Source organism: Alosa pseudoharengus, unplaced genomic scaffold, assembly GCF_046254945.1.
Source record: "Alosa pseudoharengus isolate Yale_2024_CS ecotype anadromous, Long Island Sound unplaced genomic scaffold, YU_APseudo_1.1 YU_APseudo_1.1_scf_14, whole genome shotgun sequence".
NCBI lineage: Eukaryota > Metazoa > Chordata > Actinopteri > Clupeiformes > Clupeidae > Alosa > Alosa pseudoharengus.
Window position 1 is genome coordinate 22443011 of NW_027468609.1, and position 71405 is coordinate 22514415.

A 71405-nucleotide genomic window follows, 5' to 3' on the forward strand; every position below is an offset into this window, starting at 1 on the left:
CATGGAGATTTTATTTTTGATAAATGTAAAATTGAAGGCTGAATTGTGAATTCCACATCCTTGTCTTCACATTCACATACACAAATGCCCAGACACACAAACACACACACACACACACACACACACACACACACTACCAACCTCCTGCTCTCTCTCCCACAGCCGGTCCTCCAGATCCTGTATGATGTCATCGGAGGAGGGCGATGGGCGCAAGGGTGCGGGGGCGTCACTCAGGTGACTGAGGCGCTGGTACGACGACGAGCTTTTGCCCGAGGACGAGCGGCCACTGTCGGAAGTGCTCAGGCCGTTCTGGTAGCCGCTGCCACCACCCGGCCGCTCCAGCTTCTCGGCCAGCCGGTTGATGTGGCTTGTGGACGCGCTGAGGGGTCCCAGCACTGGCGGCGGTGGCGCGTAGCCCCCCGAGCTTGTGTATGTGGGCAGGCTGGTCAGAGAGTTCCTACCCGAGTCGGACATACCGCCACCCACCACCCCCTGCCCACCCCCACGGGTGCCCCCGCCGCCCCCCACGCCAGGGCTGTCGCGATCCCTGTGGTTTCCGGAAGTGGGGTGACCCCCACCTCCTCCTCCTCCACCACCACCACTGCCTCCACCTCTCCCCCCGCCTGGTCCCTTCTGGGGCGGCGACACCAAGTTCTGCATTGAGTGAAAACTCTTGGGCACTACTGGTTTGAAAGCTGAGGGACGCACCAGGCCATCGTTATTCTGTGGAACAAAAAAATATATAAAACACAAGACATGTGGAATGCATGAACAACATCCTATGCCAGACAATATGCAGCCCTGTTCTAAACTCTATTATTCTGGCAATTCCTGTTCTATAAGCTAGATATTTCAATGTTTCTGTTTCATCAGGGGGTCTATAAAGGTTTTGTTTTGCCAAATTGTTTGTTTTATCAATCTGCTGTTCCCAGAGATGATGACCACCCATCATACCTATTAACCAGTTGGTCTAACAGATCATCTTACTTCTTACAACATCTTACTTATCTGAAGAATGGAATTGGAATAGAAGACATTGTGCCACAGCTCCTGAGCCACCCTGGATTAACATCTTCCAGCTGGTCTGCTGCAAAGTAAGACGAAGCACACTACAGCTACTAATCTACACACTGTACTAACTAACTAACTAATACAATTTACTTACTATGAACAAACTACAAAGCCATATCACACCCACTGACCCACACCACACCTACCATACTACAGCCACATCAACACCTATTAACCTACACACCACACCTAATGCAATCCCATCATCCTGTAGCTAACCCTTACAATCATACCACCCACACCTACTAACCTAAACACCACACCTTCCACCAACATTCAACACACCTGCTATTCTATACTAGCCTGGAAAAATCCAAACTCATTCACGAAGTGAATAGAGTCTAGTGACTCTCGATTGGGAAACGTTTCCAGCATTGCATCCCGACGGGCACTAACTTTGAAATCATTGGTCCAGCCTTACCAGAGATCAGAGATTCCTAATGTTACTTCCTACTTCGCCTAAACTTTACAAATTGACAATAAACAGCATCAACAGTCAAGAAACTTGACTAGTCTACCTTTGCTGTACATAAATTTCTGCATTTTTCCAACTGCATTTTTTGATGTTTGCAGGTGTTGCTGCTTCTGTTTATCACAATACGTTTCGGTTTCGTCTTCGTGGTTGGCCTGACATTTTTCTTGTCTGAAGGAAACGGTTATGAACTATGGTGTTCCAGACTAGATCTCCCTGAAAGAAGATCTAGGTGGGTGGCGCCAGGCTAATTCTACACATCACACAGAACATACTAAAACATTCACACACATAAGGCCCTAATTTGAAATGAATTATGGGCAAAGTCTAATTTAAGATAATTTCATCATTAGGTAAAATCAATGTGTTAATTTGACACCATGGGCAAGACATGGCAAACACTGATGAGTAAGCTCAATGCTTCAACATGCTAGCTGATAGCTATGCACATGATAGCTATTGTTCATGGACAAGAACTTTGCATGTGGATAGACTTGTGGTGCACTTCGCCCACCATTTAAATTAGGGCTCATACAGTATATAAATTAGGGCTCATACTGACTATAAATATCTGAATCAACCCCTTTCACCAAGCATCCCCTGACCCCGACCAACCCCCCCACCACACACACACACACACACACACACACATATCTGACCCCTCCATCCACCTCACCTGCTCCAGTTTCCCAGAGACAGGCAAGATGTTGGGGGGGTTGTTGTGGTTGTCCACCTTGGCTGTGGGGTTCTCCTTGTAGTGCGCGGTCATCTGCTGAATGCTGCTGTTCTTGTCATTGTTGAGCACCACGCTGTTGCCGCAGATGTCCACCCCTGTCGTGGCCGGGCCCGACACGGCCTCGGACGTCCGCCCACGCTCCCCGTAATGCCCCCCGTCGCCACGGCGTCCACCCCCTCCTCCTCCTCCTCCTCCGTTCAGGAAGGCGGCGTTGGCCACCATCCGCTCCCCATTGGTCAGATGGCGGTTGGCGTTGGTGTGTGCGGTTGAGCGCTCGGTGCCATCCGGTTGCGGTGGTGGCTGTTCCGTGCCTCCGGCGTAATATGAGCCCTCTGTGTTGCCGTAGCCACGTTCGTCACCCGACGGCCCTCCGGTCTTGGCGGGGCCCAACAAGATGTTGGGTGGGTGGGGGTGTCGCTCGGCGCTGTAGCTGCGGTCGCCGAGGCGACGGCGCGTGGAGGTGTTGGCGGCAGGGGGCAGGGAGGGGCCGCGTGTCAGGCCGCTGCCCGAGGGGCCCGCGTTGGCGCTGACGGTGCTGGTGCGGGTGCCCACGCTGCGCATGGCGAACGTCGGTGACTGGTGATTGGCTACCCCGCTGCCAGCACTGCCCATGCCGGGCGGGGCGACGCCCCTCACTCTGCTGCCCACACGCCGCACAGGAGCTGGGGGGTGGAGTCACCACGCCGAGACGCAGACACGCACACTACGGAAAGAGAGAGGGAGAGAGAGAAAGAGGGATGGAGAGATGAGGGAGAGAAATAGGGAGAGAGGGAGGGAGAGATGAGGGAGAGAAATAGGGAGAGAGGGAGGGAGAGAGGGGGGAGAGGAGGAAGAAGAAAGAGGAGAGAAGGGAAGGGGAAAGAGGGGAAAAGAGAGGGATAGAGGATAAAGAGAGAGGAGGAAGGAAGGAGGAAGAGAGTGAGAGAGGGAAGAAGAGGGGGAGAGAGAGAGAGAGAGAGAATGGAAAGATGAAGAGGAGGTAGAAGAGAGAGAGGAGGAAAGGGGAAAGAGGGGAAAAGAGAGGATAGAGGATAAAGAGAGATGAGGAAGGAAGGAGTAAAAGGAAGAGAGTGAGAAAGAGCCACACATAGACAAAAATAGTCAGAGTGAAAGAAGGAGTGGAAGCGAGGTGTGAATGGAGAGAGAAGAAGAGGTGTGGATAAGAGAAAGAGCAGCACACAGAGTAAGGGAGAGAGAGAAAACAGAGCAGAGGGAGAGAGAAAAGGACATGATGGAATTTCATTGTTAAACTTGATGTTTTTTTAACAGGACGTGCTGCATTTCATAAACAAACATCACTGTGACCTTAGAGAATTAGCCTTGTGATTGTGGCAGCAAATTAAACCTTGATTGAGTGCTTCAGGAGATTAGTTATGTTCAACTTGACTTGTGTTCAACATTCATCTCAATCCAAACAATAACAAACATAGGTTAGCGAAGATCAGAGACACAGAGCAGTGATGTGTAGACAAGAGGCCTGCCAGGGGAATAGAGACTAGTTTCTTGTTCTAGTTCCTCGTCCTAGTCCCTATCTAGTCTGATCGGATGGAAAGGGGCTGGCTGAAAGAAGAGGGATTGGCTGTACAGTAGAGCTAAAGACAAATGTTTTTTTAACCAACCAGAAAAAGGACCACTGACAGGTTTTTATAGCCAAAGAGAAAAATCGAAGTTGTTTCAACGCATCACATACGACATAATTCACCATCAGCTGCTTTGGTTTTTGTGCAGACACAGATAGTTTATTTATATCATGTATGCTACTTTTGAATGCATCCTCTTTAAATTGCTTCTGCACAGCATTTTGATGAGTAACAGACACAGTTCTTTTCTTAGTTCAATTGATACCACATTTATTTTTCAAAATAATTCCCACCTCTAAATTTGATTTGCCTGATTCCCTTTGTGTCACATTCGTTTTACCATGTGACATGTGGGAATTGATTATTAACGTGTACAGTTAGAATATTAAACAGGATTTGTCCTTTGTCCTTTCAGCTTCCACAAGTTTACCTGTGATCTATCATCTAAGTATTGATCAAGAGCTATGGAGTCCCTTGGAATTACAAGATACTGTGATTGTAATTCAGAGGAATTCAAACAAACTAACTCATAAAAACTATGTGGTAATTCCCCAGTCACAAACCCATGTTAAACATGACCTCTTGACTTCGTAGATGTGCCTCAGAAATCAGAGATGCGTTGGCAGCACCACTCTGCCACTGTTCTTTACGCGTGTCAGACAGAGGACTTTCTATATCACATTTTAAACAGTTCAATGTCACGTCAATATGTTAACGTGTGTCAACATGGATGCCTAGAACACACACAGGCAATTAGTGCTGCAGTCTGCAACCGCCTGTGGTGCGCGAAACATGACACCGACTCAAAAGCATTCTCAAGTCCCAAGACATCCCCCTCCCCATACACACACACACACACACACACACCCTTCTTGACACGGACACCAAGCATGAGGTCATCCTAAACCTGGAGGAAGATGCACCCCCCACCACCCCACCCACCACTCTTTTCCATGTGTGCTATCAATTCCCAGAATGCACTACTCTCCATAGAATCAGAATCAGAATCAGCTTTATTGGCCAGGTTTGTGTAAACAAACAAGGAATTTGACTAATCTTTGCTCTCAAAGTACAACACTCACTTAACATATAAATAATAAAAACAGAAAGGTCAGTAAGAAATATAAAATATGCTGTAATAGAAATATATATATAACAAAAAAAAACAGTAACATTATAAGAGTAGTAAGAGTAAGTGTATGTGCAGAATGAATAGTATGCATCCTGAAAATGCTGCAGCAACCACAACATTCACGGTGTAGCCTACATTCTAACTGTATGCAATGTTGTTGTTGTCGTAAATAAATGTATAAGATATACAAACACTGAAGTAATCAAAACAACCATTAATTTTAAACATAATAGTATTGTAAATAGTTTCTGATGTCTCAACTTGTGTCAGTGTTTCAGGTAGACTCGGGTATTATGTTGCTCAGCAATATGACACCATGCTTTGTTCCTGGCATCTATGTTTTTTTTCTTCTCATTACCATAGAGTTCCAGGAAGCTAGCCCTCATCTGAGACTTTGACACTATTGATACCTGGCGTACAGCAGCCAATAGAGAGAAATCAAAGGATCAAAGTCTAATCAAACCACAGGGAGAAAGTTCACTACACCTTAGCTTACAGTATCTGACGTCAGATAAAATTAATATTGTACAATTATGAAATACTGTATATTGATGTCAATATCATGTCACTGACAAGAGCTGAGCCTGTAGTTGTTATTGTGGAAATTCATTTACCTAACTAATGTTTACTGGCTTAACATTAGCCTTTTTATACAATGTATGGAAGGAATGTAGGCTATGCTTAATATCGTCTTATATTATTATTATATCATCAAATTCTGAAACTGTTGAAAAAAGATAATAAATAAAGCCACTGTTCATTATATCCTAATTTCTCAACAAACATCAGTGACAAGAAACACATGACAAAATGGCAATTTAATGGAAAGCAATAACATGAAAATCAAACACTGATTTGGTAACTTGGCAAAAACCTCCCTCCATCCCTCACTAGTCCCTCACTAATGACAACAGATATATAGACTAGTAAGAGAAATCTTACTCTGGTGGCAAATGACAACAGATATATAGACTAGTAAGATAAATCTTACTCTGGTGGCAAATGAGAACAGATATATAGACTAGTAAGAGAAATCTTACTCTGGTGGCAAATATCGCAAATGTGCAAATGTGGCCTCTCGAGTGTCCCTCGCGTTCTCACGATAAGATCAGAGGCTTTTACGCTGCAGGTTATCTAATCCTGTCTTCAGTCTACCTGTTGTCCTCTCACCTTGACTCCTTACCATGTTAATCACACACACACACACACACACACACACACACACACACACACACACACACACACACACACACATGCACACATACACGCACACACCAAGCATGGGGTTTCACTTTGAATGATAGAGGTCATTAATTGAGACATACTCAGAACAAATGTACACAACTCCACAGAGGATAAGCATAATGGTTCAAATGTGTGTGTGTGTGTGTGTGTGTGTGTGTGTGTGTGTGTGTGTGTGTGTGTGTGTGTGTGTGTGTGTGTGTGTGTGTGTGTGTGTGCTAGAGTGAATGAGAGAGAGAAAGAGAAAGACAGGGAGTGGTATTGGTGTTGTCCCGACAACAGCTTTGTACACGGTGGTACTGAGACCTGATAACATAAAAACCAGCATAGATCACCAAGAAGATGATGGAGACGAAACCCAAGTCTCCCCAGTCGTCATAAGAACAGCCTGTTCTCAAGCAATAACTCCACATATTGTCTGTCTGACCCATTTTCTGTTCTAAACTGTCGATGACCTGACAATGAACCCTGACAATGAACTTCAAGACAGAAAGTTTTGACTGTTTTCCTCTGTGAGCATCACAATTTACCCAACGGAAGATAGAAAAGACCCCCATTTAAGTACAACCAGCTAAAAATCTAATCTTACTTACATATACTAGGTTTTCTCTTCAATGTCCGGAAGAATTGTGCTATAGAGAAATACTGTGGTGTGCGGTTTGTGCGCCAGCTGATTTGACTGAATGTTATCTGTGACTGGGTCACACCCTTGATTAATGGTTACTTCATGCACTGATTTGGGATCATTGTACTCGAACTAAGCTGGTTAGACAAGTCGGCAACACTGTCCCTCGTTCAGTTGACTGGAACAAAACAATAAAACTCTAGTTTTTATAGTACACATTTAATGTGTGTGGTATCGTGTTGAATATTAACTTAGGTAAGAAAGAATGGGATTCCACACAATGCTGAACTGCTTAACATAATGTCATACTGAAACAGCATGTTGCTACTGTAAGTCGAGAGACTGCAGGGCCTAAATGAAGACATTCCATGTCCTACTGTGACATCTGCAATTTTGGCCAGATGTTACAAGTCGTTACCTGAGTGAGATGTCATAAAAACTACCTAAGGTTGTGATTTCTGGCCTTAAATCATGTCTGAACAGACATGAGGTTGAGATATATTAGACTTTATTAGCCTGTTCCACATATCTGTTCAAAACATTAATATTTTATTTGTACTAGTAAGAATTATAGACACCATCCGTTTTTGAGTAACCCTGGTGTTTAAAAGAGAATGATATCCATTTTATGGTTTTATATGTGAACCATAACGACAATGGCCAGTCAGTTCACATCATAAGAGGGAACCTCCAAACCATGTAGATTCTGCAGCAACAGCAGAAGCTTGGAGCTACCATTTCGCCCCGCATCCAGCAGGTGTCGCTGTTGGTGTGTTGGCGAGCGCTCCGGCACGTGCCTACACTCCCCTCGCTGCCATAGTCACTCACTCACTGGCATTACATCATCGTTCCCATGCTTCATACAGCGCGCACACAGGCAGGCGCCCGTGCGCGCCCTCTCTTCTCTCGCTCACTATCTCTATAACCGTACATATACTCACACACAATGGATACATTCTTGGCCTTGTACTTCATTCGTCCAACGCGCTTCATTGTTCTTGCAGATTAATACACCGATATCACTGTCAACAAAAATGTCATGCACTACAACAACAACAACAACAACACCTTGATCCCCCAGTCACAAGTTTTGGAGTGCCTTCTAATTATCTCTCTCTATACACACATTAACATACGAGCACATATCAACACAAAGCAAAGTAGGCAATCATCACATCACATCACGTCAATTTATCACATATTTATGATGCGCAAAGAGGTCTAATTTGCGCAGTTAGGTGTTGTAGAAATCGAATGAGAGAGAGATAGGAAGAGAGATGCTATGTAAAACAAAGCTCTGGCATAGCAATGATGGCCCTATATGCGGGCTCTATATGGATTGGCCTGCTTTGAGATGGGAAGGCCTGGGCTCAAAGGACCTCACTCTCCAGCGACCAACAGCTGGACCAAGGCCTCCCCGAGAGCCAAAACTCTGCCAATGACATCACATGCACAGCTGCCCGGTCACTCAACTTGTAAGGCAAAAATATCCCAATTTCCTCTTCACCGAGCATCGCACGTCCTATACTGATCCAGATGCGAGTAGAATCAGTCACTGTAACCTACAAACCAAGCAGCTATGAAATCCCTGTAGGCTGACGAAATATGCTGAGAAAGAATCAAAACAAATGATCATGTCTTGAAATTAATAAACACCCCGCACAAGATACTGGGAAAACGACTAGGTACACCCTAGCAGTATATCAGTTGTGATGTGCGGTCTGTGCATGCAGAGAAAAGCTTAGGGATGTCCGTCAGCGGCGCAGTACAACCCGGGCACAATAGACAATATTTCGGGTCTCTCACATCGGCATGGCTCTGCTGCACATACCGCTAAAGGTGAGGAAGACGAGCCCATTCGCCCCCTTTTCCACTGTCGCTCGCATCGTTAACGCATTACATAACGCGTGTGTAGGTCACGGAAAACCATCTAGATGCGAGAAGGGGGAGAAAAAAAAAAGCGAGCATCATTTTTACGCACCGCGCTGTATCTCCATCCTTACGCCGTCTCTACTTTCACCCCAATGAGCAATGTTATCAAACGCGGCTCTTTCACTGCCGTAATCTTTACAGCGAAGCCTCTCTTCAGATAGCCTATACACTCTGCCTGGGATATTGAAGCATGACAAAATGGTCATAGCAGTGGTATGACAATGGACGTTAGGAAAGGTGGTAAGAATTGTAAAAAAAATACAGGTGTATGTACGCTCTGTGGTGCACTAGGATGCGAGAGGGTTTGGTTTTAGTCGAGCACAGAGCTCTACCATAACCAAAGCCCCCTTTTGCATCCAGTGCAGCACACGACACACATCTACACCTGTTTTCATTCTCTCGCCACCTTTACTCCCGTATAGCAGCTCCGCACTTACTATCAGCAGCAGCGCCGTGCGGATCTGACTGGCTGACTTTCCGCGACCGCTGGTCCGATCGCTTCCTGTACAATGTCCGGTGTGGTAGTGCGTGGGTCGCAGGGCTGGTCTGAAGAACCGCTGCCGCTGCTGTCGCCCGAAGCGGAGATGGGGGGTGATGGAGGTAGCTTGAAAGGGCTGCGTGCATCAGCTGTGTCACACACACACATACACACACACACTCTCTCTCTCTCTCTCTCTCGCACACACACACACTCACACACGCACACACACACACCCACCTCCGCCCCGCCTCTTGTGGAAGACGAGGGAACCGCCCCCTTCTCTCCTCTGGACACAGAACACTCAGGGATTTCAGTACTCACTGGGAAACGTTTGTACGTTCCTGACAATCAATACATCTGATCAGACCCTATCACCTTCCCTGGATCCATAGGCAAGGGCCTATCATGTGCTTTCATAATGTTTACACACATTGTGATGATGCTCCCTCCTTCAAAGTCCAACTGATTCCATGTAAGCAGAACCTTGCCACACTAAAGGAACATGAGGACTATGTTTCCTATTCTCAGAAATGTGGAATTTCTCTAACAGCACTTCCTGATCAGGCAAAACTGTGTGGTATTACCAATATACTCTGAACAAATATATAATTTATACAGGAAGGCAAATAAAGTGTATCTGCATTTAGGAAGGATGAGTCACATCTGTGTGCACCGACCCCCTAGGCTCATGTACGTTCGAAACTGTAATGCCTTCACTTCTGCAGTCTGCTGATGCCTTCAGTAGATCTGGGTAAGGCCTGTAGGGTGACACCCACGCTCCGGCCTGTAACTGAAGTGGCTACTACTCAAGGCGGACATCCTGAAACTCCAATCCCAATCAACCTCCTCAGATCATAAACAAAATTCTAACCAAGACTGAGAAATCCTGCAAGGACAAGCTGAGATTGCTTGTCCTTGCATGGAGTAACCAAACAAAGTCCATCAAGGCCTACAAGACTTCGGTGATACTCTTTACCAAAATATGTCATGATAGAGGGGAAGGGGAAGACAAAATAAGCACAGTTGATGATCACATGCAGAGAGTATAGCTTGCTTGCTGATCTACGATGGCTGAAAGTCAGGATGTTCTACCAGTCTGTTGTTGCCAGCGTCCTCTTCTATGCAGTAGTATGCTGGGGAGGAAGCAAAAGGAAGAAGGATGCGGGGCGAATTGACAGGCTGGTAAGGAAAGCTGGCTCTGTAGTGGGAGCTGAACTGGAGTGCATCACTTCACTATCTGACAAAAGGACCCTGAACAAACTGATCAACATCTTGGACAATGAGTGTCACCCACTCCACAGCACTATTGTTAAGCAGAAGAGCCTGATCAGCTGGAGACTTCGCTCACTGCCTTGCACAACAGACAGACTGAGAAAGTAATTTGTCCCCAGGGCCATTGAACTGTTTAATGCTTCACTTGAGGGAAGAGGAGAGATAGGCTTCTCTGCATAGTCTGTCTGCCTCTTTACCCCCTCTATGTTTGGATAATGTCTGTCCACTAGCCACTTTTACCACGGTCTTTCTGCCTCACTGTTTGCGTGCTATATTAGCACATTAGCATATACGCATAACCCCTCCCTCCATGCCACAGCCGAACTGTGGCCACACTTATACCTTTTCTTAAAATAGTTAAATATATAGATATATAGACTTTTTCTGCATTGTTGCACTGTTGGTCTTACTCATTTGCACTATCACCATGACCACTATCACCATTGCACTATCACCATGACACTCATTCACACTGAGCACCTTACCTTACCTTACTATGCACAGAGAATCACAGGCTCAGTCCCTGCCTCAGTCATTGCAAGCGCCTCTGATTGATTAATCACCACTATGTGGATACTGTTTTTGGAATTGATTTAGATTAAGTGTTAGTTAGTATAATTTGTATTTTAGTATATTTAGTATATTCTTTATCTTCTACTGTCCTTATTGCTTAGTTGTGTTTTTATATTATATACTTTAATTACTTTTTCTGCTGTTAAAGAATGTGTATGTGTTGTCTATGCTGCTGAGACCTTGAATTTCCCCTGGGGATCAATAAAGTATCTATCTATCTATCTATCTAGTTATCAAACTTAGACGTTGCCAGAGAGTCTGAGGTCAAAAGGTCACTCCAACAGGATTATGATCTTATCCAGCAGAATCCTATTCCAAAAATCCTATTGTATCTCCCAAAATACTAAGTGGTTGATTCTCATGTGCAATGCAAAGTCCAATGACATTTCTAAAAGATCATCCTCAGTTATGTCCTATAGGGTTACTTCAAACCACTGATCACTGAAGGGGAGTAGCCAGTGTGGATGCATAATCAGTGCATCAAGGATCAATAATTTCACAGGGATTTCATAAGAGCCACAATATGCACAACCTGATCTAGCTCAGTCAAACGAGATCCAGGGATCAACAAAAACAAACATTTGTGTCTGTCATCCTTCTCTCTGCTTCGTTCACTCCATCATCTGGACCCCATGTGGTTGACTGATATCCTCAAAGCCCAGTCCCTGGGTATGAGGTTCTCTCTGCACCTGTCTAGTCAAAGGCAGAAACTGGCTGAAAAGACATCAGAAGGAAATGTATTTCTGTAATTCTACACAAGCTGTTTAATTAACCTGTCTTACATCCATGATTGGGGACCTGTTCCAATATTATGACAAATTTAACAAACTAGAAAGTCTACATACTCTTTATTTGGCCTACATTAGTGCTTGGGAATCTGTTTTAAACATTAATAACATACAGTATTTACCAACCTGTTCCCAACAAACTAAAAAGTCCTGTACGTTAGTCCTACCAACCACACCTCATTAACCAGGAGCTTCCCGTCAGTCTGAGTCCCCTTTGTCAGACAATGAAACAGTACTTTCATAGAGATTCTTGCTGATGTTTAAACCATGTTTAAATTCTGTCTGTGTGATCTCCGGCGACTTCCTGCATCTCTATTGACTTGCTCCCAACACACAAACACAGACAGTCAAGACAAACCTATGACTTTGACTAGTACTTTTTGTCCCACCGTTTCAAAGCAGTCTTGTCAGTGTCATCAGTCAGCGATGAGAACCGGCTCCACTGCGCATCTTGGGGAAACAGGCCCCTCATCTGAAAGGTATGGTATATTGATATGAAATGGGCCTGATGACAAGTGCAAGTAAAGAAACGTTATCAGTTCAGACTGGTGCGTTAATGTATGGATGCAAGGATGCACGCACACACACACACACACACACACATCCACAGTCTAGATTGTGGATGTTGTTCCATTTTCAGAGAATTATAAATTTCATCCTTATCATATTTAACCTGAATGATCCACATCACGAGTTAAGATAAAACAAGTACTGACACAACCCAAAATAACACAAAGCAGGAGACATCTGCCAGGGCACTGCTGCTGGTCTCTTTCTCTCTCTCTCTCTTTGGGACAATTCATGGCTGAGAGTCAGCTGTATGCTGGCAAGGAGGAGATGTGGGGGGTGGGGGGGGGGCTGTCGGGAGGTGTCAACAACCTGTCTGCCTCCCACCCCCACGCCACACTGTTCACACAGGTAGCCTGCTCCACTGGCCTGCATCTGTCCCGCTGCGGAGCTTCATAACCCCTCTTCTCTCCCTATGTCTGCCTTTCTCCATCCAGCTAGCGGCCTCCCTCTCCCTTCTCACACACAACCAGCTACCCCTCCCCCTACATGCTTGTGCACAGCGTCACACACACACACACACACAAACACATTCACACACACCCTCAGAGGTGTAAATATAGAAATGGTCACACACATGAGCCAGAGCACACTCAAATGCAAGGAAATACAAACACACACACACACACACACACACAAACATAGACACATAGAAACATGTATACAATGAGACACACATAACAAACACGCACACAAACACATAAATCCAGTGGTTTATACTGGGAAGGAAAATAAAACTCTAGGCCCATAGTTCTAGCCTTCAAAGAATAACTCTCATGCCTTCAACTGCTGTACATATTTCACTTTAACCTGATGCTGCTGGGTACAAGAATAGCAACTGAGCCGCTATAGCATGTGCATCGTCTTCACAGGCTTATTTGCCATTAGCGCCTTGTGCACCAAACAGGTCCTTAGCCTCTTTTGAGCTTTCCCTGTCTTTGCTCTCCATTCACAAATTCAGTGGTGACATCAACAATTTGTCAAGGTTACTATGGCGATGTGCTCCAACCAATCAGAACTCGGGATGCAGTCATGTGACAGAGGGTGGGGAGAGTTGTGAGGATGGAACATGAACAAAAAACAAAACAAAACATAAAAACCTAGGGATACGGAACACTCTGGCTGCTTCAGTATATGCAAGCATGCAGAGATCCACTGCACATCTTCCCCATCACCTACACAAGCTTAACTCCTTTCAAAACTGCTCGCAAACATCATAATAAACCAGCGGTTAGTGTGGACTCTGTCGTCCAGGTTTCTATGCTCAGAACTGCCTTTGGATAATGGTGCACCAAACCATGTTAATTGTACATGCTATTCCCACTGCCTCGGAGCTGGGGATGTGATGTGCTGGTATCACACTCAAAGGTGACATGACATGGCTTGGGGTGTTAGGAATCCCATATGATGAAACCCTTTGACTGAATATTTAAGTCTGTACATTTGAGTCGTGTGCACTTAGAGTAGATACAACAGAAAGGAAGTGCTAAAAACAAAAACCCTGATTTGTATTTGCCAACTGGTCTGGATTGCCATCACATAGACCTTGAACTTGCGCTGAACGTTGTTATTTAATTCTTTCAACACACACAGACACACACCTGCACTCATACATGCACAAAGAGGCAAGAAGAGGAGAGCAGAGCAGGGGAAACCACGTATATTTAACTCACCCTTGAGTTTGTGCAGTAATACACAGGAAATGTTAAAACACAGAACGTCAGACAAAAAAGCTAAAAGGCAGCCTTAAAAGGCTTCAGAGTACACCACAGTGTGACAACATGATGTCCCACATATATACTGTACTTCCATATCCTCTACACACACACACGACAGATGAGGAAACAAAACTAAGTCACACAGTACAGTCAAGTCAGTGCATCACCAATATGATGAGTATTATATAGGACAGACGCCAAAGAAGGATTTAATAAGGTTAAAAAGAAAAGAAAATTGTGGTTATCAGGAAATATAAATTAATCACAGATAAAAAAAAAACAGAGGCAGAAAGAGAAAGATACATAGGGCATTTTACAGTTGAGGTTTCATGTCTTGATCAGCTTGTACAAAGGTGTTAAAACAGACAGACATACAATATAAGATTAAAATATCAACAGCAACCAACAGCGTGCAGAGGATCCATCCAATAGGATCCTCATTTGTTACAAAAAATGAATTGCTGCATGTAAATATGAATGAGCAAAATCTCTTATGTGGTCAGAATGACAGGATGAAACACAGCTTCCAGCTTCTGCAGGTTACGCGAGATGACGAACATGCAAGCAACAGTCAAACTTTAATACCTAGTTTTCATTTCTGATTTGAGGAACCAGCTATCGGCAGATCAGCTCAAGACATTCAGACGGTACACTGCGGACTGCAAAATCACACATCAGTATCACTGCACAGATCGTATATTAACACAAGACGTCACTAGTATTGATTTATCCGATTCGTAAACTGCAAACTTGAATGTAAACAGGCCAACTGGATGTAGCTGACATGATTAACTACAACTAAACCTATGGCTCTGTTGTATCGTGAATCATTGCTAATTGAAAGGAGACTGATTTAAGATGAATCTCATATACAGTAATAATCAGGACTTCAAACCAGTAACTGTTACAGGTTTCTGATCTTAATCAGTGGTTAAACACACAAAAGTCAAAGCTTTTGTGTGTTTAACCACTAAAAAGCAAAGATGTTAAATATGGTGCAATATGATGTTATAGAAGAAAAACATGCAAATGTAATCATAAGGACAGACACATGCACATGATTACACACTTTCCTGCTGTTAAAAAGATCACAAAACTAGGTTTTGGTCCATAAAACTGTTGTTGCTGTTTGCATGTATTAAAAATATTGATATACTTGGTTATTCATTAATGCCATGCAAAGGATGTATACAGAATCTTCAGTAATTAATCAAGTTTGTCCCTGAAGCCTGTGAGTCTTTTAAAAAGACTGTAAGATAGTGTATCTCCTTCAAAAAAACCTGGTATTGAACAGTGTACAGGTGTCACAGTAAAACAGGCATTGCAACATTTAAATAATAATAATAATAACGGTAAAAATTGGAATAAAACACTGGGCACCTATCCTCCCCCTAATCACTTGTGCAATAATCTCTGAAGGACTGCATATAATTTGGACATGGTGATGTTTGAATGAAATTACTTGGCCTTCCTGGGTTGTGTCATAAAACTCTTTAGAGCTCAGTAAACAATCGAATAATTTTCAAGACCAGTAATTTGACCATTAAATGGCTTCCATTGCAAATTATGTTTACAAGGTAAATTTCTCGAAATAATCTAGCTAAACCGGACATTTGTAACGTAAATTAATATTCCATTTGTACTCCAAATCATTAAAAAGTGCTGAAGGTCCCCTTGCACCATGATACGTAATGGAAACATGCCGAAAATATTTAAATAAAATATGTTATTTGATGTGCATTACATCGCAATGTGCACGTAAGCCAGGACAGCAGGATAACACTCAGTAAAAAGTGGGATGTAAAATAAACTATGTTTGTGGTGACTTGTTAAACATTTGTGCTTCTTCTACATTGTGGTGTTGGTCCAAAGAGCAACTGGTTCTGACTTATCATTTTAAAAACATCAGTATGGGGAAAAAATGCAACATAAAAAAAACACAGAACATAACACATTAACCATGAAAAGGTAGTCAAGTAACAAAACCAAATACGAGTTCTTCTCTGGGCCAATGGAAATGGGAACATTTTCTAGGCAGACCAGATGAGACCAGTGGTGGGATCAGTGCTTTACAGTGTCTCAGTCACATCTTTGGTGCTCGGACTTCTTTCTGGCCTCCACCAACACCAACATCATAGTCCTTCTGCTGCAGGCACTTCTTTCATTAGTGGGTGTGACTGAGGCTCTGCTTTCTATTGGCTGCGATTAGTCAGGCGACACCTCCCCTACACACTCCTCCCTCTCGGCTCCACCCATCAGGGGCTCAGTGTCCGCACCCTCCTCGATGACCGCGCAGTCCCTTGATGATGTGCCGCCTCTATCTGATTGGCTGCACAGGCTGAAAGCTGCGGCCGAACAGGAGAAGAAGATGCCGAGCATGGCTATGATCAGGCTCTCGCCCACGTGCAGCTCCAGGACCCGCTTGTCGGCAGACACGGAGCCCTTCGCTGGCGCTCCCAGTTTCTGCAGGTTACGCGAGATGACGAACATGCAAGCGCTGAAGACCCCCAGGATAGCCACAGACAGCACAGCTGAGGAGGCAAGGGAAAGGACAACACAACTATAACAAGATTCCTGCAACAGATTTATCAGTGGACACCCTATCTATAAATTAGAACCCCACCACAACAACCCACTTGGAAATTTACAAAGACAATGTATAAAAATTGTTTTACTCTGATGTTATTGGTCTTTTCAAACTTCTACATTTAGATAAACCTGTAGGGACACTATTTACCAGACCAAACCAGTGGTAGAGCTGTTCTACACTGTATTATATATATATATATATATATATATATATATATATTCCACTGCTTGGTTGAATTTCCCATCGTCCTACGTAATTTAGAATGACCATTAAGCGTATGTTATTTGCACACCTATGAAGTAGATCCATTTTGTTGGCCGTATCACACTTGTATATTAATTCGCCGAACTCGTTGTGAAGTTTAAATGAACTGTCACGTTGCATCCGAGCTGTAAAATGCAGACGTTCAGAACATGGCAACATTGTAGCATATGACGGAGGTGGCTTTTAGCTAGATGGATGACAGCAGGCTAAGTAAAATAGCGATGTTTCAAAACTAAAGTTCATCAGCATCTTGGGATACGCCCGCTTGACAACGGGAGAGATAGAACTAACGACTGGCCTTTGGCCGTAGCAACCATCCATTTAGAACTAGTAATGGCAGTTTGTCCTGCAAGTTGAGAAATTAGTTGATATGTGTCGGAAGAAATTAATTCTACAAACAAGACAGTTTTAGCGATTAAAACGTTTAAATTGTAACAGGAAATGAACCGCTTCGCGTCGGGGCCGTTTTACAACCTCGACCGTGCATTAATTTCTGTGAACAGACCACCGTGTCGTCCATTATCCCTTACATATAGAATATAAATGTGTGTGTATATAAATATATAAAACATTTGTTGTAAAAAAAAATTAAAAATCAAACTCTCATTCAATACTGAACTACTGGACCTCCACCCAGGATCTGACCCCATTTTGGGGTGGCGGGATTGTCACCTGTGCAAACATGAAGTGCTCCAATCGGCCTGGGGTGAGCGGTCCCGATGCCCAGGAAGTCCAGCAGGAAAGCAGAGCTCGAGAGGAGGACCGTACCATAACACACAGCAGCCAGAGCGTACAGCAGCCACAAACCCAGGCCATTAGACCCGCCCAGAGGACCTGAAGTACACCAGATTTATATTTAAACAGCAGCGTCCACCATACACTTTTCATCAAATCTTCAATATGTGCACTTCTATCAGAACTTGTAGCTGACCACAAGTTGGCATGTTAAAATGGTATGAGGAACTTTTATGTATGAGGAAATGACAGCTTGAGCCAAACATGTGGCGCTTTGTATATAAGATTGTTTGGGTTTTTTCAGGCTAACCTGTTAGCAAATTTGAATTCGCTCTGCAGGTTGGTCTGGCAAGGAGGCAATTGACGCCCATTTTCAATATTACAAAAACCCAGGCACCAATCACAATCGCTAATCCGGCATGGGGTAAGTTTTATATGATGACAGATAGAGCAGTGCATTCAAAACATCCAATGGCTGCGCTGATGGCAACAGGGTTAAACAGATATGGACGTGTATTTTCTTTGGAATTGAGATAACAACTGCATTTAAACCCTTTGTTTACAAGAAAGATTTGATTGCTGCACTTGTGGTAAGATGCGGTAAGAGTAAGAATTTTATGCAACAATTTACGTCTAATTTCACTGCTAGTTATACGGCCCTGGAAGTCGTAAGTCAATGAAGCCTTTCCAGACCCACTCCCAATCTCAATAGACCTCTGAAGTTCTCAAAGCTTCCATCTTTGCCCATATAAGGTGTTATGGTATCTTGAGATTTTTCCTATGCGAAAATAACATGGAGATTTTAAGTTATCGCTCGCAGGGATGAAGAAATCGGAAATGCAGATGTTTTGCTCTACACAATTTTGTCCTCTGCCTTCGAGTGGATACTGTGATCTTTGGTACAGTATGTGAAGACGGCACACTTTGATATTACCCCAGAGCTAACTTACAATGCAACTTGCCACAGGTAGTTAGCTTCAATTAACATCCGGATCTCCTTATAATCTCCTTATATGGGCAAAGATGGCAGCTTTGGTTCCTTTTTGTAGGATGATGGCAGCTTTGGTTCATTTTTGGTGTCCCCACCAAAGCTGAGACCAAACCTACGCCCTTGTCCCTTCTCTGAATACAAAAAGGGTAAAGACTTCTGACTGTTCTGTACTAGTGACTGGCCACCATATAGGAAAAATTACACCTATACACAGTGCATATCCTCGCCATACCTGTGTCAGTCAGATTCTGCGCTGCGTGCAGAGTGAACGCCACCCCATAGATGAGCTGCCTGCCACTGGGATCTGAGGTGTTCCGGACCTCAATCCAGTTCGGATCAGCGATGGAGGTGCACAGGGACACCAGGGTGAAGCACTGACAAACGGCCGCGGGTGTCAGACTGAGAGTCATGTTTGCAGGTTAAGCTAGGAGGGGAAAAAACGGTCATCAGTCACATCCTCTACTCAAACACTTTGTACTGCACACATTATGTCTTTTACACCCAATGGTTAATCTTGTCACATGATTTTTACGCCATCCTCCTTGTGTAACACACTGCAGCTCACCAAACAGTAGTACTATGCTTCTCATGCACTATTCTCACCAATCAGAAGTGGCCCAAGTTAAAGCTAATTTAGGAATATTGAACTGATGCTTGACTTTCAAAAAATATATCACTAAACATCACAATCGCAATTGCATCTGTCAGAGAAAACGTAACTGGATATTTTTCCAAAATCGTGCTGCCCTACATTTAAACCACATGACACTTCACATGATGAGCTGGCTTTTTGGTGTTTATTCTTTCACACAAACATACGGGCGTTTTTGGGAGGTAACCGGGTACGCCATGCTTTCGGGGGTGCAAACAAACGCTGCATTGCCATTGCCATGAGAAAACAAAGTAAGGAACCAAAAATCCGATTGTTTGCACCTCCAAATGGGTGGTGACGTACGTATGTGACGCGAGTTTGTGTGAAAGAATAGGACGACAACCCCCGCTGCAGAGGCAAAAGTTTTGTAAGGTTAACTTAAGATGGATAACTTAGCATTGCTTATACCTATTCCGACTGGTGTTGCAGAAAATGGCTTCTGACGTTATAACCTACCTGTATATTCAAAACCGCTCAATTATCATGAATAAGATGCGTATGGCCACTGATAACATCAAAAGAACAAAATGTGCATGCACTCTAGAGGACAGCTTTAATGACCGTGGTTAAACAAGTTGTTAGCTTGCTAGGTCAGCTAGTATTTGTTGTCTAGCTAGCTATCTGACTAGCAACCTTTCGGAACATTACAGGAAAAAAAACTTACCCAACAATTAATAGTCGAATTACACGCATAGATCAACTGTTTTGACTGAAGCACTGTCACGAATGTCCATGTCTAAGGGCTGACATCAGTGCGTTTGGTGTCTTAACCAAACCGTACTGCAGAGCTAAGCAATCCAATGTAACAACATCCCTAGGTATAAAACTAAGTTAAATTTGACAGGACTTGACAGCACCATGGGACTGTCAAAATATTGTACTTCCGGCAGTAGTTTCAATAAATTTGTCAAAATAAAAGTTCCATTCGTAGTTAACAATTAATCATAAAGGGTGCCGCCTTCAATACATTTCACTTTAATTTAATTGTTAATAATACTAATAGTAATAATAATAATAATAATAAAGCAGTAATATGTTTACTAGCTGCAACAAATAAGACACTTCTAAGACACCCTACTAATTGAAGAAAACACAGTAGTAAACCAAAACCATATTATTATATTAGGTATTCAGTGGCAGCCAAATATAATTTAAATACCCCAACTATGATGTATATTCATCATCATGAAATATTCTGTCTTTAGTGCTAACTTGGGGACAACACAGGCTATGGATATCCAATGTTCACTGACTTTAATTTTGAAAGCGGCACCTATTACAGGAAGTTAGTGTATCACTTGCTGCTGTACCAAAGATGGTTGCACAGAATCACCTGCTAAATAGCTGTCTGGACAGTAATGACCGGAAATGAAAAACACAAGGGTGATCACAGGGTCACTAGTTCCTGACTCACTGAATGAAATATCAAAAAGTATCAGTGGAAAACACTGATTACAAGGCTGACCTTTACAATGACTGGTGGTTTTCCAGTACCCTAACAAAAAAAGCCTTTTAACTTTACAGTAATTCTTTTATTGCCCTCTTTACAGTAGGAAATGCATAATGACAATACAGAATGACATTGCTGTTTTTAAACAATATTTCCCAAAAACATTTATTAAATAATTTCATGACTGTAAAATAATTACTCAAAGCAACGAGCAACACTCAAAATGATCACAGCCGGTCAACAACTTTTGTCATCTCATCTGCGTTTGTGTGAGAATGTCTGTGTATTTGTGTATAGCTGTATGTTAAAAAGGTTATCAGTGTGTGTAAGTATGTGCGAGTCTCTCTTGTATGTTGCTGTTGCTGTTGGTGGTGGTGTGTGTGTGTGTGTGCGCGCGCATGCGCATATGTGTGTGTGTGTGTGTGTGTACACACAAGGATCTTTTTACACACACACACACACAGTACATACACACTTGCGCAAGCAGTCCTTTAAGTTACGCAATGTTCAGGCCGTGCTGCGGGTGACGGGCGTGAGGTTGATGAGCGTGTTGCTGGCCTGCACCAGCTCGGAGATGGAGACACGGCCCCTCTGCTTGATGAAATGAGCCACGGCGTTCAGCTCCTCTGGGGTGATGGAGATGAACTTCCCCCTGTCATCGATCACTCCTGAGAAACAGAACAGTGAAAAAAATAAGAGTGAGTTTCTTCAATGGTCAGAGTACCAGTAACAGAGTAATGATTAAGGCATTACCAGAATGTCCAACTCATGATGAATACATATTATTTATGATAAGTCTGTGCTTCCCAAAGTAAATGCTTTACTAAGGCTGACCTGTGAGAGAGCCATCTGAGATTAAGTCGTGCAGCCTAGCGATAGCATCCTGCAAGATAAAAAAAAAAGTTACATTGGGTGATGTGACCACACAAACAAGCGTGTGCACACGTCTAGATTGTGGATGTTGTTCCATTTTCAGAGAATTATACATTTTATCCTTATCATATCTAACCTGAATTTTAAAAGCTCAATGCATGATCAGAGCTTTCATCACTGGGCTTACATCACCAGCAACTGAGTAAAAGTTACCACTTCCTCGCTCACTTAAAAGTACACCTACCTGTGTACGCATTCCAAAGTGTGAGGCTAGATCCTCCAGTAGCACCACTTTGGAGTCCTAAATCCAAAAGATCAAATAAAAGATTAATAACGGAGTCAGTGCTGGCTATGCAGCTTTACCATTACAATACTCCTGCATGCAAATTAACTGAAAACATAAGAAAGCAATTCTTAATAGAAATCTGCTGAAAATGCTGCCATGTTACAATGTGACATCAATTAGACAGCTGTGTGCAGTGCAAGCTTTATTACAACAGAATTAACAGGCTTAATAGACAGTTAAGTAGCTCGAGCATAGCTGCCTATAGGAAGTCAACCGAAATCATATTATGTGTCACATAATATTACCTTGATATACTGAATGAATTCCTGAAGGAGATTTTGGGACTGTCAAAAGCAAATACATACAAACAGTCAACCAACAGAAACAAAGAAAGGACACACATGTGTCCTAACAGCAGTACATGTTAATATATAAACTGCACATCCATATAAACCAGTTCTTAAGTAATATAACTATTGGCATACAGCCTTATGACATACCTTTATACAAACATTAATATTATTAATGATTATTACACGGCTCTTCACAATGCAAGTAGAACGCTCCATTGACTTGAATAGGATTTCCCAAAGTTCTAGCGGTCATTATTTTCCTCTGAAAAAAATAATGACCGCTGTCAACGGCAACAGAGTTTGTGCTTCTAATTCAGGTCTTTCATATCACTCCCCAACTACTGGAACTTCATTCAAAAGGGAAAAGCAGACGGTTGATCAGCTGTGTTCTAAAGAATGTTTGATTTAAGTTCAGCAGGTGTTGTTGCGAACTATTTGTTTCTCAGCAAAAGCTACGATGAACGGTAACAAATAGACTATAACCTAGGCTATGTAGGCTAAAGAGTCATATCATGGGGAGTTTGTTTCGTTTAGGCAAGTAGCCGTGTAATAAGCGGAATAATGTATAGAACGCCGGTCATTATTGGGAAAATAACTCCCTTTAGGGCGGAACAAGACTCCTCCGCTGCGCGTTGGGGTCTGGTTCGCCCTGTCGGGACTTATTTTCCCAATAATGACCGGCGTTCTATACATTATCCCTTACTTATGAGGGTAGCTAACGAAACCAACTACCTCACCTCTAGTTCAGTGAGCTCCTCAGCTTCCCCCTGCTCCTCGATGATGAAAGACTCCTTCAGTCGCTGATACTCCTCCTCCTCCTTTCTCTCTTGCTCCTCCTTGGCACGTCGAACCTCTTCTTCCTACAAAAACAGAGCAAACAACATTATTAGCAAGACTCAAACAGAGCACTGCAGGAACTTTGTGTTTCATTTTTATAACATGAAGTAGCCTACATATAAAATAGTAACACCTAAAGCAATGAAATAATAATCTCCTGGATCTCCATCTCCAATAATCTCCATGTATGTACAATAAACAATAATGATAATAATAATGATAAACTGCCTCATAACTCTGAATCTATATTTTTATTCAAAAATCTTCAAAAATCTTAAAATTTTCAGAGCATTAGACACAGTCACAGTCCAGAAGTAAAAGACAGTGATCCGCACACCATATAGCTCCCATGGAAGGTTTTTTTTATTTTGCGTGCAACATTTCAAGCCCCTGGCTCTTCCCTAGGCAAGAGCCAGGGGCTTGAAACGTTGCACGCAAAATAAAAAAAACCTTCCATGGGAGCTATATGGTGTGCGGATCACTCTCTTTTACTTTTGAACTCTTTCCTTTGATCCAGCACCCATCCAAAACGGTGAAAAGGGATGTGCGCGGTCACACGTTTACAGTCACAGTCCAGACCATAACTTTTGTTTATTTCATACATCAGAACTGAGGGAATATCACAGCAAAAAGTTTATCTTCACTTGTATTCTTGTGTGTGTGGCAGCCATTTTACCTCTTGCTGTTCGAGCATGCGCTCCTTTTCGTCCTCCTTGCGTCTCTCCTGCTCTCGGAGCTCCTGCAGGCGTTTCCTCTCCTCGCGCTCCTCCTGCTCAGCCTGTCACCGGGACAACAGCAGCAGCACTTTGAGTGTTTCTCATGAAAACTGTCCACAACTGGAATACTTAGCAGCTAGACAATGCTAACTGTGAAATGATACATTTATCCCGTCAATCACAAAGTCTAAACAAGATAAGGTAAAAGTCCAGAGCCTTTTATAAACTGATGGACATATTTCCATTACGCTTCTCTACACTACACTGTCTGAAAATGTTTTCTGAAAGTGTTTTGGAAAGTATACAGCAGCTTTGGATGTCACAACTGATCTCCTGTGTGGATTCTGCCTTTGACTGGATTCCTAGGTTTTGGCAATGAGGACAGTACAAGGAAACTGAAGTATACACAACTCAGCAGCTGATTCCTATAGACCACAACAGAGGTGAGTACTGTGAACTGCTAATAAGATGCCGTAGCCTTTAACGGCATTAGCCTCCAGACTCCTACATTTACTAGCCACAGCAAGGGAGAGTTGCACAAGCAGATAGGAGAGATACTGAGTGTAAGACCGTGAGGTAATATTTGACACTTATAGAACATAACGTTTTGAAATGCTGAGGAAAAGAGCCTGATTGGCACAGACTGTTGTCTGTGACCAGCACTCCCAAAGCCCATAGATTTCGAAAAGTACTGGGATAATTGGAAAAGAGATAATTGGTGGATTCTCTGACCATTATACGCTTTGCATCATGGCCGCATTACCACCCAAAACGTACATTCATTTCTGCTCCCCAAATACAATGTCATCCATTGTCCCTTACTTATCATCAAGTGAAATAATCAAGTGGTCATGAAAATAATATTACACAACCTCTCTTAATTGCAGTAGGTAGCCAAGCAAGTAAAAAAACAGAGTGAAAACAAAAAGTAAGACTGACAGCAGTAAGTATGGAACACTGAGGTAAAATGTATATTTTCACATCCCTGATATAGTATAATTATGCATTTCAACAAATAGACCTCAATTGCATCCCTGTTATGCATTTCACCTAAGAGGTATATTGATCAGAGGTCTCCTTGCCCAAACAGTTGTGAGATTGACTCCTCAAGGTTCCCTCACCTCTCTCTGGGCCTTCCTCGCTTGTTTCTCTTCCAGTTTCCTTTGCTTCTTGGCTCCTATTTTTCCAGTGGCCTGCTGAACAGGAACATCCTCCTCCTCCTCCGCCTCCTCTACCTCTACTGGGCTGTCCTCTGAAGCAGGAATCACACGGAAGAGTTAAACTCTAATTTCAAATACAGTATTAGCCTGCTAATTTAAAAATGCACTTTGATTAATACACATATAGCTAGTTTCACATTAACTGGGGTTTTCATAAAAGTAATGACAAGTCCAAAGCCAAAACATTAAAGCAAGTGAGTCTGGGGATATATTTTTTAATTAATCAGTCTCTGATAAAGATATTTCTGTAATGTCACACAGGTAGACAGGCATGGAAACATAGCATAAGTTACCATCCTCTGAAGCTTCTCTCTGAGGACGTCTAGCCTCCATGGCAGCATGCATGCCGCGTCTACGGCGACGGGGCATTCCAGCACCCCGGTCCTCGGCGATTTGGGGCCGCAGAGGCGGTGCCGCAGCTCGGGCAACCACCTGCTGTTGGTGCTCATTGTCAGCTATTAAAGGGGGAATAGGTGGTCGATAAGGGAGGAAATATTATTACAAGTTAGAAATTCTAACATCACAGTCTCTGTGTGATCTCACTTCTGTGCTGTCTGCAAAATTTAAACCAAAGATTGTTAAGGCGGATGTTCAGTATTCTAATGGTGCACCGCAGAAACATTGACCTTCTGTTATTAATGAATGCATGACACCATCGGTGAATAACTAAGTAGTGACCTTATTAAACACCTCATAAACACCTCTAATCAGGGATTCAGCCAACACATTGTTGGATTATCTGGTGTGTAGCCAACAAATTTGACAGCTGGTTAGCTGGCTAGCTGTAACTCTTCGCATAGCCTGTAGCAAGTTGAACACAGGTGTGCGTGCGTGCGGGGGGAAAGCTTAGCATTGATGGGTTATGTTACTTGTTCAATGACTGTCTGTGCATGTCTAACCAAGAATCGGGGCTAGCTTTACCCATGGCCAATAACAATAACTGACTGTAAAACTACAGCTAATGTAACGTTAGCTTGCTAGATCATAAAAATAGTAACATAAGCTGACGTTGACGTAGATAAGTTACCTCGCTATGTCATCCCGACAAAATAATTTAATATCTACTTACATTGTTCTGCTCTTCCACGTACTTTAACAGCAAAAAGTATAAGTACAATAAGAATGACTGCTGCAACTATGTACAAAACTATATCCATGGTTGGTCAAAATCGTCAACATTTGCAATCGTGTCCCAGAGTCACTTCTTCTCTACCTCCACTGTGCAACAGCTTTCGCCATCTAGAGGTGTGGAGATGCTTTACAAGTAAATTATGAAAGGCGTACAAACAGGCTATCCATAATGCATGCGTGACTTCTTTCTGAGCACTGCAATTCTATGCTTCCCGTAGGGCATTCATAGGCTACAGCTCACCATGTCTTTCCCTTCCGTACCCACTTTACCTCACAGAATTTCAGACACATTCTTGTAAAATATGGAGCAGGGAAAAATTAATACATATCAATAAAATGGACACCACACACACACACACACACACACACACACAGAGCTGAGTTCAAAAGCACATGCACACACACATACAAACACACACACACAAATACAAACTCTCTATTACAGTTTTTTCCTTTTTTTCCTATTGCTAACACACTAAAATGACATGCATAGCACGATTACTTAAACTTTTGGAGACTTGAGAAGAGGTTTTGCTCCCTGTGTGTCAAAACTATTAAACTGTGTGTCAGTTTAACTGTTAAGCTGACACACAGGGAGCAAAACCTCTTCTCAAGTCTCCAAAAGTCTAAACACATTTGCTTTACACACATTTTGCAATTTAAAATGGCACTTTGTAAATGCATTGAACACGGTTATTTGCATAAGACACGACAATCTGCCATTTCAAAACACTGCCATTCAAAATGACACTACATGCTACACACTGACTTGTTTGGTGAAAAATAAAACAACTAAATGTTTCAACGGCATGTGTGTGTATCTGCAAATATTTCTGTGCATGTGAACAATCTGAAGCATATTCTACAATTTGAACTATTTTATTATTATGGAAAAGCATACCAAAGATGAGAGTGCTTTTCATTATGCCCAGTGTGTAGTTGGTTAGACAAAAATCTGGTAATATAATTGAAGTGTGTGCCATTTGGTGCAAACGTTTGATTTTGATAATGCTATGTAGTTTTGGTTGCAGTGCTTCATTTTGCAGGATATATGAGGTATTTTAAAAGTTTGGGTGTGTGGTTTTGTGAATTGTGTTAAGTATATTGATAAAAACCAGCCTCGTTTGTAAAATTGTGTTTTAGCAATTGGAAAAAACTGTATTATACATAGGGCTACAACACACAAAGCCTTGACCCTGGAGGGTGTTTTACCATTCATCTCATAGACCACGAGTTTGAATTGGCCTTTTTAAATGACACATTAAAAATCATTTTAAAGGCATTTACATGCCCAAGGGCAGAGGTAGGGTAGGCCTAATGGTGGTGATGTGTGTGTGTGTGTGTGTGTGTGTGTTTGTGTGTGTGTGTGTGTGTGTGTGTGTGTGTGTGTGTGTGTATGTGTGTATGTATGCGTGCATGCTGGTGAAGTTTGCCATCTAGCCTTGCAAAACATCAGTAGCCAGCTGCCACATTCACACCCATACTTCTCCCATTTTGTTTGCACATAATTCTGGCTATCAGCCAGTAGATAGGCTAAGTGTTTTAGTATGACATGGGTCAACCTCAGCACTCACAAGGTAGATGATAGAAGCGCTAGGTTATCCTTATCAGTGCTGTAAAAACATGTCAATCAGTAATAGCTCCAGTGGGTTTTGATGGGGCTTTATTAAGAAAAGAAAAAGGGAAAAAATGTTGCACCATTGATATGCGGTAGTGAGAACAGGCGCGCTCAACTTCAAATCTCACAACAATTTCGGGTGCGAGTTAAAAAGTGACAACTTAGAATAGAAAAACCGCACTCTGAAGTATATTCTCTTTACTTATTTATTAATGCCATGTCCACAGACGCGTTTCGGCCTAAGCTGATTTATTATGCCATTAATAGTATAAGTATAAGTATATATACTTTTTTGATCCCGTGAGGAAAATTTGGTCTCTACATTTAACCCAATCGGTGAATTAGTGAAACACAAACAGCACACAGTGAACACACAGTGAGGTGAAGCACACACTAATCCCAGCGCAGTGAGCTGCGGCTGCCCCAATAAATAATTTTTCTATTCTAGGGCACCATCGATATGCACCATTGATCATAATCTTCTGTGTCCTTTTCGTGATTATTATTACCTTAACCATTTTGTTAAATAATATTTCGATACTTTCACCAATTTCTTTTCCATTATGTGTTCCTCTGGGCTTACTTGAATATGTCCAGATAGATTAGCAGTGTTGTTTTATAGCAGATCTGGTTTGTTTCTTTCCTACCTTTATTGCACATTTCTTTTGTGTTATTTAGTGAAAAGTAGGACTATGGTAATGGCTCAATAAAGGCTGTATAGATGTCAAAACACAGCCATTTTCCTGTTTATAAACTACAGTACCCATCATGGCCACAGGGAGGAGTATGAGTCTTAAGATTATTGTCCATCCAGAAATCCACTATAGTCTACAGCATTGCTCATATAAGTCCAAAGTTCAAGTCCAAGTGTAAATAGATCCGCTTCGGTAGTTTCAGAAATCAGATCTAATTACTGGCATAATATTTAAATGCTAAAGAAAAACATCCCAGGCATGAACATTAGATGGACAGTGATAGCTGAAATCTATTTATAAAGGCATCCTGGTTGATAATTACAAACATTTGGTTCTTTTAACAGAATATAGTAGTTTTGTATGAATTACAAACATGTAGCTAATTTCATTTGAACATATCTGGGTGCAAGTAGCCTCGATGAACATGCTTCCTCGTCCAAACATCCCGTTACATGTAGTGTATTTGGTGGGTTGAAGTATCTGGCATTGAGTCTGGAAGTTTCCATCAGGGAGGCACATAGGGGGTCACGTTGCATTAGAGTGGGTCTGTAAATGACTATTGCTTGATGTGTGGTGTTTCCCTCTATAGGAGCAACTCAGGAGTGGGTCACACCCTACACACTGCCTAACACACACACACACACAGCTATACATTTGATTAATCCTCCTACAACACACACACACACACACACAATACACAGCCACACTATAATACTTGCTCTGTCTCCCTCTCTCTCTCTTATTCTCTTAACCCACTTCTTTCTTTTCATCTTTGTGCTGTGTTCCAGAAATGTCATCTGTACTCAGGTCAGTGGAAGCAAAGCTTTGCCCCAACACATCCTCAGGGTTATTGCCCAACTTGTCTTGGCCCTGCAACATGTCTACATGTGTCTATGGGGGTTTGTTGGTGGCTTGGTGTGTATCCAGAATGGGAGAGGGAAAGATCATCTGCAGTATCTTTGTGTGTGTGTGTGTGTGAGAGAGAAGAATTGACTATATTGATGTTTTCCTTTACATTTGCATTGAAGCAAAGATTGCTAGGTTCTCAAAAAGTGTATTGATATCTTTGTAATCAAAGCACCAACATTATCTCAGTAAGAACTTATATGACAATTGTATAAGCCTATTATCATTTATGACTACGTGTTACTCTTAGACTTAGACCCCTTTGAAATAGTGTGTCAACGCTAGTAATCCCCCCCCAATTAATCGTGTGCCTAAAACTTCTGAAACTGACTTTAAAAAGTGAAACGATGCGCTAGAGGGTTGCTTTGGAGGTGGGTGATCTGTGCCTTCCCTGGCGCGCTCATCTTCAGCCGCGTTTCCCTGTCTCTTTAACAGATGCAGCCCACGCCTCAAAAAGCGGCTTGTTCCGGCTTCGCCCCTTTACATCCTTATCCTTGCCCCTGACTAAAAAATAGTACCATATGCACGTTAACAAATTAAGCTATTATTCGTGTAGTGAAACAATGGTTTATCCTTTTTATGTATTTCAACAGCAATTGCGGGACCGTTAAATCCTCAGTGCGCCTGTGGACTATCCGCTGCTGATGCGCGGACTGGCGGAGTGATACCGGCTTGGACTGGGTCCTCCCGGTTGTCAAATCATGGGAGTGTACCTGCCTGGGCCAACATGTCGTTAGTTAGGAGATGAATACTGAAATTAGAGTTAATAGCGTCTTTGTGGTAATGTGATGCCAGAACTTCGTGCGTCGTGCAGGACCATTCTTATCGCTGTGGAAGGCTTTCATCTGAATCTGTGTTTTCTTTGCGCACAAGATCGTCACTAATGATGGATAAAACACCAGTACTCAGCCACTGGGCTTGAGGTAAGTGACGAGAGACGCGACTTTTTACGGATCAAAGTGGGCTAGTGTGTCTGGAGTGGTGAGCTAAGCCATGTCGTGTCCTATATTATTATGCAATATTGGGAGCTAAATAATTTATTTAAGCCATGCAAATAATGCAGAATCCCTAACGTACCCCTCTGTAGTATATATCTATGTGGGGTACCACTCGACATTTCTCAGTTTACATCTTCAGTGCTGCAAAAATAGCTCAAACTGCTTGGAGCTGCAAGCAAAGCTTATATTGGTGTCAGACGCTCCAGTACTTTCGCTGCACAAAATTTCCAGAAAGGCCCGTTGCGTTGCGGAGTCCGACAAACGATGCAACTAGAAAGCAAGGAGCGAATGGATACCGTACAGCTGTTTTGCCAATTCTCAGATCGTAGCCTAAATGTATCAACGACGCAGCTCGTTGTTATAACGACAGCATAATTAAGAAGCGCGCACTGTGAGTTAGCTTTACTCTACTTTCAGATGCTTTGCAGCACATGGAGTTAAAAAATAGCATATTTACTGAAAGAAATGAACAGTTTCAGTAAGCTTCAGGCGTCGACATATGCGTTGTTGACATACAGTAAATACTGCTGATCACTACTATGGCGGAATTGTAGTGTTCGATTTTTTAACAGGCATTCAGAACAGTTATTATTGCACCAGCCCAACTATCACTGATACATTACACTTCAGTGGCGTACATCATTACTTTTATATAGCCAAAAACATGCCGCCCACCGTACTGTTTTGCGCGCCTTATGTACGCTGGCGATGGCTGGACCAGCGGACCCTTGCCTCTCGGAGTTTGTGGCTGTTGTGATCCAAAGCACTACTGTTTATTTGTCTGTGTGGATATGCCATGGCTCACGGACACAACTTAAAAGTAGCCTAACAATGTTCTAACTTTTGTTTGTAAGGAATCTGAGTCATTTACTCATTTGTTGTGCATAGCCTACATACACGGAACTAAATGCGGTCTTGGAAGGACACATTGTGGATGCCATCTGCACGCACACAAAGACGTCACATTGTAATGTCGATGCCGGAAGTTGCTGCTGAGATTATTATCTGTCTAAAACATCCTGAGGTTCACTGGTTCCATAACAAAATGTAAATTAAACGTAAGTTCTTTGTGCGCAGTGTGAGCTTCCCATGCACGCACAGAAATGTGCTCTTGCGTCTGGTGTTTACAAATACTTCAGAGTGTTTACAATAACGCAAACAACCCACTCCCAGTAGTCTATCTACGATCTACCTACGATCCTTGAAAGTGATCTCTCCACCAAGCTCCTGTCACATGAATCTCAAAAGAGAGGCACCACCATTTGTTGCTCACCAAATGGTGTATGTTAACACTTGCGTTGCAATCACAGCTTACACAGTGGTCACAATCACTCACAGCTTACTTTATCTGCAAATTATCGGCCTGTAGCCTGTCCATAGGTTGTGCAAATTGAAAGACCACGTCTGCTCTCTCTGGTTGTGTTTTTAAAAACATGGGTTTGTAGTTTTGCAGCACACTGGCATGAACTGCAGGTGTTATGTGTCTTGTTGCTGGCATCAAATATGATGCTTACCACGATTAACACCTCGACCAACCGTCACACACAGACAGTGTTAGAGAAGGACTTCAACAGATAGAGGGATCATTAGAAAGAGAGAGAGAGAGAGAGAGAGAGAGAGAGCATACAACACTGACTCACTTCTGTCAGCTTGTTTGTTGGCTGTTGAAAAGACAGAGCTCGACTCAGGCAAGCCCAGCTGTCATGTGTTGTGGGTGTTGGTAATGACATGGGAGCTGCTGTGTGTTGGTGAGTGAACAAGCTGTCTGTGGTTGTGAGGGCCTGTCATTATGTTTAACAGAGTGTGTGCATGTGTATGTAAGTGTGTGTGTGTATGTGAGTGTGTGTATGTGTGTGTGCCTGTGCAGTTCACCACTGGGAGAGCACTCACTGCGAGTGTGTGAGCGAAGGTGTCTGTCTGAGCCAAGTGGGGACAGGATGTACTAACGTCGAGGTCATGGTCAGAATGACACGCTCGCTGAGGGTGACCAATCAGAGAAGGGGGGGAATCAAACCCCCCCACTCCATGTGCTCACTTATCCAACAGTTGTGGCTTTGTAGGGGGGTGTACGCTGGGATGGGGTGGGGTTTAGGGGGGTGGGTTGGTGCCAAGATGTGGGAGGGAGAGGCGGGGTGCTAGGGGGATCCCAACACAAGGGACTGTCCATCACAATGTTCTGTTTTCCCCCAGGATGGGATGCCTTGTTGGGTTAGGTCTTCGAGAACCAACCCCTCCCCCTATATGTGCATGCAACCAAAGTACTTTTAGGCAAGTCCCTCCACTCGGCGGCCATATACCAACGTTTTATGGGCACTCATCGGGCACAGTCTTTGGGTCGAACTGCGCGTGCGCAAGGCTTCACGACACCAATCTTGCTCCAGCGGCGAGATCACAACACATGATTGGCACGATGTCTTCACAACACACCATATGATTGGCTCAATGTATTCACATGTCGACATTTTGCCGAGGAAGGGGTGGGATATGTGTAGACAACGGCCATATTGGCGTGACATACTAGCCCCATGCATTTCTATGAAGTATTTTTTGAGTGTTGTGTCTCCACATTAGAAAGTCTCTGATGCAACACACACACACAAACTCTCTCTCACACACACACCTCTTATTATTGTTGGAGAACATCAGGTACTGTTGGTGGCTGTTTTCTGGTATATAATACAATTCAAATAATAAAAAATGCAGTGTCATCTTTTAAATGCAGTGCAGTGTCATCTTTTCATACTTTAAATAGATATTCAAGGTAGGCTACAGTAGGACATTCTATTGTAAGAAACTAGGTTTCTGAGATTTTCTTAACCTTTTCAGATGCAGAAGTCACACAGAGGTGTGAATCATATTTGGATTAAGTGAGTAACTGTCATGGGAAGATTGAAATGTCAAAATGCAAATATTTGTAGAAACATCAGTCTCACTCTCATTGCATGTCCCTTGAGTTGACAGTTTTTGGGATGTGGGACGGGGGCGTAATTACAATGGTCACGAGACAGTGATACAGCCGTGGGCAGCCGTGGCCTACTGGTTAGCACTCTGGAGGGTTGCCGGTTCGAACCCCGACCAGTAGGCTACGGCTGAAGTGCCCTTGAGTAAGGCACCTAACCCCTCACTGCTCCCCGAGCGCCGCTGTTGTTGCAGGCAGCTCACTGCCCGGGATTAGTGTGTGCTTCACCTCACTGTGTGTTCACTGTGTGCAGTGTGTTTCACTAATTCACGGATTGGGATAAATGCAGAGACCAAATTTCCCTCACGGGATCAAAAGAGTATACTTATACTTACTTATACAAATTCTCTGTTTTACAAACATAGTGGCTACTCAACTTGCAAACAATGTAAAGCGTTAACTCTTTGTGTAAGTGATCTCTGTAGTTCAAAGAAGTGAATAAGCAATGGACTGAAATTACATTCTCTAGTCCGAGAAATATCTCGAAACTGTGATAGGCTGCGATACATGGTATATTCTAAATGTGTCACAGAAACGTGTTAATTTTCAATTGAGGAAGTAGTCACCGTGTTCGCCACAACGTGAGTCACCGTTGCTCGACCGTTTGTAGTCACGCGCGCCCCCGGGAACAAGGCGTCGCCAAAAAACTTCCCCAGGAGCGCGTTTTGTCACATGTGTTGTCGGAGACCTTATAGTTTAGTCACATGCGTCCCGGTGCGGTCGGCGGATGAGTTTAACTGGTGCGTGAAGCCAGTGTTCTTAAATTGAGCACTACTGCGGAAACATGACTCCAAACATCAGAACTGAGCTGTCCACGCGGGAGAAGCGATATGGACACTTCCCTCCGCGTAGTATTCGTGTGGTGCGTAAGTTTGACATTGACTTAATTGTCATCTCACAACTTTAACGATAGGCCTACTTTGATCTTTACATTTTTTAAATGTATTTTTTTTATCTATTCAATTAAATTCAATTAATTAAATCTGTTGTATATTTGTTTGTAGTAGTCTCCTTCAACATCACATGGCACAGTCCAATAGCATGGCTCTCTCCTTTTCTTAGTGCAGACAGCATACATCATAAAGTTATTTTGCCTTTCGTTTGTTGATAATATAATGCTGTGTTTTGTGCACAAAAATTATGGAAGGAAAATGTTAACGCTACAAGCTGGTAAATGGAAGTGGAGGCATCTATGCTTTATCTAACTGCATTGCTGGGCCATACTTAACACATGGCCAGAGGCCACACTCAGTCACTAGTAATTCTCTCTCTCTCTCTCTCCCTCTCCTTCCTTCTTTCTTTCTGTGTCTCACTCTCATTCTCTCTCCTTCCTTCTTTCTTTCTGTGTCTCACTCTCTCATTCTCTTTCTTTCTTTCTTTCTTTCTATCTCACTCTCACTTTCTCTCTCATACACACCCTCTCTCTCTCCCTCTTTAGTGCAGCCCTGTCTGACAAATGATTGATTCTGAACAGCAGTGAGTACTCTTGCATAACTCACTCAGCAAGACAGCACAGGTTAAACAGGGAGAGTTGGTTAGTTGCATGGCTCAAGCTGCTTCCACCTCATGGGAAGATGGTGGACAGGTTGATTCTGCACATGTGCTTATAAAACCCTTCAGACATGCTATGCATGCTGGGAGATATCAGAAACACTTGTTGTGAGATTTGATCACCAGATGGTGAATGCTTAACGGTCATAACTGCAGTTATTAGTGGTCGCCCTTAAGCAGTCTTGATTAAAAAAAAAAAAAAAACTTGCATAATAACTGGGTGTGTCTGGGATGATTGTATTACACATTCTTGTCTGTAAATCAGTCGGGCAAGGACAGTTTTACCTTTTAACCCAGTGAGGATTTCTTGCTCCACTGCAGATAGGGGTGTGCTCCAGTTTTAAGTCTTGAGTGCTCTGCAGTGCATGCAATGCTTAGCACACCGACTATGGACAATCACAAGCCTGACAGGCACACAACATGCCCAAGGCTGGTACATTAGATCACTGATTAGATCTGGTATGCAGGAAGTTACCCACATGGACATGTTTGATGTGTGGTGGTTGTGAGCTTGTCCCAGCTTCTGCTGTTCCCCCTCCTGCTTCTTTCTCACTCTGCAGCCTGTGTGGAAGGACATAACAAGGGGAGGTGTGAAGTGGTATCTTGGAAGTAGGGGTGGGGGGGGGGCAGGGTAGTGTGTGTGTGTGGTAGGGGGGTGGGGGGGGGGAGGGGGGTCAGAGGATGATGTCTGTGGGAGAAGGAAGGGACATGAACCACCTCCCTTCCTGGAAACAGCTGATATTCACTGGCTCTAATCTGTCTTGTAAAATTACAGCTTGGAAAGGAAATCTGAGCTTGAATTAGAATGGTTAACCAGCTCTCCTTTGTGTGAAAATCATTTGAAACATCAAACCAGCTCTCCTTTGTGTGAAAATCATTTGAAACATCAATCATCAATTTGAATTGAATCTCTTGCCATCTTTATATTGTCATCCTCAGGTTAATTAACATTGTACAGTATGTAGTGGTAGTGGACACGAATTAGGCGCTGTGGAAAGAAGCATCAGCTAAATTAATTAAATTAATGTAAAAGGCTGCACTATTGGTTGGGGATTGCTAGGAGAAGTCAACCATATTAAACACATTTAATTGTCTTGGAAGCAAGGAGAGGGCCAAAACGATGGTGGATTATACTGCATAAACTACCTAATGACCGTATTGTAATTTAGAATGAAGCCTGAAGGGCTCTATCGGGTCGTTGTTGCCAGATGGGAAAGGAGGAGGGGTAGAGGAGTTGCTGAGTTAAATCTTCAGGAAGGTGACACAGGAAATAAGAAGTCCCAAGGGGGACAAACATGACTTTCATGCTTTGTAGGAGTGCATCTCTTGAGACGTTTTGTTGAAGTTTGGGTATTGGACAACTGTTGCAAACGAGACTTGACATTTTTACCTTGTCTTTATTGAATAAGGACACTTCTATGCATATCTACAAATACTGTGAACTGGAAACACGGTTGTTTCCTTCTTCATATGGAAATATCAGACTCTGAAATGACCACTAAAAAACGGGCGAGTCTGAGAAGTCAGAATGTGATGCAAACCATCCCTCTGATCACTCCCCTACACCCCCCCCCCCCCCCCCCCGCATGTTACGTTTCCACTTTGAGCTGGAGATTCAGGTAGACGTTGCTCACTTAATTCCACAGCCTAATCATAGGGTTGAAAGGGTTGCTCACTTAATTCCACAGCCTAATTATAGGGTTGAAAGCGGGCTTGTAAAATAGCATCTGAGCATGTTTTTGACAAACAAAAGTTTTTATACTTTCTATGTTAACATCAGAGAACAAGGTAAAATACCCTGGAAAACTGGTCCCTGATAAAGTTAACTGGCCTAATTAGTGAAAACTTGGCTTAGCAGAGTCAATGTAAAGCACACAAATCCCATTATCTGTGTATCCATGCATGCATGCAAAGCGAGCGAGAAGCTGAGGCTGTGACCTGCTGTGTGATTAGGCTTAGTGCCAGCTGGCTGTCCCGGAGCCCGCTGTTATCGTTACCTGCCCTGATTGGGGGCATTGTGCCACTAACTCCACTCCGTTCTGCTCCCTGGGGGGCCACAAAATCTTGGGTGTCTCGCCACAACGTTGAGTTCACACAATCCACAGGTCCTGCCCAGGGCATCCCTGCTATGCGAAAGGTCAGCTGGGGTCAGTGCTGTGCTTTTATTGTTGGCCGCAGTAGACCCCTGTGGGAAGGCAGGTCCGCCGCGCCTGAGACCCTCACAAGGATAAGACTTACCCCACGCTTCCTCTCTGAGAGGGGTCACGGTCACACATGAGGTCATGTGTGTAGGATCCATGCCATTTTTACTCCATTTTCGGTGAATGTGCTGAAGCGAATGCGTGCGTGTTGCACTTCTGTGTGTGCTTGTTGTACTACACCCAATTTCTGGATGCCTTGTACAGTAAATATACTGGACAACCTTAGCCATTATGTGTTTACACATTATACCAAAGAAATAAACAAAAGCAAACAAACGAATAACAACCCAACTCTGACTTCTCGTTTTTCTCCTGCAGCTGCTCGTGAGCTGCTCTCAGGGTGTCCGGCGTGCGGCATGCGTTCTCCCTGAGCGGCACAGCTCCCCCCGGAGGCGCCAGGATGCCGGTGCAGGCGGCCCAGTGGACAGAGTTCCTGTCCTGCCCCATCTGCTACAATGAGTTTGACGGCAGCGGCCACAAGCCCATCAGCCTGGGCTGCTCGCACACCGTCTGCAAAACGTGCCTACACAAGCTGCACCGCAAGGCCTGCCCCTTCGACCAGACCGCCATCAGCACCGACATCGACCTGCTGCCCGTCAACAGAGCCCTGCTGCAGCTCGTCGGTGCACAGGTGCTTGTGTGTGTGTGTGTGTGTGTGGGGCGTGTGTGTGTGTTTTGGGACTGATTGGAAAAGGTGTTGCAGACGTATGAAATATTACAAACAAGTACAGGGCACTGCTGATTTTGGTGAGGTGTGTGTGTGTGTGTGTGTGTGTGTGTACACGCACGCGTGTGTGTTTTGGGACTGATTGGAAACGATGTTGCAGACGTACAGAATATAACAAAGAAAAATACAGGGCACTGCTGATTTTGGTGTGTGTGTATTGCAGGTCCCTGATGGTCCGAACGTGTCCTTGAGCAGTGCAGTGGACAGTGAGCACTATGAAGTGTGCAGGGCCTGTGTGGAGGAACTGGCCCTCTACCTGAAACCCATCAGTGGAGGTAAAGGTAAGCTGTGTGTGTTTGTGCGCATGTACCGGTACATGCATGTCTTTTGATGTGCACTGGCTTGTCTTTATTGATGTCACTTTCATTTAGTATGAATGTATTAAAGTTGCTACTGTGTAAGTGTAAGTATGTGAGAATTTATTGTACAGATGAAATGTTTTCTAATGTGTGTATATATATGTTTATATGTGTACATTTGTCTGGCAATGTGTATTTTAGAGATTCTTTTGAATGTGTGAATGTGTCAGTGTTTGAACCATATACATATTTCCTTGTTTTATACATGTGAATATATATGTCTGTGTGAATGTGTCAGTGTTACCGTATACATATTTCCTTATTTTATACGTGTGAATATGTATGTCTGTGTGAATGTGTCTGTGTTTGAACCATATACATATTTCCTTATTCTATACGTGTGAATATGTATGTGTGAATGTATCAGTGTTTGAACCGTATACATATTTCCTTATTTTTATATGTGTGTGTTTGCATGAGCAAGGGAGACCATAGATCACCCTCTGTTGGAGTTGGTGTGTGTCAGTGTGTTCCTGGTTAGATGCTAAATACTCTCATAGCACTCATAACAGCCCCCGGCAGAGTACAAATGCATTTCCTGTTTTTCTGCACATTTGATTGACTGTGGTCAGAGTGTTTGCGTCAGAGCGAGCGAGACAAGCGGCACGTTGCGCCGACCATCAAGGAAGCACTGGGAGTGAGACAACGACATCACTTCCTTTCACACTCGCTCAAGTTTCCTTAAAGAAGAAAAAAGACCAATTTAAAACAGACAGGCTAGGGCTGAGTCAGAAACCATAAAAATGTATGCTAGTAGTGACGTGCTTGCTGAATGCCTAAGACACTCATCAGGATCTGCGTGCGTGCGTGCGTGCGTGCGTGCGTGCGTGCGTGCGTGCCAGCCAGCCAGCCATTATATCATATCACTGGCTCTGTCAGTAAGGTTCTTCAGTAAGTTGTGTGTGTGTCTGTTTTTGTTTGTCTGTATGACTGCTAGTATACAACATAGAAAGCGCACACGATAACACCTATTGGGTCACCCATCACTCTGTTCTGTTGTCTCCCTGTAGGCGTGGCGACGCTGAGCCCGAGTGCCCTCAGCCGGCCCATGCAGCGGAAGCTGGTGACGCTGGTCAACTGCCAGCTGGTGGAGGAGGAGGGTCGCGTTCGGGCCGTACGGGCCGGCCGCTCCCTGGGCGAGCGCACCGTCACCGAGCTCATCCTTCAGCACCAGAACCCTCAGCAGCTCTCCGCCAACCTGTGGGCCGCCGTCCGCGCCCGCGGGTGCCAGTTCCTCGGACCAGGTATGTGCCACGAAGATGATGAGCGGTCGACCCTCACACAAAGCTGATTGCACGCTGCCCCAACAAATGCCAACAAACTCCAACATTACAAAGGTGGCAGTTGTTGGTTTCAATCTTTAGAATTTTCAGGAAATCTACATCAAACTCCACACTGCCAAAACAGTAATAGAATTAATAGAATTTAATAAAAATGTTCAAACTCTAACAACTCCATCCGACAATTAAGACCAACAAACACTGACTGATGGTGCACACTGACTCGACGGTTGGTCTTTGTTGTTTATTAGTGTGGAGAAATGCCTTAAAAGGTTGTACTATATGATGGAAGTACTATATGTATGGTTGAGTTTACTTTGACTCGAGGAAATAAGAAAGACACACTGAAGTTTTCAGAAGTAAACTGGTTAGCCAATCCGGTGTAGCTAAACCTGAACTGTACCCTTCATAGGGGGCCTAAAACTGTAGTTGTGCCATAGCATCAGGATAAGTTTGTTTGTTTGTGAAGTACGACAGCAGGGAATCAGGGATTAATTATTGGATGTCATCACATAGTCAGTTGCAAATAGACCTCTGAAGTTCCCCTACAAAAAGGCTGCCATCTTTGTGATCTTGGTATCTTTTTTTTTTCTTATGGGAAAATAACATGGGGGGTTTTGAATTATCGAACCTGGTAAACTCTTGCGGGGACGAAGAAATCTGAAATGCAGACGTTATGCTCAACACACTTTTGTCCTCTGCCTTTGAGTTGCTCCTGTGATCTTTGATACGTTAAGACCGCAAACATAGATTTTTGCTACCCCAGAGCTAACTTGCAATGCAACTTGCCTTAGGTAGTTAGCGTCAATTAACACCCGAATCTCCTTATATGGACAAAGATAGCAGCTTTGGTTCTTTTTTGAAGGCGAACTTCAGAGGTCTATTGAGCATTCACCTTCTCTTCAACATAGGTGGGCAACTCTGGCTTCAGAAAATACCATGTATTGGCTCTACCTGTGCACAGGTGATTTCACTAATCACTTGATCTAACTGGTGGAAGGACTGGTAGGACTCTTACGCTTTCTGAAGCCAGGTTTTTCACAACCAATGTGGAGATAGACGTTTAAGGATAAAGAATGGCATTTGGAAGCCCAATTTGACTTGGCAGTGGAACATGAAAGAGGTCTGTCTTGTTTTTTGCCCATGTGTCTGTCTGTGTGTGGGTTGTGCTGCTGTGTTTGTTCTCCTCTCTGGCTTGGCGTTGTCTAGTGATGATTACTCATAGGGCAGATTCTGAGTGGGGGGGGGCTTTGCTCTCTCTCAGATGATCTCGTTGTGAGTTTATCAGGTCTGAAGACAACAACCAGTCTACCCCGTAGATGTCTAATCCTCTTGCATAGCCAATATACAGTACTGTATGTTCTGTTCCATCAAACATTATGATAACGTGTGTCTGTGTGTGTGTGTGTGTGTCTGATTTATTCATTCCCCCAGCCATGCAGGAGGACGCTCTGAAGCTGGTTCTGCTGGCCTTGGAGGATGGCTCGGCTCTGTCCCGGAAGGTTCTGGTTCTGTTTGTGGTCCAGAAGCTAGAGGCTCGCTTCCCCCAGGCGTCCAAGACCAGCATCGGCCATGTTGTGCAGCTCCTCTACCGGGCCTCCTGTTTTAAGGTCCGTTAACTGGCCCACCACACATTTACATTTAAATAAACATTTATTCATTTAGCATTTTTCTTTTATCCAAATGCGACTTACAGCGACTTGGTTACATGCATCCACTTGCACACACACATGAAAAGTTCAATGAGTTATAAATGTATATGAAGGCTCATCCCATTCCCCCAAAAGGCCATATGTGACTCTTGCCAATGCTTGTTGAATCTGTCAAGTGTCTAAGTTCATGCAGCTGAATCTCAGACACCCCTGTGTGGCATTCTTACTTAGGGGAGCGAAATGGTGTGTGTGTGCGTGCGTGCGGAGAGGATAGATGTTGGTGTGGTTGACATCCCCCCCCCCCGCCCTTCACCCCCATCCTGTTGGCCTCCCACAGCTAGTGGGTGGCTGAGCCCTGGAGCGTAGCAGCGGCCAGGCAGGGGCAGCTCTGGGGGAACTGAGCGAGTGGGTACAGACAGTCCTAGGCAGCGCCTGTGCTAATCCCTGAGTCTAAGTGGCCAGCCAATTACAGCTCCCAAAGGCACAGTTTGTAGCAAATTTGTTGATGGTCTCTCTCTCTCTCTGTGTGTGTGTGCGTGTGCGCGCGCGCGTGCACACACTTGGGTGTTTAAATGAGCTTTGAGGGACTATTTGACCCTGTTCAAGTCGCAAGCCTTATAAACCTGTCAGAAACCTAATGACCGTATCCACATGTGTTGGAAATGAGTGGACAGATGATAAGCTTGATGGGCCTCTCACACGTTTATAGATAGACTGTACAGTGCCTCCAGATGCACCAGGCAGCAGCCTTCCTCTGTAGACCGTGTGGGATCTGTGCTTTGCCCTACAGTTTGTTTACCTGTTTTGTGTGAATATTCATTTGTGGAAGTTGTTTTTGGAAACGGGTTTGATTTCGACCGTGTGTGTGTGTGTGTGTTAGATCTTTTTGAAATACAGTGGCCGCATATTTTGGAATGACCCAGATAATCATGGCAGTTATCTCCCATGTGTAGGTCTGCCCTTTGCAGTGCCTGTAGATACGCGAGACTGTGACGTCTGTCATTGCCTTATGGGATGGGAATTGTAGTGTGACCGCACAGCACACTTAATAACTCTGTGTGAATTGATATGAAGTTTGCTTTTTTCGACGCTAGCTTCCTTTTTCTCAACACGGCTTCAGTTTTTTTTTATTCTTGCCAATGTTTGGACTGTAGTCATGTCAACACAACCTTGCAGGGAAAAAAAATGTTGCCCTAATCTGACTTCCGCAAAAACAACCATTCTTTAGTTGATACGTGAAAGCTGCATATTCAAAATATTCTTTGGCTTTGGCCACAGTTGAAATGAAGGAAACCCGAACTCAAAAATGTGTATAGATGTTATCTTTGGTCTGTGTATGTAGGAGGTGGTTGGGTAATATTTATGTAATGGACCTTTTTAATGTAATGCCCTACATTTTGAGTCCAGCTCTTTGGGTAGTCTTGTGTGCATTTAGAGGTTTGGTGGTGTGTCTAGTGATGATTACTCATAGGGCAGATTCTGAGTGTTGGGAGCTCTGCTTCCTCTCACCTGATCTCAATGTGAGTTTATCAGGTCTGAAGGCAACCATCATGACTTCATATTACTCTAGTACTCTTTATCAGTGTTCAGAAAGTCGTGAAGAAAGCAAGGTATCAGTGGAAAACCCCATAATAAAAATGACACACGCATATAACAGTGAGGTAAACAAAAACCTGATATTGCTTTTCACCTCCCCGTGGTGCTACCTGGAGTTTAATAATAAGGTTTGATGGATTGTTTCTTTTTTAGTATTGCATTAAACACAAAGACTGACTACACACACACACACACACACACGAATGGGTTTTGTAAATAAAGGTGTGCGTTTTGTCTCCAGGTTACCAAGCGGGATGAGGACTCGTCGCTCATGCAGCTGAAGGAGGAGTTCCGCACCTACGAGGCACTTCGACGTGAACATGACGCCCAGATCGTCCACATCGCCATGGAGGCCGGGCTCCGCATCTCCCCCGAGCAGTGGTCCTCGCTGCTGTATGGAGACCTGGTTCACAAGTCCCACATGCAGTCCATTATCGACAAGGTCTGTGCCAGATCATAGGGTGTTATATTTTACTTGTTTTGAAATACAAGTTATATATCTCCTATATATGGACAGGACAGTGGTTGGATTCGAACCTGGATCCCCAAGAGCACTGGTTAGGCCCGTAAGTGCTGAACACAGATGCTACAGCTATGCTACGGCTCTGCCGTTTAGACATTTTTACAGATAAATGGATCAGTAGATGTGTATACATTATATATTATTATTGAAGAAGAGATTAATTTGAAGGAAACAGAGGCAAAGTTAGAGCTGTGAGATCTTTTTGTTTTTGTCTTTGTGAAGAAAAGGAGACATGAGGTTAGTTAGTTCATAGGATCCCTACATAGTCACAGTACCAGCATCAACAGCATGGATATAGTTCATAGGATCCCTACATAGTCACAGTACCAGCATCAACAGCATGGATATAGTTCATAGGATCCCTACATAGTCACAGTACCAGCATCAACAGCATGGATATAGTTCATAGGATCCCTACATAGTCACAGTACCAGCATCAACAGCATGGATATAGTTGTGACCAATCTTCATCATGTTTACAATATGTTTTTTTGCCATGCTGCTCCATTATACTTATAGATAAATGCACCATCGTGCGTGCGTGTGTGTGTGTGTGTTAGAAGTCAGGAAATGTGCCATGTGTGTTCCTCCCCATCCACATTTTGAATGACTTCCTCTTCCTTGTTTAACACGGAACAAAGCATTGCTGGGAATGTAATGTCCCGGTTGTAATTCTAGGTCTATTTCTGTAGTCTGCGGTTGGTGGTGTGTCTAGTGATGATTACTCATAGGGCAGATTCTGAGTGTTGGGAGCTCTGCTTCCTCTCACCTGATCTCAATGTGAGTTTATCAGGTCTGAAGACAACCATGAAAGCCACACTGAAAATATCTTTCACACATTTGGGGTTAAATGATCTATGCAATAAGAACACACACTTACCAGACAGTTCGAGTAGAGATGCAACTCTGTATCCTGACTGCATATTGCATAAAAGATTGCATATCTGTCTCCGCTTGTGAATTATTATTGAACTGAGGGATAGGAATTGGTGTTTGTGCATTCTGTTGCGTTGTTTGTTTGTTTATTATATATTTGTGGATTTGTGGTTTTCACAGCTGCAGTCGCCCGAGTCGTTTGCAAAGAGTGTCCAGGAGCTGACGATCGTGCTGCAAAGGACGGGGGACCCGGCCAACCTGAACAGCCTGAGATCACACCTGGAACTCCTGGCCAACATAGACCACAATGCAGGTGAGCCTTGCTAAGCAATAAGCCATAGGTGTGCTCACATTTGGGAACTGTGTTGTGTTTTTTTTCTTTTTCTGTTTGCTTGCAGTCTTCAGGTACATGCATTTGCAAATTTACACATCATTCATTTGTCCTATGTATGATGAAAAAAAATAGTCTCTAAGCTGCAATTTCTTTATATTGTTTGTTTGTGTGTGTGTGTAGATGCTGCACCTCCAACCTGGGAGGAGTTGGAGAGTGTAATGTTGGCTGTGAAAGTAGTAGTCCATGGACTGGTAGAGTTTATCCAGAACTTCAGCAAGAAAAGTCACGAAACGCCCCAGGTAAGACCTCACCACTCTCCTTCAGCCCATCATGCCTAGAGCAGAGACGGTCAGCCATACATGACCGTATCTAATCAGCACCTTTATCAGTCAATGCTTTTTGCCAGTTTCTCTTAGTTCTTTACATTACATTACATTTGGCTGACACATTTTTAACCAAAGCGACTAACATGGTAAACAGTTTAAGTTTTAAAGCAATTCTCTCAACAATTTTAGGACAATTTAAAATTCTATTGTACAATTTATAGTTCTATTGGAGATAGATTTGTAATATTACATTTATGGAACTTTTAGGTTATGGGCCATTTCCTCTAATGCATTACATTTGAATCCTGTGGAGCCCCCAAGAGGACATGGGCAAAGACTTTCTTTTTTTTTCTTTAGAATCCAGCGGTCTTGGTAGTGTGTGTTTAGGAGGTTGGTGGTGTGTCTAGTGATGATTACTCATAGGGCAGATTCTGAGGGGAGAGCTCTGCTCTCTCAGATGATCTCAGTGTGAGTTTAACAGGTCTGAAGACAACCACATCTCTCTTCCACACACTAAAGACCAAACTGTGACTTAATGACTTTAATCACTTTGTCACGGCTGCACCATCTGCAATGCTTACATTATGTCTCTGTTGTATCCTATTGCCATAAAGGTCTTAACTCTGTAAAATAAATCACACGGTACCAAGAACATACGCAATTTAGTCAACTTCACTGGCTCTTTTGTCAAAAAGAGGACTTTTTGTTTCTGACCCTGCTGGAGTAATTCTCATTTTTGTCAGGCAGAGGTGGTAATCCTGTTCAGACAGGCTTTGAAGAAGGGTTTGCCATTTTGCCTTGGCTTGCTAAAGTTGAGCGTAGAGGGCTGCAGAGCAAGATAGTGAGTTAGTTGGAGAGCAGGAGAGAGCACACTCTGGAAACCCCTCAAATCTCAGACAGGAGCAGAAACAAGGACTGAAAAGGGTCATGGAGTTTTTTTCCTTAGTGTAGTTGTCTGAACAACTGTGTAATCCTGCTTTGTGAGACGGCTCTCAGTGTAATGTTGAGGTGTGTGTGTGTGTGTGTGTGCGCAAAACAGGATGTATGCCAGATGTCAATGCATACTGTACAGATAAGAGTCTGTTTCAATAGTGTGTGTGTGTGTGTTGGTTCGCTGATCTGTGTGTTTTTTTCAGCCACAGCCGAACAGCAAGTACAAGACTAGCATGTGCAGAGACCTACGGCAGCAGGGGGGCTGCCCACGAGGGTCCAACTGCACTTTTGCCCATACTCAGGACGAACTAGAGAAGTGAGTAGGCACAGACATAACACTGTTGAATATATACATATAGAAATGCACACACGTGCATGTGTGTGTGTGTGTGTGCATACAACCACACCTAGTCTGAGGCGTGCAGGATAAACTGCAAACTGGAGAGTTCAGCAGGTATAACGCAGTAGGACACACACACACTCATCCATACACTCGATCTGGCACAGAGGCTGGCATATCTTTAGGATGAGCTGGGAAAGAGTGAGTGAACGCACACACACACTATGTGCTCTCCGCACATGCATGCATTTCTCCTACTGACGTCTTTTCTGGACATTCCGGTCTTGCTCTTTGGGTAGTTTTGTGTGAATTTAGAGGTTTGGTGGTGTGTCTAGTGATGATTACTCATAGGGCAGATTCTGAGTGTTGGGAACTCTGATTCCTCTCACCTGATCTCAATGTGAGTTTATCAGGTCTGAAGACGACCACCAATGCTTTTTTAGGAGATTGTACAATCTTTTAAACTTGTCACCAATTAGTGATCATAATGAATATGTGAAGGTAGGGCACAGCAATAACATAAAGCCTTCTGTCTGACGGACACACACACTCTGGAGAGCAACACATGGTCAGTGCACACACCTGCTGCCACCGTACACTTGTTCTGCTGCCACCATACGCTTGTTCGACTGCCAAGACAGTCAGTCCATTCTTTATGACGGGGGGACAATCAGTGCTTACCGTGATTGTTCACTGCCATGGCCATTGCAGACTTAATGAAGGATGATTGTTATTTTGTCTGTCTGCCAAAGATCATGCAACATGTATACTGTGGATAGATAGATTGGATAAATAAGGTGACTGATTGAAAGATCAGTATTATACATCTTTAGCTTTTATGGGTAGATCATGCACTGTGTATTAAATGATAGATGAATGGTGGATTGACCATAAGGGCTCACCACAGATGGATTTTAAAATCCAGTAAGAGGTGCAAGCTCACCACAGATGGATTTTAAAATCCAGTAAGAGGTGCAAGCACACCATAGATGCATTTTAAAATTCAGTAAGAGGTGCAAGCACACCATAGATGGATTTTTAAAACTCAGTAAGAGGTGCAATCACACTATAGATGGACACACACACACCTACATGGGACAAGCTAAGAAGTGAGGGTACAAACATCACATAGGAGCACACGCATATGAAAACATGCATATGGACACACACACAAACACGTACACACATGTGCAGACATTGCTCTCAATTCCTCTTAGTAACCGGTAAACGGTGAGGCCAAACAATGAATTCACTCTCCAATGCAAGCATCACTTCCGATTCTCCCCTCTTTATGACCTCTTTATGAGTGTACAGTCCTCTCTCCTCTTTGCCCAGGTACAGAATGAGGAACAAGAAGCTCAGTGGGGCCTCCCGCCCCTTCCTGCTCCCCCAGGGGGTTATGGGTAAAGCGCCCAACTGTAAGGGGGGCATCCAGACGGGCGAGCCCTCTCTGGGGTGTCTGAAGGGCCCAGAGAAGGACACGCAGGCCCCTGACGGCCACTCGCCCACGCAGCTCATCCCCCGCGGTGCAGATGCACTGGATGACCTGAAGAGGACGCTACCCAATGGTGCCAACACACTCTCACAGTCCTCCTCCATTAACCTAGAGCAGTAAGTCATGCTGTTGTTCTACATTACATTCCGTAGCATGTCCACAGTCTAAAATCGAATTGCCTTTTAATAGTTACAAAGTTGTTTTTTTTTCGATTTATGCAATTACTCCACTTATTCACTTCTGTATTCACTTAACTTCAGTTGTGCTAGTTACAGTGGAATGAATAACAAAACAATGGACCTGTTGCTCTTTGTTAAAACAATAAGCTGTATGAAACGGGCACAATTTCCATTGTGGTTACTGGTGTGTTTTGGTTGTGTTTAAATGTATTTTTGTCGTCATCCTTTTTCCAGAAAGACTGTTTCCCCTCCAAAGACGCCCGTCAGCCAGACTCAAGCCTTACTCTTGTCTCCCAACGCCACAACCCATGAGATGGGCGGCGGGGCCTCTCCCAAGTCTGCCCACTTCCTGTTGAGGGGACACCCCGAGCTCTACTACCAGGACCAGCGGTCCCCTACATGTGACGTGCCCCCCTTCCAGACAGCCAGTGAGTTATGGCTGCTCGATTATGGCAAAAATGAACCCTATTTTGGACAATATTGAGATCATGATTATTCAATGATTATTTTGCAAAAATCCATTTTCTAAACTTGATAAAAAATGCCAGTAGATTAGGGTGAATTGATATAATTCAACAAAAAGCTAATAAAAATACTTGAAACTCTTCAACAACCTTGCTTTGCAACCCTTTTTCATTATTTTGTCTAGGCCACATTGTTCATAAAGTCTGTCAAAAAATTTCAGCTTTGGTCTGTGTATGTAGGAGTTGAATTGGCTATGTTTATGTAATGGACCTTTGTAATGTAGCACAAAAGATTTGAACAGTCATTTGAGCGTTCCTGTCTCTGTAGTGCATGGTGGTGTGTCTAGTGATGATTACTCATAGGGCAGATTCTGAGTGGGGGAGCTTTGATTCCTCTCACCTGATCTCAATGTGAGTTTATCAGGTCTGAAGACAACTACCAACAAGCTATTACAGTACAAACAAGTATAAATAACAACAAAGATTTTACTGAGTCAACTACTTTCGTGACAAATTAATTCTGGATCGCTGTGATCTACAAATGAAAGTGTTCCATTTTGAAGATGCTTTTCTTAGATGAATGGAAGGGGAGGATTTCCCCCCTTTTTTTAACCTGTGTACCTCACATCCTTATTTTGTTTTTGACGGTCATTTAGTTTAGCACTCATTTACACAGTCCCTCTCCCTTACCCCCTCCCTCTCCCCCACTCCAGGTAATTACTATACGTCCTCCGGCCTCCCCTCCAAACCCTGTGTGGCTCGTTTCCTGCGCTCTGGCAACGTAGCCGAGTCCTCCTATCCCCCAACGTCGCCGTACACCGACCAGCCATCTCTGTTGGCCACGCGGGAGCGTCTTGGCCCTCCATATGGCCAGCCACCGCCGCCGCCAACACCACCGGCAGCATGCGGCTCCCTTAGCCCCGGCCACGGGCACGCTCATGGCCACGGGCACGCTCACGGCGTCTACGCGCCCGTCTACGACAGCCGGCGGGCGTGGCGGCCGCAGCTGTACCAGAGGGAGGACGGCCGGAGCAACTCACTGCCGCCCGAGGTGCTGCACTCGAACGCCTGCCAGCCTCCCCCCACCAGGGAGCGCTATAACTCACTGGACAGCCCTTACTGCGGCTCCATGGATCACAGGGCCCCACTGCACAGGGTATGCGCACACACACACACAAGCACACTTATATACACACGTCACACGTAAGGGACAACAGAATGGTTTCACTGAACCCATATTAATACACACTTGCATGCAGCTATATACAGACACATACATACAAGGACGTTTCACAAAGAACGGTTGTCATAAATACTCTCAACTCTCTTCTGTGTGTGTGTGTGTGTGTGTGTGTTTTTTTTTGACAGACTCACCGTCCCGCTGTCTGCTCTCAGGACTCATATGCACGCGCACCTCTCGGCTACGAGGACATGATCCACCGTAAACAGGAACAGTGGGCGCATCACCATAACAACGTCAGCCGGCCCTCCCAGTCCTCACCAGTCTTTGCTGTTGATTTTTGTGCTGAGGTAGGGTGTGTGTGTGTGTGTGTGTGTGTGTGTGTGTGTTTTTGGGTGGACGAGAGCGAAAAATACTTTCCCTTTTAAGCGACCAACCTACATTTGTTTGTGTTATGACAGTGAAATGGCTTTGGGCTTAAGGCGTCTTCCGCTTTTCCCCTTTTGTGTTGTCATCTTGTAGCAGAATTTGTTAATTTAATTTCATCCCACATGCTAAGCTATTTAAAGTGTGACTGTTGCTAGGCAACGGCGTAAGAAGCTGAATGCGGACGCAACGGTAGCATCCTTAGCTCTGTGGAACTGAGAACCCAGAGCTCAGAACTCCAGATTCTCACTTCTGGGTTCGGTGTATATGGGACTGTGATGAGATGGAGGGCTTCTCAGAGCAGGATTTGGGGGATGTTTGAATGAGTTTGTGCAAAACGCTGAGTCATCTTCAGGGATGGGCTGACATTCACAGATCTTAGGGGCGGCTGGGTCACTCAAATTCTTTTTCCATTTCTCGTCTTTCTTCACCTTCTTAATTCTCTCCTCCTTGTTTCCACTCTTTAATCCCCACTTCCTTCAATTTAATTAATGAATTCTGTCTGCCTTGCTTCCTCTCTCATTTGTCTTGCACAATCTCTCTCTCTCTGCAGCAGCAGCATGCTGATGGTGTGGGCGGTGCGTGTGTGAGCTGTAAGTTGCGTGCGGAGGAGAGTCTGGCCCACTACTCGCCCTGGTCGTGTGGCTCCATCAGCCCCTTCGACTCCGAGCCCTATGCCAGCTCCATGTACAACTCCTGCTCGCAACACATGGTGAGTGGAGGACACACACACACACACACACACACACTACGTGTTCTCCGCACATGCATGCATTTCTCCCACTGACGTCTTTTCCGGACATTTGAGTCCAGCTCTTTGGGTAGTCTTGTGTGCATTTAGAGGTTTGGTGGTGTGTCTAGTGATGATTACTCATAGGGCAGATTCTGAGTGTTGGGAGCTCTGCTTCCTCTCACCTGATCTCAATGTGAGTTTATCAGGTCTGAAGACCACAACCAATGCTTTTTTAGGAGATTGTACGATAGCAATAACATAAAGCCTTGTGTCTGACGGGACACACACACGCGCGCGCGCACACACACACACACACACACACACACACACACACACACTGGAGCGCAACACATGGTCAGAGCTTGTTCTGCTGCCACCATACTTTTTTTTTTTTTTTTTTTAAGTATATTTTTTGGGGCTTTTTATGCCTTTAATTAGACAGGACAGTGGAGAAAGACAGGAGGTGAGTGGGAGAGAAAGTTGGGGTGGGATCCGGAAAGGACCACGGGGCGGGAATCGAACCCGGGTTGCGGGCGTACGGTGCAGGTGCCCCAGCCAGTTGCGCCACGGCTGGGGCCTGCCACCATACCACCATTGTTTGACTGCGAAGACAGTCAGTCCATTCCTTATGAGGGGGCGGGGGGGCGGGGGGGGGGGGGGGGCTATTAGTGCTATTAGTGCTTACCGTGATTGATCACTGCCATGGCTTTTATGGGTAGATCATGTACTGTGTATTGAATGATCGATGAATGATTGATTGACCATATGGGCTCACCACAGATGGATTTTAAAATTCAGTAAGAGGTGCAAGCACACCATAGATGGATTTTAAAATTCAGTAAGAGTGCGAGCACTGTTTCACCATCTTCTCCTCCTCCTCCCTCCTACACTTCCTGACGGCTGATGCCCACCGCTTCTTTTCTAATCTCCACACACACACACACACACACACTGACTGTTGCAGACCGAAATAAAAACATAACTTTTTGTGAGATTTTTCTGCTGGGAACACCAAATATTTGAACTTATTGCATAACATTCAAAGTCAAAGTCTGCTTTATTGTCATTTTCTTCACATGTCAAGAATTTGACTTTGACTTTGACTTTGATAACATTCACTTGTAGAGTTGGAATAAAACTGGCTGAGAATCCAGGGCTCCAGAGAGCAAAAAAACCTTTGCCCAAACTTCAAATGTCTACCAAACATCTTCACAAACTTATCCTTGAACATTTACAGTAAATGGGCAGTGTCTAGACATCCAAGAATGATCCATTCTCTAGTTGTCAGTCTTGTGCTTGTTTATTTATTCAGAATATTTACATTTAGTCATTCAGCAGAAAATTTTAGCCAAAGTGACCTGCACTGCTGTAAATGTACCCGTATACATTTTTATCCAGTGTTTTTATTCCAGTTAAGTTCTGTGAACAGTGTCATTTGTGCTCTGGTTGCTTGTCCTATGCTAACGTAACATGTTACACGTATGTCTTCTTTGCACATGGGCCCAGGTGGAACAGCGACGGTGTCGCTGCCTGAGAAATGGCTCGTTCAGCTTCCAATTCCTGACCACAACTTTGTGAGTCTACTAACTCCCACTCACTGTACTTTTACTTTGTCTTTTGCCTGTGCCTGCAGCAGGATGTAGAGAGTGGCACCGGCAAGCGCTGGCTGCACATGTTTGAGCCGTACCGCCGACTGAAGGAGGAGGACCCCATCATCCCGTTCGGGGAAGGACCCATCATCTCCAAGTGGGGGGCCATCTCCCGCGCCTCCCGGACCGGCTACCACACCACTGACCCAGTCCAAGCCACTGCCTCGCAGGGCAGTGTCAACACCACGCCTGTCAACTTCAGAGGTTAGCCAGTCATAAGGGCGCACGATTTTAAGATTTGGACACAGAGCCAAACCACTGAATTGTATTGTGCTGTACAAGACACATGGCACTTGTAAAAGTTCAAGAGGTCCTTGTAAAGATTTTTAGAAGGACTTTGATAATGGTTCACTTGTTTCTTTGTAATGTGGAACCATGTTCCAGTTTGAGTGTAGGACAGTTCCTAAAACTATAAATGTATAAGCCTGCTTGGTTATTGGTTATGCTCCAAGAGGCTGAGATATTGAAATGTATCTGGGCATCCATCTTTAGGGGCAACACACAGGTCAACTGCTTCTGTGTGCCGATGTCACGGCTGCTGTGATTTGAAGATTCTAGAAGTGGTTTCATGTGAAACAGCAGAGCAGTGTAAACAGATTTGTGATATTTTTTTTCACACCCTCTATCCTTCAGAAAAAACAAAACAAAACAAAAGCCAGTGTGTTAATCAAGCAGAGAGCTCTAGAAAATCTGCAGGTTTTGGTTTGCTGTTGAGTAGATGAAGGGAGAGGGAAAGAGACAAGGGCTGATCACTAAGCAGGACTCCTTTCCCTCTCTGTGTGGAAGGGTACCACTGTGCATATCAATGAAACTCTCCCTTTCATCTCTCCAAAAGGAGCCGTGCTCAGACTGCCTTCCACTGAACAAACGCTGTACTAAACAAAACCTCCATCACCCACACAAATCCACCTCCAGCCTCTGCATAGTCAATAAAGTTATTGTGGTTTGTTTATATTGTTGTTTATTTTATAGATAGAGAAATAGATAGAGAGAAAGATAGATACTTTATTCATCCATCCCAAGGGAAATTTTAGGATGACTCATTTATCAGGGTTACAGCCTCCTTACCCTTAAGAAATATTTGGTTTAATTTAGTTAAAAAGATCCCCAATGTGACTTGTATATTTTTTTTATACTAATTGTTTTCTCAAATGTTGTGTACTTCTGCAGATTACAGTCCCCACATTGGACATGGAGATTACAGATGGGGTCCGCGAGGTTCTGACTCGTCCAGCCACTCCAGCTTCTTGGAGAGGTGGGTAGAACCTTAGGCCATACCAGAGGTGAAATATTATATATCATTAAATATGTTAGATTTTACTATTTGGTCATTGTGTGGACACACTTAATCAGATGGTTCCTGTAGTTTGCAATTGGGGGGAGAAAAGCTGTTCAAAGCTGAAATGGGATGTTTCTAAAGTTTGTCATCCCATCTCTGATTCCCAACATCATAGCTGTGCTACGCATAATTTCGAAAACTCCTCACACTAGTTTCCGAATTAAGCTAGATCTAGATCTAGGTCATCATTGCCTATTTCTAAGGCTAGATCTAATCTATGCACCTGAACTAGCATCGGAAGTGCTGCGCCCTAAATCTGTGCATGCATTTGCAAGGATGTTTGTTATCCTGAGGTAAGCAGCCTGATTTAGTGCCATCTGGTGGCCCTCCATTGGCCCTGTATGCCAGAATGGCTATAAGTGAGCCAATGTGGAGAATGTGTGCAGGTGGGCACTGTGTGACTGCTCTAAATATGGGCAAACTGTTGCTGTTGAATCTCTCTCTCTCTCTCTTTCTCTCTCGGCTCAGTGTTGTATTCCCCTGTTGTTCTGCAGTTGCTTCCCTCCTCTCTCAGTATCTAAAAATAGAACCGCAGTCAGTGTGTTCTCTCAGTTCTCACAGCTCCTAGCACGTTCTCCAGCTTTGAAGTGAGTGTGTGTGTGTGTGTGTGTGTGAATTAGCTCACGTTTCAGCCAATCCCCACCCTCTCAAAGCTTAATTCAGAAACTGTAACACTTTCCTGTAACAGGTTTTTCTTTATAATATCCATATATCCAGGTATAAATGATTTAGATTCATATAAACCATTTGTCTCTTGCTTATAAGTTTCTCAACATTTATGTCTGTGTGTATGTTGAATAGTGACCAGTTGGGCGTGGCAGAGCTGCAAGCACGCCGGCCCTCTCTGATTGGTGGAGAGAAGCTGGGGATGGATCTACTTCATGCAGAAACGAGTCCGTACTGTGCAGAGAGTGAACCAGACCGGGACATCGAGTTGGAACTGTCTGCCTTGGACTTGGAGGACAACGAACCACACCAGAACCCCATGCAGGTGCAGGTTCACCCATTCTATACCTGGAGAACAGATCGGGTTGTTGGCATGCTGAAATTGCATTAACTAAGGTGGAAATGTAAGAAAAAAAATGCTTGAGTATGTATATATAGAAGTTGAGGCATGCAGGTTTTTACATTCCTTTCTCCATTTATTGACTTTGGTCAGTAAGGGTTTCAAATTTACTTGATACATGGTTAGATACATGAGTAGCTACCCATGTTGTGTACTATATAGGTTTTGCTATTGGTTAGACATCCTGCAAAAAGTGTGAGAAGAATAGCATTTGTATTACAGAATTCATTGCTCAAATGCATTAATGAATAAACTCGCTAGCTAGTTTTTATGGGCACCAACGGTTGACTATGACTCCATTAAATGGCAGTTGTGCTGCCAATATGCTGGCTACTCTAAACTCCATAATGGCTCTACGTTCAGGACCACAGACATGTGTTGCTGGGCAGATTTAAACTCATCTGTCTAAAGCACACTGCCTGTTCCTCTCGGCAGGAGCCCCTGGAGGTGAGAGTACCCCCCCAGAGCTCCCATCTGTCCCCCCCCAGCACTGAGCCCCAGTCCCAGAAGCTCTCTCCCGATGGGATGGACCATCACCTGCTCAAGAAGATGGCCTTCAGGTAAGATTTACGCATGCGCAAAGACACGCACAGAGAGACGCACAAACTCATACACAAACATGTTTGCATATGCGTTCACCTTTGTGTCTTCATGTACAAGAACATGTTTATATTTTGCATTTTGTGTGTGTGTTTAAAACAGGAAGGCTTTGTCTCCGGGAGGCCTTGGCTCTGGGAGGCTGGGCATAGGGAAGCTGATGATGAAGACGGGCCCACCATCTCGCTCCGATAGCCCCCACTCCTCCACCACCGGGCCTGAGGTGCTGCTGAACGGCAGCTGAGAGACTCAAGACTGGTCTTCCACCTGCAAGGGGCAATGCAGGCTGGCGACATCTCTTTCCCCAATGCTGCAGGAAGTGCTGACACCTGTGGGTTGATAACCCCATGTTGGGGCGGGGTTAGGCAAGACAAGACGACTACAAATGGCAACACGGCACCACAGTAACGTTCCCCCTACAACAAAAAACAACAAATCATCTGAGCCAGCAGTGAGCTGCAGTTTCGCCATGTCGCCATGATCGATTTGCTTTCTCTTCACTTCATCCTCGCCACTGTGCCACTTGAGCCTGTTGTTTTTTTTGTTTTGTTTTTTGTTTTCCAGAACCGTTGTCTCCTCTCACGCTTGGTAGTTTACAGGGGTGTGTTGGTGTCGTCGGCAGGATGCTCTCACACCCCCATTGGTTGTCATTGTATCCAATCAGAAATTCCCAAAGGTTGCTCTCAGGCCTAGTGAAGAGAGCTTGACCTTTCTCAGCAATGTTGAGCTATTGTCGGATGTTTAGCAGGGAAATCGAGATCTCCAATCTCACAGGGGCGAGCGCAGCTCTTGCAATGTCATTTCATAATTACATGCCACGGCTAATCTAACTTGGGGCAAATGAGCACAAACTGAAAGTTGTGGCACCCAAGCCGGTAATATGTGGATGCACAGAAAGCTCATCCTCACCTGTGTGATTATACAGCAGCCTAATCTCACTTATAGCCTCCCCACAGACTACATATACAGAAATGTTTTCCACTGTAAAAGCTGAGTAAGCCACAGCACTGAGAAGGCTGTATGCTTATTACTGTCTGTATCATTTAGCTTATGCTGCTAAAATATTTGTCACCGGAATGAACCTGCATGCAAGTAGTTTGCCACATGGAAGGATTGCACTTATTTGATAATGGTTAGCTTTTTTATTTATTCCTGTTTTTTCCACCTGTGAGGTTACCCATCATTTGCTTGGTGTGTGTGTGTGTGTGTGTGTGTGTGTGTATACGTGTTTTGTTGTAAGTTGGGTGCTGAGCATTGCTCTAGAAATGCCACTTAAGCCAAACTTTTTTTGATATTTTGAGATACCACTCATTGGTTCAGTGGTATGGTTTACTAGCTTGACACTGACTGAAAGGAAAAACATTTACATTATTCAAATCGCACACTGAATTGAAGTCTCAATTAATTGTGGATTTCATCATTAGGATTATAGGCTACAAGTTATGGGAATTGATGTAAAATAAGTATCAAACTGATCTTAATATGGTAAATGCATTATTGTTTACCTTATGTCACAGCCTGCATTACGGAGATGCAATGCCATGTGACCTGACTGTGTGGCAGTGTGTGTGTGGTCAGTGTGTATGATGAGCTGTGAGTGTGTATGAGATGGATCTGTCATGCTCTGCGTTGTCCCATGAGGTCACAGTGGGAAGCTTCATGTTTACAGACAAAGGTTGAAGGTCAAATGAATCTGTTTTTCTTTGTCTTTGTTTTCAGTTTTGTGGATGTGTTTTTGTTTTTGTTGTGTTATGTTTCCTTTTCTCAAGGAGTGTTAGACCTAATCAGCAAAGAAAGTATGACATTCGACAGGGGCTTACGCTGCATCTAAAAGGTCCTTCCAGAAGAGTTACAGGATCTCCTGGATGGCTTTTACTTTGATTTTATTACAAAAAGAAGAAAAAACATCACTAACTTCCGTGAAGTTGTTTGTCAAAATATTTTGTATCAGGATCTCTTTCTCTCTTTTAGTTTTGGTCATCATTTCACAAATTAAAAAAATAATATATATTGCAACCAGTCAATCAATCGGTCTTTCCGGTGTTGCTCCCCTGTTTGGTAAAATGGGACATTTCTGTCACACAAAATGCCTGATGGTCTTTCTTGTAGTGAACCCTGTATTGACGAGGGAGTTGGTTTTTGTCTACTACAGTCTTGTGCACTGAATGCTCAATTTTGCCGTCTCGTCCGAGAAGGTGATCAGATTTGGCAGGGTGAAGCTATGTGTTATATACAGTGCTTGGGGGGGGGGTCTCCTATTTATAATAGGGTTTATTTTTTTAATGTCTGGATGGAGGCATTCGCGACTAGTGGTATAAACAACTTGACCAAGGCTTTGTCACCTCTTGGGAGTTTTCGTGGTTAGATTGTTGGTAGATTGTGGAAGTATGCTCTTTCTGTTTTGTCACATTTTATTTGTCTTCACCTGACAGGATGCAGCCTGCTTCAAACGTAACCTTGGCTTGGTAGGAATATTTATTACTTAACATATCCAGTCTGCTGTGGGACATCTGTGTACAATCAATATTTATTAAGTGAGTGATTGAAGACATGTATCAAGACTGTTAAACAGGACTGTTTATTGGCAAAGATCTGGTTATGCGATAGTGTATTGCGATACATTGGTGATATGATTCAGTGTATGCGATATGCGATGTTTTTTTTTTTTTTTTTTTTTTAAATCCAAAGGCAGTCATAGTAAATCACAGATCACCAAAATGCATGAAATCTGAGTTGACTTTTTTTTTTTTTTTTTTTTTTTTTTGGTGCAATTAGAACATTAGGAGCTGCATGTGGATTTATTTCCGGTCGCGTAACCTCTAACATGGCACTTTTTGTGTAATCTAAAGAAATTCATTTAATTATTTATTTTTAAAAATCTATACTGTTAGAATCAATACAGTATCACAAAGCATAATTTTGTGACTCAAATAGATTTTTTTTTTACATCCCTATCATTAGATACTAAGTATAATCTACACAATCCAGTACAATACATTTTACTATCATACTATCATTTCTCAAAGAGGTTAACTGGGGGCAAAGACGTATCAGGGATTGCTTTTGTAAAAAGTCAGCCTTCATTGTTTTGGTCAAGTTGGTCTCCATTTTAGGTCAGTCTGCCTCCTGTAGTTCAGATTATCCAACAGGTGGCGCTAGAGCCCAGACATTATATGTACTGACTTTGTTCAATACACTGACAGGGCTAAAATAAGCAAAGAAACATCCTAATATTTGCTATTGTTACTATTATTATTACTTCTGATACACTCAAAGAAGAATTGTTTCCTTCTTGCTTCTGTGGCTTAATGATATTTGGTTGTATCTTTTTGTGTTCGGACACCAGTATTTGTCAAGTCCTGGGAACAGGGTTTTGGTTTGACGAGGAGATGAAATGGCACATGGAAAGAACTTCAGTTGTTTCTCATGGTGCCTGTCATGTACCGCTATGCTGGACTTCACCACAATGCCTGAGATGACTCCCTCTACTGACTCCCCCCCCCCCCCCCCCCCCCCCCCCCCACACACACACACACACACACCACCCTATCCATTCTCCCATCTGACCTCCTCCGCTCCATTTAATAACACTTCATACCCAAGCATTGCATTGTGTGAGTCCCCCAGCTCTGTCTTGGCTAGTCCTTCAGTATCATGCCCCAGGTCATGCATGCCGTCTATGTAGTTTTGGAAAAGGAGTCCATGATTCTGTAGTTGTGATACAACACTCTGACGCATTTCTCGTCGCATTTCTTCACGTGCCCACTGTGTGGCCACAAGTACTGTGGCTTGCCTGCAGCACTTAATTGTCAGCTTTCATATTATTATTATTATTATTATTATTATTATTATTATTATTATTATTATTATTATTTGAGTAGTAGTAGTATTTTCCCTGAAAATAACTAATTTCTCTTCGTTTGCATTTTATTTCCTCAACTGTAACTGTTTGGCAAGCATAAAGGTATGGGTAAAAATAACTTGTTTGTCAATTGATAATGGAGATGTTTACCTATTTTTACGTCTGTATTAGACATTTTCTTTGCAAATCTATTGTTCGATTGAATTGTAAATGAAATAAGGAGATGGTACACATCCGTCATTTTATACAGCCAACACCATCGTTAGATGGACTTACTGCACATTTTTATGGTATATAATCAACTATATTTAAATATATAGACATAGTAACAGAGATTCTTTAAAGTGGAAACTCTTTTAAAGGAAATGTCTGCAGGAGTAATTTATATTGCATTTTGTTTCTTTTGAAATGCCACTTTTTGAAAGGTTTCCCTTTTGCTTAAGGTAATGCAAGGCAAGATTTAGCCTGATTATTATTATGATTATTATTGTTTTGTTCTGAATGGAGTTGTTTTTTGAGTGTTTTATTTGTTCTATCTGTTCTTGCACTGGCTTGTTCTAAGGCCTGTTCTCACATGTGGGACAGTGTGATGTCAAGAAAGGGAGGGTGGAGAAATGTAATTGCATGCTAAAATATTCAATAAAAACTCACCAAATTGAATGTGTCGTTGCTGTTTTGTACACAGAATGATGGTTTCTGATTCTGATCTGTACTTGATCTATCGAATTGGTCCATTGACTACTGAACAATACATGCCTGACACCATCTTGTGGTTACAAGCATTATTGCATGTTTTGTATCACACATTTCTTCTGAAGTGACCTTTTTGTGTAATGGGTGAGAGTGTGTGCGTATGATCTAGTGAAGAATTGCAGCCTCACTTGGCTTTTTTAAAACACATAAGGTTATGCTCAATAGGAATTTCAGCATCTAGGGAGTTTTTTTTTATTTACAATGTTGGTGATCCCAGGTATTCTAATAAATAACATCTGCAGTGACATGTCAAGTGTTGTGATTGGGTTGCAGATCATTGCATGGGAACAACTGACATCCGTTAGATGCTATGGATTGAAAGTACAAAATAGTGTCTATTTCCATTATGAAATGGCTGCCTGCAGAGCACAGAGGAACTTTGACACAAAAGGAAGGAAACTTGGAAGGTTGATTGCCTCCACCAATGGACATTGTGTAATGAACATGTTTATGGGAGGGAACTACAGTACATCAAGCGGAAACCTGGAGCAGTTAGCTGTTGTGTAACACACCGAGGCCTACTTTTTCATTTACATTCCATCCAATGGAGTAAAGAGACTGCACTAAACAGTATAGGTCAAGTCCTGTAATTAATAGATCTTTTATGAATATATTTATCCTGTTAAATAAATGAAAGACAGTCTACAACATAGCTTAATTTGCACTATCTGTTCAAGAAAAGGTCCTCATGAGCTGAACATAGTGAAATAAAAATGTTGGCTATTGTGTAGGCCCAATATAGCCTAAGTAGGCCATTCTTACAGAACTGATCTGACTACAGGACGCAGTTAAAAACAGCATTTGATGAAACACTGCTGTGAAACTAACAAACATTTACAAAAAAGAGCATAATATATTCGCTGTGGCATCATTCCTATTTTTAAGTGACAGCTGTCTTTCACGTTGAAGACTCCTTAACTCTACGCATGCGTCGTTCACTCGGGGTTTGGTTTGTGTTTACAGCAGTCTGAGTTCTGTTGCTGGTTAATGTAATACGATGTTATGTCAACCATCTTCGGAATAAACGCACGTTGTGGACACAGGTACGGCATTTATATTTTGTTATATTTCGTAATTCACTTCTATGTGCTTACAGAAGTAACAATTTATAGACTTCAGTTACCGATAAAAATGTTTCATGGGATGTAGCTAACGTTAGCTAACCTTAGCTCTGCATCAGCTTGCTAGCTCTACCGCTAACAACACCAGCGTAGTAGTCTAGCCAACCAGTGAGGTTCTCATTGACGTTAGCTTGGAAGCTAACAGCTTACTAATAAACGTTGGTTAACGTTCATCTAGAACCAACGGTGGTTGCCTTTGCACTGCAGCACAGGCTAGGGGTTCAGTACAACGTTGTTGCGCTAACATTAGACATTGTGTTTTATTTCAGGTAGGAAATATTATTTTAATTATTAAGTTAACGTTAATGTTTGCTAGATATGCTATGGTTAAATGATTGCAACAAGACACCTATGACCAATATTCCCCGAGGAAGCTGACGACTCGACTGTTTACATATTTGGTAGCCAATGTTGTCTGTCATGCAGTGTAATGTGCAAGCCAGCTAGCTAACGTTACCTTTTACTAATGGTAGCTATTAGCTAACGAGTTGTGTAGCTCGCTAGCTGTCTTGCTGCATAGCAAAGAAAAACTAGAACGAGATCCATATAGTCAGTACCTGACCATGCAGCTAATATCGTGTTATATAGTAATATTGCTAGTGAAACATGCAACCGTTCGACAAATCGACTTTATGGAGTAAAATGTATTGTCTACGCGATAGGCATTTTAATTTAGCAGTAACTTCATGTCACTAACGTGAATTCAGTCCGTAGTAAACCAATCTGTGCTAACCAGCCCTCCAGCTGGGTACCTAACAGTTCACATCTAGAATCTAGCCAGACAGCGATATTCGCATTCAAAGCCAGCTAACTAAGTGAGTTTAGCATGTCTGCAACGCTGCATAGACAATTCATGTTGACTGGCTTCTTATCTTGCCACATGAACATGCATTTCGTTTTACAGTGGAGCAGATCGGTAGTGACGTATGAACTGGTTAATACGCCGAATTAGCAAGCAATATAGCAAACACACCCATCAAATGCAGTTATCCGTGACTGAAAATAAGCTGATACAATTGCCTAGCGTAACGTGACACTACGAGTAATAGAAGTGCATTCCCCAGCCTACCCAAAGATTGCCATGAATGTCAACATGTTTGAAAAGTCCTGATCCCATCATAGGTTGTGGTCCCAACAACTCGGGTCAGGTATGGCCAGACCTTGTTGTATGGTTAGCCTAGTATGTAGAAGGCCTGTAGCATGTAGACGACTTACCTTACTTACCTAGTTGGTTTCGTCAGTGTAAGCAATCACCTCTTTGCGCTCTTTTGTGAGATGTGAAGGGATGTAGGCAATAGTTCGCCTTTTATTTTGTGGTGATGTTTTATGTGAAGTTCGACTGCACTGTATGATTCTTCAACGGTGGAAATCATATGGAGCTGGTCTGAATACATGCATGCTCCCAATGCAGAAAGACTTTTGTTCTTGACACCCTACTTTTAAACAAACAAACAAACACTAAAAGAGAAAACATCAAACAACGAAATCCCATTCAAAATCAGCAGTCACACTCCCAAGAGAACAAAGTTGTAAACCACTTGGCACACCCTCCTGTACCTGTGTTGTGCAAATATTTACTCAAAGTCAGATATGTACAAGAGAGGGACGGACACAGTCATAGAAGTGGAGGGAGAGAAAGAAAGAGAACGAAAGAACAAGGAAGAGTGGGAGTGAACAGAAAGCACAAGGGCAAGTTTTCACAGCAGGTGTGCAAGGAGAACTATTCAGCGGGTCTTTGATAGTTGAGCTCTTCATATCCCATCGGCTCAGCATGGAGCATGTAAGCTATTCCCCGGAGGTTGTCAAACAGATGGCTGCCGTAGCAGCACAGTTCGCCTGCTGTCTTACACTGGGGGTTTGAGTGTCCAGTCACTCTGCATGTTGTGTCGGGACACCTAAACACACCTGGTCACCTATGGTGACCGTGAACAGGAGAGAGATGTTGAGAGAGCAGTGAGAGAGACACAATTGGTGCTTTGCTTCACATCACCTTTTAACTTACACTGTGCATTTTTTGAGAAAACGGTCACGCTAGGTGGTGTGTGAATGTTTCCACATGAAGCAGTGTTCACATGATGAGTTTGATGTTGGCAGAACCCAACCAATGCATCGCCATTACATGTCCATGGCTCTATTTAGCGGTTTCGTTTGATGTTTATCAGTCACCTAGCTCAACAAAAAACAGTTTCTCTCTCTCCCTCCTGCTCTCTTTTCTTCTCTTTCTCATTTTGTCTCTCTCCCGTGACATCCGTGATCTGTCCTCAGTTCACCTCTTGCGATCTTTCAGGCACGCTCTGTGTCTCGCACACTCAGCAGAAGTGGCATTGTTGTAGCCTGGGACTCTGTGTTTGACTGCATGAATGAGTGCTCTCATGTTTGGCTCAGGTGCAGCAGGGAAGCTGAAAGTACAGGGTTGCCCTGCTTAATACTCTCACTCACTCACACACACACACACACCGATGCATGCAAGCATTCATGCATGCAGGCATACATCTAGTCATAATTTTGTGTAGGGGGGGAAATTCCAGTGGTCTACAGTAGAAAGAGTGTAGAGAGATGGGTGAGGATGAGAAGCCACGTTGTGTGTGTCTGTGCGTGTGTGTTCAGCCCATGTGCTGCTCTTCAAAGCTTTCTCTTGCCCTGTCTGTGATGGCTCTCGTCCCAGTCTGACAGTGGGAAGCTGTGAAAGAGGTGTTAGGCTAACCCCTATCTACATAGTCTCTGTGAACAGTTTAGGCGGCAAGGAAGGAGAGAAAGAAAGAAAGAAAGAAAGAAAGAAAGAAAGGGAAAAAAGCAGAATGAAGAGTGGGGTTTCCATGGTGACAGAACAGCTGACTCCAGGTCTGGAGGAAGAAAGAATGCTTTTTGCTCTCTCGCTCTCTCTCTCTCTCTCTGTAGTCCCTTACCCTCTTTCTCCCTTTTCCTCTATTCCTCCATCAGCCTCCTCCTCTCTTCCTTCCCTCCAGAGAAAGAAATACAAAGATGGAGGGATGTACTGATAGAGAGAGAGATAGAGAGAGACACAGAGAGAGACACAGATAGAGACACAGAGAGAAAGGGTGATACAGAGAGAGAGAGATGGAAACATCTGCTAGTGTTTCGCCCAGTGCCCCTTGTTTATCTGCCGTCGGTTGTCTCTGTTTGGCCACAGTGTCCCGGGGCAGAGGCAGGAAACGCATCACAAGGCGCCCATTATGATCTGCCAGTGGGGGCCGCAGAACAGAGTGGCACTGTGAGGTGGCATGAAACACTGCCCTCGAGCCGTTTGTGCGTGTGTGTGTGTGTTTGTGTGTGTGCACGAGCTCCTGAGTGTATGTCTCTTTTGTCTTTATGTGTATGTTTTATCAATGAGTGTGCATGTCTTTACCTTTGAGGGTTTCAAAGATCGATCGATTTCCTGCATGCTTTCCTGCATGCTCTTTGTAGGTGTAGTAGGCTAGAGTGCATTGAATATTTGATCAGTGTATCCAGTCCTTTTGTAGATGGCTAATGATGATCCAGCACGTCAGATCATGAATTCCTTACTTTTCTCACATTCTTCAAAGTACTATGGGAGGAATAGCCAAATTTATTGCGTGAATTTCAGTGCCTATCTCATCCCCATTACCCCATGCGAGGCGATGTTTATGCTGCACGGCTGGCCTTATAAGGATGGGTTAGCTGGACCAATGCTCGTCCACAGGCTGTGGCTGAGGTGTTGTGATCACTGTAACTAATTTAATGTTGTTTCTGGCAGCCGCTCTGACCTGAGCACCGGTGACTCAGAGAGGCCTTTCGGCTCGACTGTTTGATCTCACGGCGAGTTCCCAGGTGATGTCATCATCGCTGGACTCACTCTGGGCCTTGGTCCAGTAGAACTGTGCACACGCGGGAATTGACCTGACAAAACCCACTCTGTTGCCCACAGCCTCATTGAATTATTAGGCTACATTTAGCCTGCGGTTCATTAAGCAGAGGTTTGCATCTAAAGCATCTTGGAGTTGGCCTATAGGTAGGGGCCTACTTCCCACTGGTGTTTGACATCCTGGTACTTGGTAAAGTGAGCATTGTGGTCTGCCAATTCAGCTGCAGGAGCTAGTCTATTGGAGATGTAGGTTCAGTGTATCTCACAGAATTGAATTCTATTTGTGGTGATAGGTGACGGGGAGGTGTTCACAGTTTTGAACAAATGTTAATGTTTTCTTTAAACGTGCATGCAGTTTGTTGATGGACAGAGACACAAGAAGAGGCTGTGCAAAGGTGCACATAGCTCTACAATGAAAGGATTTCATCCAATTTAAGTAGTACAACATAGAGAATCATTGTGTGGTGGTCAGTGTTGATATTGTGAAACACTGAGGTTATAGGCGTGTGTTGTCTTAAAAAAGTCTCAATATTGAATGTTGTTTAAGCCGGATGCTCTTCGTGTCAAGGTGTCAAAAAGCTGCCCTTACTGGACAGTTAAAAAAATGCCTTAGCGGCTTGTGTCTTCTTGCATGACACGTGTGTCAGCTAAGCTGCAGAAGCGTTTATTCATCCATATCACATACCATTTACCCCCTCCATCAAAGCTTTGAGCTATTACCATCAGGAAGAAGGTTCAGAGTGCCTCTGGCTAAAAAGTCATTATACAACAAATCCTTCAATCCCAATGCAATACAAAACTCATGCTACTGACACATCACACACACTCTGCCTTCAATCAAAAGAACATTTTCTAACATGGCAACATATTAGACAATAAAGCTTTTTGAATCTTTGAATCTTGAATCTTTAATCTTTGAATCTTATTTAATGCAAAAGGGATGTGGGAGATGCTCAAATATGTGTCAGTTGTGAAGTGCATTTCAATTCCCCTGTGGACAGCACAGAACAGGAAGTAACCTAGCCAATAACCTATGGCCTCGGCAAGCACTTAGTGAGAATGAGATGGTCAGGTCAGCTGATGAGAAAAAAAGCATCCGTAAGCACTAGGGATGCACGATATATCGGCGGCCGATATATTATTGACCGATAAGTGAAAAAATGAAAATATTATTATCGGTCCGATAACAGAATTCTGGCCGATATTTTTTAAAGTCCTAATTTAGGCCTACGTAAGGTCCGTCTGGCTACACTGAGCTACTTGAGCTTGGTTGGCTATACTTTTTCCTCAACATAATGTCAGCGGTGTGAATGTATTTCACCACTCTAACAAAATCTGTGGATATGCGTTCATTTGGGAATCTGTGCATCTCAAAATCCTCTCGTGAATGATCCGCCATTTAACCTTACCAGAGCGGAGCTCAGCCCTATCTAGAGTCGTCTTGTGCTGATGTTGCACTTTACCGCGCTGGTCGGGGAAACAAATAAACAAACTCGTTAGTGGGACGAGTACATAAGTAGGCCTAGTTCTAAGTTGTGTTTTAGTATTATATTTGCATTACTTTAGCTTGGGTTTTGTATTATTACCTATAAATATGCTAACCATTCCTGCTTCAGTTCCAGACAGGTCATCATAATAAGTTATTAAAACCTTCGGGGCTAACCCCTTTCATTTCTGCTGCAGCAGGTTGTGCGCAACAGAGTACACGGACATAAGATACAGTCTGAGGAGTTGCAGCTTTATTCAGTTACCCAGATACGCAGTTGAAACTAAACCTAAGTTTCCCTCACAAACTCTGATTTGGTCGCTATACTGTAGCTTATTCCCAGCTGAGCCGTTTATGAGTGTTTAGTCCTAAATGAAAACGATTCATACTCTCTAGCCACTCACTCGCAATTCACTGACCTCAGGTTCACTTAAAGGAGCCACACATACTGTAGGGCTAAGCTACTGTTATGTTGACTGCTGTACTATTGAGGACTATTATGAGTTCTGTCCATCATTTGGTGGTAGGTAAAATTACTGCAATAAAATTATGCTTATTAAATGCTTTCCCCAAATCACTTTTCACAATTTTTTTTCAAGAGTAATATTATTGGTTATCGTATCGGTATCGGCCACAACAAACCAATAAATATCGGTTATCGTTATCGGCCCTAAAATTCCATATCCGTGCATCTCTAGTAAGCACTGAAATCTTTGCCAATAGCTGCTTGCTTTGTTTAAGCTTCAGCACCTCAGCCAAGCCTGCTATGGGATGAGTAGTATGTTTGTTTTCCTTTGAATGATGGTCAGTGGGGCTGAAGGGAAAATATCTAATTTCGTTTTTTTTTTTTTGATATTGTGATTGTGATTTGATTTGCAAATCAAGCTCCAGTTCAAGATTCACAAGGCTATACATTTTAAAATGTTTATATGCAATTTGGATTTTCATAGGTCTAATATTCAGCCTTTTTTTGCAGCAGGCTCCTTCTCCTGGATGCTGTGAAATAAGACATTCTTGTCAGGTCATATTAAAACAAGTAGGCTACTGGATACTGGATGTTTGATCAGAGCACTACTGCCTAAGTCTACTGCCTCTTTGAATGTTTTTGTATTGTTTTAGGTGTTATTTGTTTTTTCTATTTATAGAAGGCGTAGTTATGATGGCGTCACTAAAGATGAATAGGTGGTTGTACCAACCTAGTTGGCTAATATAGCCTGGCTATTTTACAGTGTCCCCTAAATAAAGACTTGTAGTGTAATTGTGTCCATTTTCGAGTCAGTCAGGCCTACTAGCAGTTTGTTTGTGAGGCCTAAAAACGCCACTGTAGTTACAGCACGTTCTTTACACCACACACACACACACACACACACACACACACACTTCATGTTTCATTTTTAGATATAACAAAAAAGGTAGGCCTAGCATAGGCTGGGATTGGGGGTCCCCTAACAGCAGGTTTAGTGACTGTCTGCCGGCCGTGTCCCACTCATATGATGAGACGTTTACCTCCTCCCTTTCGGTCGCTCAGTGGATACAGGCAGGCGTCATCATCACCAGCGCCAGAAACCATGGCTTTGAGACTTTGTTGCCCAGGAAATGTACTGAGGAAAAAAAAGATATAGCCTATGCCCCTTCCTGCATAGTAAATCACTTCAAATAAAAAAGGTCTGCTGAATGAATAAATATAAGCCGCAGGCTTGTCCAGATCCTCTGTTGGGCTTTGATGCCTGTGGGTAGGTTTATTTCCGTTGAGGGAGTGGACTGAGTGAGTGTGTGCTGAGCTCTCCCTACTGTGTGAGAGCTGTCTACGGGGAGCTCTAGGCTGAGCGAGTGTAAAGGATCGAAGGCTTCTCTTCCTCCTCCAGAGTCTAAATTGAGTTGAGCTCACCAGCAGCATGAAGGGGCTTGCGTAATGTACTGCTGATGGATTGAGCCCTGTCTGTGGTGGTTTCTCTCAGACACACACACACACACACACGCGCACATAAACACATACTGGCATAAACACACACACACACACATACAGCGATGGTCAAAAGTGTTGGCACCCATGGTAAAGTTGACTAAAAAGAGGAATATAAATGCATCTTTTGGAAATTGATCTTAATGGCTTAAGTAAAAGGATGGCAGGCCAGCCCAGTGCTCAATGCTGTTGGCTGCTACTGTTGTAGACTTATGCAGGTGTGAAAGGAAATTATCACCCCGAGAGAAGATATACTCTTTTCTGATTGGCTGGTGGGGTAGCTAATAATTCTGAATAACAGGACACCTATGAAGTAGATCTGGTAAAAAAAACGTTCCATATCAATGCTTATGAATGGTAACTATAACAACCATAGTAGGACGATGGTTGAGCATGGAAGCAGGCTTTGCAACAATGGAATCAACTGTAAACAAGCTAACTGTCCATGCTATCGCTGTTATAGGGCCAAAGAAAGTTGTAGGCTACAACAAACTGAACAAGTTGGCTTCTTTTTAAACGGAACTGCTTGTTTCCTTTGCGTGCTATAAAGGCATGACTACTGGGTCATAAGCGGGATAACGGCCTACGAGGTGTCCTGTTATCCGGAATTAATGGACTTCGGCGGAGTTCTTTGCCTCTCGCCCTCGTCAATTAATTCCGTATAACAGGACACCTCGGCGGCCGTTATCCCGCTATCCCTTACATACCCCCTTAGTAGATAGGCTGTAGATAGAAAGTAGATAAGTTCACCTACTGGCAGCACATTTCAATCAGCTTCCTCAGCTCTCCCTCACGTCCCCTCTCTCAGTAGACCCCTGTTTGCGATCAGGGCAGGCACCAACAGTGTAAACACACTAGCGTAGGTCTTTTTCCTGCTCGTGCACAGTAATGGGTCGTCTCATGAATTTCTCATTGGTTTTAAAGATTAGCAAGTGTGTGGAGATGGAGAGGGTGTATCCCGTCCATCTGTTAACATTGGGAAATGTAGTCCTAATTAGTCTACTTAGCAGAAAGCTGTGGCGTAAACAGCGTAATAAGGTTGTGGCAATGGCCTGAATACAGTAGGATAATTATCCTTACCGCAGTTCAGCACCAGTACGTCTGGTGATTCTTAAGGAGGCTAGAAAAAAAGATGACATGACAAAAGCAGTTCTAAGCCATGCTTAACCATCTGCAGTGGGCCTAGTGTTTAGCGCAATCTGGGTGGATTCTGAATGTCCTAAACTCTTCTGAAGATCATCAGGTTTATGAAGCTCCCATCATTGCCGGTCACCCTGTTGCTAAAATAGTATTTCTCAGGCTAACCCCGAGAATGCAGCATGTCAATGTCCGCTGGTGTTTATCCCTTCAGCCCTCTAACCCTCTGTGCTCTTTTCTCTCTCTCTCCATCTCTCTCTCTTTCTCACTCTCTCATCTCTCTCTCTCTTTCTCACTCTCTCATCTCTGCTTTTATAGTCTCTAGAGACTGATGGAGACTTATAAAGAAATACTGAAAATTTCAATTAATTTATTAGAGGATAACCCCTTGAGATGTAACAACACCAAACACACACACACACACTAGAGCTCTTCCTCACTACCAGCCACCCCAGCCTGTCCCATCTCTAACAAAAAATAGATTCATATAAGCAGAACACAAAACATAATACAGTTTGAAATAGTCACAGTAAATGATAAATGATAAATACTGTATAGAATGACCATGCAGCATTGAAAGAGCCGTCTGTGGCTCCTAGAGTTAGTGAAAAGCACAAGAAGTTATCTCAAGATAGTAAAGTGGCAGTGATCACTAAAAATTAAGCATTTAAAAGTACTTGCTGTTAGTATATCAGTATGTGTAGTGTTTGTGTGGGTATGAGAGAAAACACCCAATAGAAGCCCTGCATGCTGAATTCTGTAGAAATTTGTTACATGTCCAAAGAAAAGTACCCACAAATGCTAGCAGGGCAGAATTAGGCCGATTTCCACTATTGATTAATATCCAAAAACGATCACTAAAATTCTGGATTCATCTAAAATTAAGCCCTCAAAATTCACTACATTTTAAAGCACTTAAATCCCAAGAGCTCAGCCCTAAGCCCAGTCCCCTATGTCAGTTGGTCTCGGATTTAACCAACCCACTAACCCCTAACCCACAAATTGTCCAGACCAGCACTGCTTCCCAACCACCAATCAGAATCAACCAAATTAACAAGAACAACAAGAATTCTTATTTGGAACACTGAAAGAAAGAAACAAAATTACAACACAAACTAGAATGTTACATTGGCATACGAAAAGACTATCAATTGGCAGAGTATCTCCACACTGTCAGAGATACGAAGCAGAGACAGAACCTCACCAAGTACAGGCTGAGTGACCACAGTCTAGCCATAGAGAAAGGCAGGCACAAGAAGTCATGGCTGCCCAAAGAGCAAAGGACATGTGGTCACTGTATGACAGGGGAGGTAGAGTCAGAGGTGCACTTTCTGCTACACTGTGACAAATATCGGTCCCAAAGAGACAAATATTTCACTATTTTTAACAACATCATTCCCAACTTCACAAAACTGGAGGAACAGAAAAAACTTGCTGCAGTTTTGGGTGAGGACACCAGCACATGCATACTGGCAGCCAGTTATGTGTCCTCACTCCATAACCTGAGAGAAGGCATTACTTAAGATAATCACCCCACTACCTCCACCCTTCAACACAACACTGCTCCCCAGCCCCAGTCTGTTACACCATGTCTCCTGTTTGTTTTGTTTTGTTTTGTCCTGTCTTGGTTTTCCTATGCACGTGTACAGACAATGGTCTTGTATGGTTGTGACGTGCTGTGTGTGTGTGTGTGTGTGTGTGTGTGTGTGTGTGACGAAGTGTAACAATGTTTGTAATGTTTGTACATGTTTATATCATTTTGTATTTGTATTTTCTTTAATTATTATTATTCCTGTGAACGCTTTGGCAATGCATCATATGGTTTGTCGTGCCAATAAAGCATATTTGAATTTGAATTTGAATTTGAAAGATGCCCTGCAATGCTTTTTGCATATGGTGCATGCTTGCACAGCAACAATAACAATAACTGCATAACTTGCACATTTTTAT

The 71405-nt window shown here is 43.4% G+C and overlaps 5 protein-coding genes across 14 annotated transcripts in view; 2 read left to right on the forward strand and 3 right to left on the reverse strand.

Moving 5' to 3' along the window:
* The window catches only part of lzts3a (leucine zipper, putative tumor suppressor family member 3a), a 9523-nt gene extending 7145 nt beyond the window's left edge, over positions 1-2378 (reverse strand). The window contains exons 1-2 of one of the 2 annotated variants that reach the window (XM_076283261.1): positions 2277-2378; positions 142-723 (exon numbers count right to left, since the gene is read on the reverse strand). In XM_076283261.1, the coding sequence (XP_076139376.1) occupies positions 142-723; positions 2277-2312 (618 nt within the window). In that variant the 5' untranslated portion in view covers positions 2313-2378. Of the gene's footprint in view, positions 1-141; positions 724-1589; positions 1743-2276 lie in introns of those variants that run through there. The other variant, XM_076283260.1, reaches the window with a different exon arrangement.
* An 11738-nt stretch (positions 2379-14116) lies between these two features.
* On the reverse strand, positions 14117-20234 carry LOC143123079 (uncharacterized). Its single transcript, XM_076284187.1, has 4 exons — positions 20086-20234; positions 19002-19193; positions 17716-17877; positions 14117-16720 (listed from the first exon to the last, which is right to left on the reverse strand). The coding sequence occupies exons 2-4, from the start codon at positions 19177-19179 to the stop codon at positions 16395-16397; spliced, it is 666 nt and encodes a 221-aa protein (XP_076140302.1). The 5' UTR covers positions 19180-19193; positions 20086-20234; the 3' UTR covers positions 14117-16394.
* A 697-nt stretch (positions 20235-20931) lies between these two features.
* ddrgk1 (DDRGK domain containing 1) lies at positions 20932-26385 on the reverse strand. Its single transcript, XM_076284188.1, has 9 exons — positions 26226-26385; positions 25450-25611; positions 25058-25188; positions 23897-23998; positions 23121-23243; positions 22336-22374; positions 21989-22045; positions 21706-21754; positions 20932-21539 (listed from the first exon to the last, which is right to left on the reverse strand). Exons 1-9 carry the CDS (start codon positions 26311-26313, stop codon positions 21379-21381), a joined length of 912 nt encoding a protein of 303 aa, XP_076140303.1. The 5' UTR covers positions 26314-26385; the 3' UTR covers positions 20932-21378.
* Positions 26386-29863: 3478 nt separating this feature from the next.
* On the forward strand, positions 29864-59811 carry rc3h2 (ring finger and CCCH-type domains 2). 8 transcript variants are annotated; one of them, XM_076284191.1, is made up of 19 exons: positions 29864-30429; positions 37534-37846; positions 38106-38223; positions 39312-39545; positions 41016-41191; positions 43071-43271; positions 44409-44541; positions 44743-44861; positions 46025-46137; positions 47476-47772; positions 48070-48263; positions 49013-49455; positions 49668-49829; positions 50459-50617; positions 52272-52491; positions 53458-53542; positions 54428-54617; positions 55056-55252; positions 55395-59811. In XM_076284191.1, exons 2-19 carry the CDS (start codon positions 37616-37618, stop codon positions 55531-55533), a joined length of 3411 nt encoding a protein of 1136 aa, XP_076140306.1. In that variant the 5' UTR covers positions 29864-30429; positions 37534-37615; the 3' UTR covers positions 55534-59811. The 8 variants fall into 8 exon arrangements, with proteins under 8 accessions (XP_076140306.1, XP_076140312.1, XP_076140311.1 ...); XM_076284197.1 differs by having other exon boundaries at positions 47497-47772; positions 52275-52491; XM_076284192.1 differs by lacking the exon at positions 29864-30429 and adding an exon at positions 33930-34325 and having other exon boundaries at positions 52275-52491.
* A 1048-nt stretch (positions 59812-60859) lies between these two features.
* Positions 60860-71405, forward strand: part of rabgap1 (RAB GTPase activating protein 1) — a 125384-nt gene continuing 114838 nt past the window's right edge. For both annotated transcript variants that reach the window (XM_076284198.1, XM_076284199.1), the window contains exon 1: positions 60860-60947. The gene's annotated coding sequence lies outside the window, so the exon portion shown is untranslated. The remainder of the gene's footprint in view (positions 60948-71405) is intronic.

What these genes read in the sequence shown, in the direction of transcription:
- rc3h2 (XM_076284191.1), top strand. Translation starts at nt 37,616, where the DNA reads ATGCCGGTGCAGGCGGCCCAGTGGACAGAGTTCCTGTCCTGCCCCATC. An exon ending in TGCAGCTCGTCGGTGCACAG is followed by an intron (nt 37,847 to 38,105) that starts GTGCTTGTGTGT and finishes TGTGTATTGCAG; the next exon opens with GTCCCTGATGGTCCGAACGT. An exon ending in AAAGTCACGAAACGCCCCAG is followed by an intron (nt 44,862 to 46,024) that starts GTAAGACCTCAC and finishes TGTTTTTTTCAG; the next exon opens with CCACAGCCGAACAGCAAGTA.
- LOC143123079 (XM_076284187.1), bottom strand. Translation starts at nt 19,179, where the DNA reads ATGACTCTCAGTCTGACACCCGCGGCCGTTTGTCAGTGCTTCACCCTG. An exon ending in GCAGAATCTGACTGACACAG is followed by an intron (nt 17,878 to 19,001) that starts GTATGGCGAGGA and finishes GGTGTACTTCAG; the next exon opens with GTCCTCTGGGCGGGTCTAAT. An exon ending in AGCACTTCATGTTTGCACAG is followed by an intron (nt 16,721 to 17,715) that starts GTGACAATCCCG and finishes TTGCCTCCTCAG; the next exon opens with CTGTGCTGTCTGTGGCTATC.
- ddrgk1 (XM_076284188.1), bottom strand. Translation starts at nt 26,313, where the DNA reads ATGGATATAGTTTTGTACATAGTTGCAGCAGTCATTCTTATTGTACTT. An exon ending in CGAGGAAGGCCCAGAGAGAG is followed by an intron (nt 23,999 to 25,057) that starts GTGAGGGAACCT and finishes TCCCGGTGACAG; the next exon opens with GCTGAGCAGGAGGAGCGCGA. An exon ending in AATTCATTCAGTATATCAAG is followed by an intron (nt 22,046 to 22,335) that starts GTAATATTATGT and finishes TTTTGGATTTAG; the next exon opens with GACTCCAAAGTGGTGCTACT.